Source organism: Ambystoma mexicanum, chromosome 11 (genome assembly GCF_040938575.1).
Source record: "Ambystoma mexicanum isolate Mex_15411 chromosome 11, UKY_AmexF1_1, whole genome shotgun sequence".
Taxonomy (NCBI): Eukaryota; Metazoa; Chordata; class Amphibia; order Caudata; family Ambystomatidae; genus Ambystoma; species Ambystoma mexicanum.
In genome coordinates, this window is record NC_090934.1 from 198,797,941 (window position 1) to 198,870,029 (window position 72,089).

Genomic DNA, 72,089 nt, shown 5'->3' on the forward strand with positions numbered 1-72,089 from the left:
TGGTGGGTTGCATTTAAAAACGGATTATTCCCTCTTCTTGCTGACTCCTCACCACTGCTTTCTATCCACACAGAATTTTGTTATCAGGTGTTTGGGGGAGTTTTGCAGGGGGAGTGCATAACTTAATTGCCATCTCTGATTGTGAAAAAAGTGATGTTGTCTTCATTTCTATTTTATGTTTATGTAGATGACGTCAGAAAGTTTAATTAATGGTACCGTAACATTTTGTATTATATTGTCACCACACTTGTGATTGCGGGCCTAAATTTATTTTTGCTCTGATTTCATTTGAATTTTCAAAATAAATAAATATTTCTTTGTTACACAACGGCCTGGTTCATGGTCCATTGAGACACAGGGTATTTGTTAAGGTGGGTGTGAGACGGGTTGGGTGCCTCTTAAAAAAAGAACCAAGGGTTCAAATAAAATAAAAAGGCGTTTTTATTGTGCTCCACGTGGTCAGTGGAAGAAGTCCCTGGCTGGAATGTGCTGTGCCATACAATCTGTTACAGTTAAAACATATTTATTACACCAGTTGCGGGTTTACTGTCACAATTAAGTCATTAACTCTTGGAAGACTGCTTTGAGAAAACAATAGCAGGCATTTTGAGTGCAAAATTTGATGGCAAGGCTTGATTAAAGCAAGCTCAAAGAGTTCCCATGAGAAAGTGTTTTAGACGGGGAGGGGCAGGAATGGTGTGGGATTAGCATCACGATGGGCAATCAATGGATGGGCAAATAACCAAACAACACCTGCAAGCTGTATGTCCCTCCTCATATGTCATTTCTCCCTTACTGTACTCTAATGCATTAGTTTAGGCTTATAGGTGCAGAAGCGACGCCTAATGGCCCAAACTAAAACGTAGCGTTATGTGATGAAAGGAGCAGCAGTAGCACTTTTGATAATTTCTCTCTGACACGTCATATTTATTAATTTGTATTTAAACTTAGTCAGAGACTACTTGAACTGAGCTCCGCCCTCCAGAAAGTCTCAGCCTGACTGTTTGACCCTGCTACCCTCCAGAAACTCAGGAAGCTTTAAGAGATTTTTCAGTGGACCTCTTCATAATAAGTACTTGCTACCTCAGTGTTTAGTCATAACAGCCCAGCCCACTCATGAACTTGCCAGGATTCCATGCAAATATTTTAAAGAACAGGAAATCTTCTGCCGGTCAAGAACGTGTATTAAAAGGTTCTCGAAAGCAAACTCCACTTCACAAGTACAGGCTGCCTATAATTATAATTGTTTTTTTATAAGGCGTTTCATACTGAAGAGATTTCCAATCACGGACCCAGCATTTAAACCAGTGTTGCTCTTGTCGTTTTGCTTCCAAGACAAGCACGTTGCCACTGAGCTACACTACACAATATACATTTAAATACAGTAGATGTAAACGGGAAATATTTGACAAAGTGTGTAGTCTCCACAAACGTGTGGCATGATCATTACACCTGATGCCTGGGCGGCATGGCCACAGGTGAGTTACTCCCTGCTGTTTTGTGACACTTTCAGCACACTGATATTAGCACACTGAGATTGTAGTTTCTAGTGTCACATCAAAAAAGCCTCTGCTGTATGAGGCTGTCTTCCATTTAGAAGTGATTTTCTGAGATGTGCTGAGTGCTGTGTCTCCGGGAATTCTGTCTTGAGCTCTCCTTTCCAATCTGCAAATGTGCATGGTGTATGAAACTGTTCTCTAATGTTTATGTTTGTTTAGGCCTTCAGGTTTTATTTAAGTCTAAACTTTAGTGACACCTAGTGGAACAACAACTCTTGGTGTGGATAGTGATAGGTGGCAAATGTGCATGAATACACACACACCGCAGTGATGTGTCATTATGCACCCCTTGTGTATGTTTTGGCATTGTGAGTTGCTTAAGGTGAACATTCTGTGTGTGACTTAGTTGCAATAGTTTCCCCCTGCGGCCTGTAATGGGAAATGCCCCAGAGGTCCGAGGCTCGACAATAAAGTGTTTATTTTGCTGTCTTTTTTTGTTTTGTGCCTGTTTTGTGTCCAGTGCTTAAATGATTGTTATCACTTGTAATTGGATGAACTTTATTTCTCTCCCTTAGTTATGGCATGACTTCAGAAATGGCCGTCTGTGGGTGGAGTTCCTAACCGACTGGGGGTTAAAGATGGCAAATGGGAAACTACCGGGCCATATCCCAGCTAAACCAACAAGAATTCAAGCGTCAGCTGTATCCCCCTGGATTACCTTTTTTTGTCAATGTCCCTGTTCGAGCAAAGGGCCACTTTAAATATCAGAGAGGGGGGAGGCAGCGATCATTTCCGTCTTGAATTACTGCTGCCAGATATTCTGATGGATCCTCAAGAGAGGGATAAACAAGTTCTTGATTGAAGGAAAGGTAGAGTATGTCTCCTTAAATAAAAATTTGAAGAAAAAAACTCAATGACAGGCTAATGGGAATGCCGGAGCATATACAATTTGAGAATTGTTACCCAGATGGTTTCATAAAGTTAGCTTGGGCCACCTACCCACCAAGTGGGAGTGGAGGGGGACTAAAACAGATCCATCAACACTCATTCAATGAAGAAACCATGAGGAGGAAAATGATCTGAATAAGAATATAAGAGTCATCAAAAAAGGATTCGGTAATAGTGAGGCAATGAAAAAAGAGAAAAGACGCCTCATTAAGAACTACAAAGCCTGGACAGTATCCAGAAAAATTGCGGGGCTCCAGCAGGACGGGGAACACATGTTAGAATTAATTGGGGAAAAGGATACCAGAGAGTTTTGGTCTGTGCTGTACCAATTGGAGGGTAATCAAGAAAGCCGGCAGTGTAACCTAGTCTCTGAAAATGACTGGATCAGTCATTTAGGATTAGTCTTTGGGAATCCAAAAAGAACCTTGATATATCGAAACAAACAAGAGGTTTGGAGCCTATCTTTTGATGAAATTTACATCAGGGAATTAATTGGGAAAGGCGCTTCCTCGAAAGCAGCAGGCCTGAATAGCCTGACATAGCAGGTTTTGAAAAGTAATCCATCCTTGTGGGCTAGACTATTGAATTTGCTTTTTAGAGAGATTTTGGTCAGACGGGAATTACCCTTTTCATGGAAATCTGCAACTATTTTCCCCCTGTTTAAGGAGGGGTGATAGGGCGTTGGCTGCAAATTACCAACCTATCGCCCTCCTGGATATAGATAGTAAGTTCTTCATGAAGATACTATTGGGAGAGTTAGAGAGTTGGGAAAGAGAAGTGAGGATTCTATCAAAGTGTCAAACAGGCTTCAGGAGAGGTCTTTCCACTGCACTAAATGGCTTAGCATTAAATCTTATGAGTGAAAACTCAGGACACAGAGGAGGCCAGCAGCTATTTGGCAAGTGGGTCAACTACTCCAAAGCCTTTGATCGGGTGGACAGAAGGAGGATTTAGCAGAAACTGAGGGCAAAGGGGATCCCAGAAGGAAAGGGATGCTCATAGAGTTAATAAAAATAACACAGTCAGAGTGCGATTAGATGATGAGGGTCATCTGTCTGAGCCAGTGAGTGTGGAGTACGGCGAGAGTGCCTAGGAGCACCATTCTTCTTCAACATATACACAGCAAACATGGGGGATTATTTGGCCTTGTCTGCATTGGCAAGTCCTGTGTTGAATGGGGGAAAGTTAAACTGGCTTGCTCATGCCGATGACGTTGTAGCCTTGGATAGGACAGCCATTGGACTAGAGTGCCTCCTAAATGGGCTGCATCGATATGCAGAAGAAAGCGGACTAGCCCTGAACCCAAATAAACCAAAAATATTGATTTTCAGACAGAAGAACAAAAACGTGACATTCCAACAAGGGTCAATGGGGGTTGAGAAGATACCAAGGGTAGAAGTGTTGGTGTACCTTAGGATACAAAATGTATGCTCTCAAAGCATTATGCAAAGTAGAGCAGGACATTTTGATGAAACTAAAACATCTCTCAGCCCAGATGAAGAAAATACTTATGAGGTACGGCAGATTTTCCATCATCCCAGTACTAAAATTCTATCAAGACAAAGTAATTCCCATTTTACTGTATGGGGTGGAAGCAAAACCCCAGTTATGGAATATATTGTGGCAGAAATGGGAGCGTCTCTTGTGGAAACATGCTCTTGGGTTGCCAATGTGTCTCTCGATGTCAAATATTAGGTTTGAAATGGGCCTAAAATCACTGAAAGCACAAGCAGGGTGGAAAATAATCTCTCCATTTCGAAGGATAAGAACAGCTCAGGAAGACACACTATACGCAGACATAAAGATCCACATGGGAAACAAGAAATCAAACATTCTAACAAATGTATGTACTCAAGCGGCGACCTGTCTACATAAAGCAGAGATAGAGTTAAAAACCCTACTGGAGAACACTTTTAAAGCAAAGAAAAGATGAGATGAAATGGATTGGGTTCAAACAATTGAAAAAGTGCGCTCTCGGGTCAATCCAAACCCATTGCAGAAAGTTGATCGGAAACTGGGGTATCTAAGTAAATATCTAGTAAAGTTCCCAGACTGGAGAATCAGGAATAAATTCCTGAGACTACAGCTGAATGTTATCCATACAGGAGTAGTTCTTGCGAAAAGAGGGTTGGGGGATAACGCCATCAGTCTGTGCCAGGTCTGCAGAAATCCAGAAGCGCAGTCCACTAAACATCTGCTATTGGACTGTAAAGGCACAAGACAAGTAAGAGTCCTACTGTTTGGTAAATTCGGCTTCGAATCACCACATTATATGCCAGAATAATTTTGGGAGAGACTGGCTGATGGTCACTCACAGGGCATGACAATAGCAGTGATCCAAATGCTCAGATTGTGCTTCGAGTGGTAGGGATCATGAATTAGATGGACGGTAATGTTAGGAACCCTGCCTGTTTCCCTTGGTCAAGATGATGTGCAAAAATGGAAGAGGAAAATTAAACCTGACAGGGATGTACTCTGCCTTTTAGATTCTAAGTGTAAAATGTATTGAGAACTGTAACTGTTTGGATGTTTAGATAGATACTTTCTCTTTTTTCCTCTTTTTTTCTTCTCCTTTTTCTATTGTTTAACTTTTCTTCCCCTTTTCTTCTCTATTGGAGTAGTTAGATTGCGAAGGTTAAGAAACATGTATTATGAAATGGTTAAGGCTGAAGCAAGAATATATCACTCCCACAGACCTGGTGTCATTCTGCCGCCCACCCCCACTTGAAATGAGGCCAGATGTACCTGGTGTAGGGCCAATCTTCTGCCACACCTCTTGTGATGAAGTCTGATTCGCTGATACTAATGCCAATCTTTCAGCTTTTGGGCCCCTGGTCCCTCTGGAGTTGTCCAGCTGTGCACCTCTCCCTTCTCGCTGCACGCGGGGGAGGGGGGTTCCAGGTGGTAAGTATGTTCAAAGGTCGATCTCCAAAAATGAGACAGACAAGTGAGATCGGTAAAAGGCCCCAAGGGCCCAGGTGGAAACATGACCTAAAAATCACAAAGCAGCATAAAAGAGAGAATATAACCTGTATGGGGTTAGAATTAGGAACAGGGAAAAAAGCAAAACTTAGAAAAGATCTAACTAGCGAGAGGGGAACTGTGCTGCGAAGAGAAGGAGGAGCATTGTCCTGTTAACACAAAAATGAAATTGTTTAAAAAGTGTGATGACAATTTAAAGATGCATTCAACAAGAAAAACACAGCACAAGCTGAAGGTGCACTTGAGTCCCCAAACAATATTTGTGATGAGTGTTATGTTCCCCTCAGGCCATCAGGGGGGGAAGGGGTGGTGTCCAGTTAAGTGCCAGCCTATGTAGCATGGAGACACCTGAGGTCCCCAGGCTGTGCTGTAATAACTTGTTGTCATCCGGTTTTGGTTATTTTGGTCCCCTGGACTTTGGTGTCTGCACATGTGCAGCTCAGAGAAAAACCCACACAGTGCCCCCTGCTGGCTGCTCAATATCTGCCTGCATTGAAGGAGCTGGACACGAAATCAAACAAGCATTGCAAAGGCAACAGTTAAAGCTTTTGTGTAGGCATGGGAAAGGCACTTGTCGTAGTGGTATTAACTAGCCATTGATGGTAGCAGGCTGGAAATGGTGCAAGTACCTGGGGAGCAGTGCCTGGCAAATGCCTAATACTTATACACAAACAAAAACTATTGGCTTTGTCAACGCATGTTTTTAACAGGACTTCAGTGAAGCACATGCAGAGTGCTGATAAACGGAGTGGCTGAAGTCAGACCTGGTGAAGGCATTTGTATTATACCCGCAGCTTGCTTAAAGTTCCAATTAAGTCATTAGAAGACTGTAAGTCTCAGAAGACTGTATTGAAAAAACACTGCCAGGCACTTGAGTGCTAAATTTGATGGTATGGCATTATTGTAGCTCAAAGAGTTCCCATGAGGAGGCATTTTGGGCGGGAAGGAGAAGGAACTGCCACTGGGTGGGAATGGCAATAGGTGGGCAAATAACCAAACAACACCTACACGCAGGGTGTGTTCCTCCTCATATGCTATTCTCCTTAGCTATACTCTAATGCAATAGTTTCGGCTTAAAGGTGGTGCTTGAGTGCCACCTAGAAGCCCAAACTAACGAATAAGCTGTTCAGCTCTGCCTCTTCCATCTCCATGATGACTGCATGTTGTACACATGAACAGTGGGGAAAACATGCAGGGCAACAAGCAGCATCGCGATATCAAATAAGAAGTGCAAGCCTGGGCTAGCACGCAGGATCCTCTGTGACTTTAACCCCTTAACTGCTGGGCTATTATACATCTTTATTCAAAAAGGACGAGCATACTCCTCCTCTCAAAGCAGAAGCAGAGCTTGCAGAGATGTAAAGTTCTCCAGGCCGTCCTACTATGAAGCTTAAGTTACTTTGCATTATGGCCCTTCCAGGCTTCAGTGAAAATCAAGTAAAATAGCCCTGCTCCTATATCCCAAGAATTCAAACTAGCAGCAGCTAAAAGACAGGGCTCGCAGAACATCACGTGCGGCCTCTGAGAATGTGACGTCATTCCTGAACTGAAAGGGCAGAAGGTCAGGATTGAGGTGCATCGCAGGGCTGTGTACAAGTGATCAGAGTTCTGTAATCAGGGGGGCAGGAGGTCAGGATTGAGGTGCATCGTAGGGCTGTGTACACGTCATCAGAGTTCTGAAATCAGGAAGGGGAGAAGGTCAGGATTGAGGTGCATTGCAGAGCTGTGTACATGTGATCAGAGTTCTGAAATCAGTGGGAGCAGAAGGTCAGGACTGAGAGATAGGGGTAGAGATGCACGTGGCCACCATTCTGAAATAACAGGGGCATTTGGTCGGAATAGAGGTACATTGGCAGAGCTGCGTGTGGTGAAGCGCGGCAGGTCCGTATTGAGGTGCACTGATAGAGCTGTGAAGGCAGCCTGTCAGTCCATGCATTTGAACAGTTCTTAAGGTCTCATTGACAATAAGAAAACAACCCGGACTTCCAGACCCGACCTCGGAAACATGGCACCAATGCCCACTGTGGCCTGGGGGGCCTGCTACACTCCCACGCGTAAGTCACCGTCTTTCCTGCTGGTGTCTAGTGTCACCCTCGGGGATAGGCACTGGATTTAAAGATCAGTGTCACATTCCACTGTCTGTGATTTCCTGATGAAGTTCTTCGGAAACAGCCCTCACGAGGGCAATGGTCGGAAGTCAGGGGATTATAAAAAGGCATGCGAGTGACTGGGGAGTACAATTCAGAAGGGGAGTCTCCTGGAAAGAACTGAAGAGAGACTCCTGCAGAATCCCCAAGAGAGGCCCATACAGAGACGGTTCCAATCCATTCTCAGGTGAGTGGCGGCCTCGCTCCCTCCTGACGGAGAGGGGCAGGCGGGGGTTTTGCTGTGCAGTCAGGTCTGTTGTATTATCCGATGCGGTGTGCTATTTTACTGAAAGCATTATCTGATATAATGCAATGCGGTGTAGGACTAATGGGATGTGTTATCTGATGGCTGTATTATTTAACATATTGCATTATCTATTCAAGCATCTGAGGTGTGTATCACCAGAGAGGAAGTAGTGTATGATGGGATGTATTATCTGATAAGGTATTGTGTTTGGCATGTATGATCTGATGGGGTGCACAATCTGATGAGGTATTATTGAACATGATGCATCATCAGATGGTATATACTATCTGATAGTGTGTTTCATCCACATAGACTGCACTATGTGATGCAGTGATTGATTTAGCATGGCATGTGTTCTAAAAGCCAATGTATTATTAGCTAGAACATATCTGATGAACAGCGCTATCTGATAAGATGTGTTATCTAATGCGATGTATTGGATGTAGTATCTATGTATCATGATTTCGGGTGTAATTCCTGACTGGTGCTATTATAGGATGGGGCATATTATCTGATGGGATGTATCACCCGATGGAGTGTATTGCCAGATGTGATTGAATATCTGATATGAGGTATTATTATTATTTATCTGCTGCTGTCTGTGTGTGATATACGGTGCAAAAGAAGGTACCTCAATACAGTACCAATGTATGTATCACATGGTCCGATCCATCACATTATGGGAGGTGTGGTGGATTGGAATGTGCTTAGATTTCGGATCCAGTAAGTATTCTGAATATTATACGATGGAATGCCTTATCAGATGGGATGTATCATCTTGGGGGACGGAGCTGTAGGGGGTGATATCTGATACGTTTCTTTTTCTGATCATTTCATGTTTCAATGCATTATCTGATGGCAGGTATAATTTAATTCGCTGTATACAACAGGGTACGTTATCTAATCTGATGTATTTTCTATTTATCACATGTTTAGATGCGTCCTTGATGGAATGTAAGGGTGTTTTGTTCCATTCTGTTCTGTACTGTGTGTTACTGATTATCTGTAGGGGTGCATGTTCCATTTGGATTAGTATCTGACGATGGGGTACCATCTGGTAGGGTCATGGTTTGCCCCATTGCATTATGTGATGGGGTATCTTTTAGGATGGTGTATACATTTAATGGGATATTTAGTCTGATCTGGTGGGATTTACTGTCAGATATGGGGCAGGATCTACTGAATCACCTTATCCCCTATCTGTTGAGATCCGTCGTCTCTGGCGAAGCTGTTTCTTATTTAATTGTTGCTCTGATATTGCATGTGACTGTGTCAGATGTTGCATATCTGCATTAACTGTTATCATTCATATACCAGGAACTGTAAGAATAAACGTACAGCATTGGGAGTAACCTGCAGTGTCTTGGAAATGACCCTCCTGAGTTCACTGGCGCTGAATCAAGCCATGCACCACACACAGTGCAGCAATTCTAATCAGCACCCAGATACTCTTGCCTTCAGTGGGAAGGAGTTACCCCAAGTACTCCCTTGGTTGCAGATGAGTACCGTCACCTGACTGTCTAGTTTTTAGGTTGGGGGTCCAGCCGGATAGTGGTATGTAGGGTCAGCCCACTTCACACCCAGGTAGCCCCAAGGTCGAGACCATGGTCCTCCATGCACTGTATGAAGAGATGTTCAGAGGGCCTGGTGCTGGATGTGGACATGCCCATATAAGGAGTTGTTTTGTCCTATCTTGCATCCTGGCCTCAGCACACACACACACCTGTTCATGCCAGGATGTGCCATTTCGTTGCTCTCTCAATGTGTCAATGGGAAACACCCAGGCCTGGCCATCCATTGGCATTATGTTATCCTCCATGTCATCTGATGTGTGATATGCTACACTTCTTTTTCTACACAGCACACTGCTCTGACACTTATAAAGTAGTGCGCTTCTGGTTTGAGTTACGTTGTCTGAGGTAGAACCTATTTTTCTGAAGGCATAGAGGAATGAAACAACAGGTGTGTTTGTGCCTTATACAAATCGGGCTACTTCCTAAATCACTCCCACTTGATTTCCGAAAGATGGTTTTTGGGTGTATTTGTTTCAGGCGAATTGGAGTCCTTATTTCAAGTACAGTAGATAGCTCATTAGCCCATGTGACTACATCTACAAGCAATGCCACACAGCACTAGAACCTTGGCATCTACTTATACATGGCCACTAAGATGTCTAGAGTCCAGTGCCCACCCGAATCCTTGTAAATGCAGCTAATGAAATATCTGTAGAGAGCACCAGTAAAGGGAGTACCAGCCCAAGTCTATACTGGACAGGTGTATAAATGACAGTGTGCAGTAGGTATATGACAGCTTCAGCATGTGCACCCGTTGTCCTTTACATACATAATTATTTTAGAATGTCGGTGCATTGGGAACTGAGTCTGTGCACAGCCATCTGTACCCTAAAATCAAGCACATGAAAGGAATTATAGTCTCTGGATGGCACTTGGATTTTGATGTGATAGATATTTATGCTCAAATGAAAATCTGGATGCTGCTGAAATAGCTCGATATGCTTCAATGCTGAATATGTTTTATTGTTAGGGTGATTGTTGTGAGCTGAGTGTGCATTATGCACTTAGTGATTCAAGCATACAACCCTTTTATCACAGAAACATCTGATCAAATATAAAGATATGTGGTCATTCTTGTGTTCTCACAATGTGCTACAGTTATGCAAAGCAGCAAGTAATCCACATTGGTGCTATTTGTCCCTTTCCCCTTTCCCATATGGTATGTTGAAAGGTCACAATAAGAGTGTACCATATTGTATATATTGGAATTATACATTTGTATCATAAAATATCGTATATGGTCATTCTAGATTGTGATCATGTCCTTTGATCAGTAAGACAATAAGACAAATGTAACTTTACAATTATGACCACAGTATATACTGAAAACGTTTATTAAACATGCTCATGCCAACGTTTCAGAAAGTGTCAGGTTACAATGTTGGTACAATTAAAAACAATTATATATTTGTAACAGATGCTTTAGCAAAAAGCACAGCCCACCTGCCTCCTCAAGAGATCTCTTTTATCCCTCTGGTCGCAGAGTTGTCAGCAATACCTGGGGTGGCTCTAGTATTTGTCCAGACAACTCAGCCCTCACCCACATAGAGAGACAGAGTCCTCGAGAGAAAGACAGAGATAGAGTGCAGAGAGAGATAGACAGAGCTGGAAAGAGAGGGAATAATAGCACAATAAAATAAGTTCCTATTTTTTTTATAAATGCCTTTGCAAAAAACAGTCCGTGCCCCTACAAGATATCTACTCTTATTTCTATGGATGTGTAGCTGGCAGTAAAGGCTGAGGAGAGAGAGAGGGAGCGACGGAGAGAGAGAGGGAGAGAAGAGAGAGGGAGAGAGATGTGGTTAGAGTTGTTGGATGCACTCATCCCTCAAGGATCAGCAGGTCGGGACGCTGCTGATGTGCTTCATAGACAGTCCCATAGTTTGGGGGAAGAAATGGCAAAGGCCTGCCCACTGGACTGTGCTCTGTGGCTAAAGCGAGGGGTTGACAGAAGAGCTTATTTGAGGTGGACCACAGGCATCTGGTGGGCGCTAATGCTGACATTTGAAGATTAAAAAAGGGGGACCATTGCTTGGAGCGGTGTTGTGTGTGTGTGTATATACAGCTCGTGTGTGTTTCAAGCGTGCAGCACAGTAATAGAGTATGCAGAAGCTTTAGTTGACGTGACGCATGCATTGCTTTTCGGAATGCTGAACTAAGTCCACCGTTCTATCAACATAGAAGATTCCATGAGACGATTCATAAAATGGCACCTCAACCAGACATTGGTCGTTGTTGGTGGAAGGCTGTGTACCATCTCAACCTATATGTTATGTTCGTATAGAATACGTCTCCTAACAGGCACTCTTAGTAACCCATTATCACCATAAAAGACATAGGTGGGGGCAGGTTTCACTGGTAACTGGAGCACATAAGAGCCAGCAGTTTCTAACATATGGATTCCTAACTCCCTGTGTCATCATAGCAACCCTTGTTGGGAGCTTGCTTTGCTGATATCTGGAGCTTCCAAGAGTCAGGAGTTTCTAATGTATGGAATCTTAACTTCCCTGTGTCATCATAGGAGCCATTGTTGGGAGCTGGATGTGCCGATATCTGGAGCTCCCAAGAGTCAGGAGTTTCTAATCTATGGATTCTTAACTTCCCTGTGTCATCAGAGCAGCCACTGCTGGGAGCTTGTTTTGCTGATATATGGAGCTTCCAAGAGTTAGGGGTTTCTAATCTATGGATTCTTAACTTCCCTGTATAATCGTAGCAACCATTGTTGGGAACTGGCTTTGCTGATATCTCGACCTCCCAAGAGTCAGGAGATTCTAATCTATGGGTTCCTAACATCCCTGTGTCATCATAGCAACCATTGTTGGGAGCAGGATGTGCTGATACCTGGAGCTCTCAAGAGTCAGGAGTTTCTAACATGAGAGCATTTTGGTCACAGCAGTCCCTACTTTGAGATTGTGTTCTGTTTTACCAATTCTCAGAAGCATATCATGAAATCTGGGAAATTCAGCATTTCCTTATTATAGTGAAATTTACAGACCATTAAGAAATGGGTGTAAATGCCACCCACCTGTTACGCTCACCTGGTATCCACAGGGACGCCACCCAGCCGGGTTACTCGCTGGTATACTTCTCAGTGGTGCCCAGATGTGGTCTGTGGGGAAGGTTCTGCCTGAAAATACAGGTCTGTGTTCAAGACTGGCCCACCGGGGTAAGTATCCTCCCTCCACCACCGTATGATTTCAGCCCCTCTGGGGCCCTCTCCTCACCTTGTGGTAGAGTTAGACGTGCTCTCCGTCCTGCCTTCTTTGCAGGGCCACGTTACTTCACTGATGCCGGCCCATTTGATATCGTTCAGGTAGGTCTTATTGCTGTTCTTTAGTATTGTTGCTATCCTGCATGCCTTTCTTTGTTTAAGAATGTCTCTTTTTCTCCCTTAGGTATGCGGAGCTTCAGCGCGGAGAACTGGCTTGGTTGAGCCTCGCTGGTAAATGATGGCGCATTAAGAGCGCTATGATGCGGTAAGTAAGCGCTATGTGCAGCGCTGCGATGTCTTGCCTTTGCTAACCTGTTTTTTCCTTCTTTCCTTGTAGGTCGCAGTGTCCTTTAGAGCAGTTCGTAATTTGCAATGTCTCTTATGCTTTCTTTAATGTTGCCTCTATCTTCCTCTTTCAGGTCGTTCTGTGCGGGAGGCGTGCAGATTCAAGGAAGCTGTTCTCAGGAGCTGCGAGTAGCTAAAGATGAAGACTGCAGGAAAGATGTTGCTGCTAATAATGTTCCTTTTGTCTCCTTGCAGGTTCTGCTTCTCCGAGGTTCGTGGGTATAGCTGGACACAGTGAGCGTCACGTTGCAAACTGCAAAGTAATGCAAAGCGTGTTGTCTTGCTCGGGTGTGGTTTAAATAGCCCCAACAAAATAGTCCAGATAAAGTAGTCCCTAGGCTACCACACCCAAAACACTGGACCGCATAGCTTGGTTCCTAGGAACCAAGCTATGTGGATGCCTCCATGTTGGCTGACAAACACAATAAAGTAGTTCCCAAGCACATGTTTTTCATGGTGTATGATCCTGGTGCCATAGGCGCTAGGACTGGCCCCAGAGGGCTTTTGAGGCCAGAGTCCTGACTCCACCTGGCCAATGGGTTTGCCAGAGGGGGTTTTGGGCGAGGGTCGTGACAGCACTCCCCCTACGGCCCCTCCCACGGTGTTCCTTCTGTCTGGCCCAAGTTTAGTTGGGAAGTTCCGATGGAATTTCCTGATTAGACGTGGTGCATGGACGATCTCACTGGGCTCCCAGGATCTATCTTATGGTCCAAATCCTTTCCAATCGACGAGATAATATAACTTGGACCTAGAGTATTTAGAATCCAGGATATCTTTGACTTCGAATTCTGGTTCTCCATCAACAAGTATGGGCTTAGGTGGTGCCCAATCCGCATGCCGGTTTGCATTGGTTTCAAGAGGGACACATGAAATATCGGGTGGATTCGTAGATTAGGTGTTAAAGCCAGTTTCACGGCTACTGGGTTGATAATTGCCTTAATGGTCTAGGGGCCTAAGTATCTGGCATGAACGGTCCGGGTTCCCTTGATGGGTACGAATTTAGTGGCTAACCAAACTTTGTCTCCTACTTGATAATCAGGGGCCTTTTTTCGGTGTTGGTCGGCAAATCTTTTTTGTTTTTCTTTGGCATGAATAAGATGTTCCTTTGCCTTTTTGAAAGCCTGAGTAATGGTTGTGTGTAGAGTCTTTACCACTGGCATTTCCAAGCAGGCTGGAAGGTCTAGTTCAGAGGTACGTGGGTGTCTGCCATAAAGGGTATAGAAGGGTGTTTGTCCCGTGCTTGAATGCAAGGAATTGTTATATGCATATTCGGCTATCCATAGTAAGTCTTTCCAGTTCCTTTGTTCGTGGTGCAGCATGCATCGTAAATATTGCTCGAGTGTCTGATTGGTTCTCTTGGTTTGGCTGTCCGTTTGGGGATGGTAGATAGCCGAACATCGATCTGCGCCATAGCACAACATTTTTCCAGAAGTTGGATACAAACTGGCTGCCTCGATCAGAGACCAGAACTTAAGGGAAGCCATGTAGCTTAACAACGCCCTCCAGGAATACTTTTGCTAACGTGGATGCGTCTGGGAGGCCTCTGAGAGGAATAAAGTGTGCCATCTTCGAGAATAAGTCCACAACTACAAGGATGGTGTTGAACCCTTGGCTGGGAGGTAGATCAGTGATGAAGTGAAGGGAAAGAGTGTGCCATGGAACTGGAGGAATGTCCAATGGTTGTAGGAGACCAGATGGTTTTTGTTTCTGTGATTTATTTTGTGCACAGACACCGCAGGACTGAATATATTGAATTATGTCCTTACGCCAGGTAGGCCACCAAAAGTTCTCTTTCACGTTAGCCAGGGTTTTGGCGATCCCAGGATGCCCTTCGATCAGTGAATCATGATAACTTGAAATAATATACTGTGGTAATGCCTTCTTGGGTACATATAGGTGATCCCTTAAAAAGGGTAGATGGACCTTGATGGAATATTGTTCTCCTTGAGTTTGCCATGCGAGGAAAGCATCAGGATTCATTGTCCGTTTAATTTCTTTTCGTAGTTCTGCTTGTGTTAAGGTTGTCATGATACCCAAGACTTTGTCTTCAGGTATAATAGGTACTCGGTCTGGAGTTGTATATACCATTTCATCTATGACCATACAAGATAAGGCATCCGCCTTTCCCTTTCTAACCCCTGGTCAAAACTTGATTACATAATCATATTCGGTGAAGAAAAGGGCACACCGTAATTGGCGTGAGGACTGGACTTTGGCTGTTTTGAGATATTGCAGGTTTCGGTGGTCTGTGATGACTGTAATGGTGTGTCTGGCCCCTAGAAGGTAGTGCCGCCAGGCTTTAAAGGTGGATTTGATAGCCAGGAGTTCCTTGTCTGTGATGGCATAATTAATCTCTGGAGGTGAGAACTTTTTTGACCCGAAGGCCACAGGATGTAGTTGGCCGGTTTCTGGGTCTCTCTGTGAAAGGACAGCCCCCATTGCAGACTGGACACATGAGTTTCAACAACATAAGGGAGGTCTGGACGAGGATGTTTTACAGGATTGGAGCAGAGGTAAACCTTCGTTTAAGTTCCTGAAAGGCTTCTTCTGATTCTTCGGTCCAAGCAAACATTTTATTGTTTTTTCGTAATAGTACTGTGATTGGGTGCACAACCTGAGAGAAGTCTGGGATGAACCGGCAGTAGAAGTTCGCAAAGCCCAGCATGCTTTGTACCCCTTTCAGAGATGTTGGTGAAGGCCATTTCAGAATGGCATCTACCTTGTGCACGTCCATTCTGATGCCTCCTGGAGTAAGGATAAAACCAAGAAACTCTACCTCGGTGACGTGAAAAAAGCATTTTTCAAACTTTGCAAACAAGCAATGTTGACGGAGCTTGGTGAGGACTGAACGAACATGCCTGACATTAACTTGTTTCGAGGCTGAGTACACTAAAATGTCGTCTATGTACACTAAAGCACACACATCAGTTAACTACCTCAAGACGTCATTCATGAAATATTGGAATGCCGCAGGAGCGTTGCATAACCCGAAGGGCATGACTTGATATTCAAACAAGCCGTACTAAGTACGGAAGGCAGTTTTCCATTCTTCTCGGTTTCTGACTCGGACCAGGTGGTATGCTCCTCAAAGGTCCAATTTGGTATAAATCTGGGTATCTTTGACTTGGTCTAGCATCTCAGGGATAAGTGGCAATGGGTAGCGGTTCTTCACGGTGATCTGGTTCAATGCGCGGTAGTCAATACAGGTTCTCAAGTCCCCTTCCTTCTTCGGTACGAAGAACAAAGGACTGGCTGCGGGGGACTTCGAAGGACGGATAAATCAGTTTGAAAGGTACTGGTCTAAATAGGATTTCAAATGAAGGTTTTCCGGTTCTGTGAGAGCGTAGATCCTGCCGCAAGGGATTTGTGCACCAGGTACAAGGTCGCTCTGACAGTCATAGGGCCTGTGCGGCGGCAATGTATTGGCTTGGTCCTTTTGGAATACATCCTGGAAATCATGGTATTCACTTGGCAAGGTATTAGTTACTCCCAGGGTTAATACTGTCGCTCCGGAAGTCATGGGGATACAGACGTCGGGTTTCCCCTCTTGATAATAGCAGGCAGGGAAGCAGTCACTGGGGAAGGTTAATTTTTGTGCCCGCCAGTCTATCAAATTGTTGTGACTAACCAACCATGGCATTCCTAGTATTAGACTGAACCGAGGTGCCCTGATGAGATCAAATGAAATAGACTCCCGATGTCCATCCTGGCACAGCAAGGTTACCCTGGATGTGCACTGGGTTACTGGTCCGGAAGCGATTTCTGTCCCATCCACGGTGGTTACCTTGTCCATAGTTGGCTTAGAATACAAAGGAAGCCCCATCTCTGCTGCCAGTTCTTGATCAATATAATTTCCAACTGCTCCACTGTCGATGTATGCTTCAACGGCATGCATTCTTGACGACTGTTGGTGGTTAATTAAGATCACTGGTATTGTAAAGTGTGAGGTCAGCAACTCTTTCTTCTCACTCGACAAACTGACCTCTATGTTTGTCGAGCTTGGTAGTTTTCCGATTCCTTAACTTCATCCTTCTCTGTGGCCCGACTATTCTTCTTGGGGGTTTTACTGGGCGGTCCTTCAGCAAATGTCCTGGTTTCCCACAATACAAACAAAGTTGTTGTTGTCTTCTTTTGTCCCGCTCTTGTTTTGTTAATGGAGGCTGTATCCCTCCAATCTGCATGGGTTCTACAGCGTTTTCAGGTACACAGGATGTGTTTCCCTTGGTCGAACATACATGGTCCGAGGGTCCGTCTTAGACCGGTCTGATTTTCGGTCCTGCAACCGGTGGTCTAGCTGCACAACCAGATTTAAGAAATCAGCACAGTCTCTGGGCGGATCAGTCACCTGGGCTAAGATGTCCTTTAATTCGCCTCGTAAGCCTCGATGGAATAACGTGGTTCTTTTGTTTTCTGGCCACCTAGCTTCGGCAACCAGTCTGTTGAAGGTAGCAATGTACGTTAACAAGTCCTGATTCCCCTGTTGCAGGGATAAGAGTTCATTGTCTACTGCTTGTTCCTGAGTATGGCGAGCAAAATGTTTTTCCATTTCTCTCCGGAACCCCCCAAAGTTATGTAATAGAGGATCGTCATGGGTCACCAATGGCACCGACCAATCTGCTGCACTACCACTCAGGTATGATAAGACAAAAGCTACCCAAGCTTGGTCGTTTGGAAATGTCCAGGCCTACAAAGAAAATGAAGGCGACACTGATTGATGAATGCCGCATACTTCCATGGGTCACCTGAGAACCTTTCTGGTGGTGCCAGGGGAACTGTTCCAGGTAACGTGATCTGTACTGGAGTGGGGGTAGTAGATGGTAAGGTGCGGTTTTGCGTCAGTGGATTGCTCCCAGGCAGAGGAGTCTGCCCTGCCTGTGATTGCAGGATCTGCCTACTGATCTCCTCCATATGATCTTTGGTCACTAGCAAGTCCCTACGGAGAGCATTAATCTCTTGTCGGGCAGAATGAACCTCAGTCCGAAGCTCTCCTAGTAATTGCTCTCCGTCCAGCCTTCTTTACAGGGGCGCGTTGTCTTTCGTGGGCGTGTGCGGTCCAGTTACTTCACTGACGCCGGCCCGTTTGATATCGTTCAGGTAGGTCTTATTACTGTTCTTTAGTATTGTTGCTATCCTGCATGCCTTTCTTTGTTTAATAATGTCTCTTTTTCTCCCTTAGGTATGCAGAGCTTCAGCGCGGCGAACTGGCTTGGTTGAGCCTTGCTGGTAAATGATGGCTCATTAAGAGCGCTATGATTCGGTAAGCAAGCGCTATGCGCAGCGCTGTGATGTCTTGCCTTTGCTAACCTGTTTTTCCTTCTTTCCTTGTAGGTCGCGGTGTTCTTCAGCGCGTGAGGAATTTCCGGAGTGGTGCCAGCCGAGAGGCGACCAGCCAGGTAAGCCTTTAGAGCAGTTCGTAATTTGGAATGTCTCTTATGCTTTCTTTAATGTTGCCTCTATCTTCCTCTTTCAGGTCGTTCTGTGTGGGAGGCGTGCAGATTCAAGGAAGCTGTCCTCAGGAGCTGCGAGTAGCTAAAGATGAAGACTGCAGGTAAGATGCTGCTGCTAATCATGTTCCTTTTGTCTCCTTGCAGGTTCTGCTTCTCCGAGGTTCGTGGGTATAGCTGGACCCGGTGAGCGTCACGTTGCAAACTGCAAATTAACGCGAAGCGTGTTGTCTTGCTCGGGTGTGGTTTAAATAGCCCCAACAAAATAGTCCAGATAAAGTAGTCCCTAGGCTACCACGCCCAAAACACTGGACCGCATAGCTTGGTTCCTACGAACCGAGCTATGTGGATGCCTCCATGTTGGCTGACAAACACAATAAAGTAGTTCCCAAGCACATGTTTTTCATGGTGTATGAGCCTGCCACCATAGGTGCCAGAACTGGCCCCAGAGGGCTTTTGAAGAGGATGCCAGGCTGTAGAGGCCTGAGTCCTGACTCCACCTGGCCAATGGGTTTGCCAGAGGGGGTTTTGTGCGAGGGTCGTGACACCGCCATGACCTTGTACGGTTGACGCCAGTTACATGGATTCACATAGAAACCCAACTATTTTTTACAGTTGCAAAAAATGTGAGGAGTCCATAGGAATCCACAGCATCTTCACCTGCATCCAAATTACATGCGGGCAGAGGTGCTGTCGGATGTGAGGCACAGCAAATGGGGCAACAAATTCATACATTTCGATCCATGCCACTGCTCCGCCTGGCAAATCATTACAAAAAAGCAGAGCTCATTAATAACATGCCAATTTTTTTTTATAAATGATGTTTACATGCTCATGGGTTGTAAGACTACCATGCTAAGGAGCCCCCCACTGTGTCTTAGTCTTGACTCCTGACGTTGTTGGGTGCAAATAATCTACGATTGAATTTGTCTCTTCTAGGCTCTCCATCAAACAGAAAATTGAAAGATGACTCCCTGGCTGGGACTGACTATCGTTCTCTGCATATTGAGCACAGGTGATCAGCGGAACACTCTCATTGGCTATTGCTTCCATTTCCCACTCTATGTCAAATGGTACGGGTGGCATAAACCCTCTCTGTACTGTTGAAGACTCTGGCTGGGGTAGATGAGCTGAGCGCGCAACATCCTGCTAATCAGATCTTCCTCTTTCTGTTGTGTTTTTCTATTTCAAATATTGATGCTTTGGAGTGAAGGGAGGTGATGGGATTGAAAGGAAGGGGATGGGAGTGAAGGGCCTGGAACACTGTACTGACTTGTTCTCCCTCTCTTTCTCAGCAGCGTCTACCCACGCCCCACCATGTGGGTCAGATGAATCTTTGGACGCCACCTCGAACACATGCACCTGCAACCTAACCGTGTACACTTCTCAAGGTAACACACCCTGCCATCCCACGCCCCCACACGCGTTCAGGGCACACAGGCTCTTCTCTGGAAACCTTTGGGTTGCAGAGTATTCTCCTGTATCACTTCTAGGGCATGACCTGGAAGCAATGTTTTTCCTTGATCTTTGCTATAGACTTCCATACCTATCTTCTTGAAGCAATGTTTCACATTGATCTTTGGTTTGATCACGTGTGAGGACACACCTGGAAGTAATTCTTAACTTTGATCTTTACCTAGGCCACTTCCAGGAGTAGGGCCAAAAAGCAGAACATCTGTCCACAGTCACTTCTGATAATAATGCCTAGAAGTAATGCTTAGCACGGTATTCTACTTCTGTCACTTCCAGTGTCATAGTCTAAAAGAGCAATGTGTCTATGAACTAGAGCTGCATCACCTGCAGGAGCACAACCTGGAAGCAATGTGACCTGGATCTTTCCTGCATCACCTGACCTTGAACCTTGTTTGTTTGTTTATTTATTTATAGAGCGCGCGCCAGACCCGAGGGTATCCGGGCGTGTGTGCAAGAATACTTTAAGCTTACAGGTTACAGTTACACGTTTCAAAGTGGTTCATAGATACATTGGTGACGGGTAAAAAGATGACACTACAGTTTGTACACAGGGTAAAGTACACAGGGTAATATACAGTTTGAGCACATAGTAAAGTACAGATTTATATACACAAGTGTTTGTACATAGAGATGTATACACAGTATACTTTTAAGGCAAAAAGCATGGTGGAGTAAGCTCTAATGGAGGGGCATGTAAGTATGCGTTCGCTCCAGATTAGCAAGTCGGTGGGATGTAAGTAATCCTGGTATCTGTCAGTTATGAGTCATTATCTTTGAGCCATTTGATGCAGTTAAGTCTAAAGTGAGAGTAGGATTGATTAGACCTTAACGAGGTAGGGAGGAAGTTCCATAGCTGGGCTGCTTTGACAGGGAAACTGTTACCTCCGGCGGTGCTCAGTTTAAAGGGGGGGCACAATAAGCTGGTTGGAGTATGCTACGCTGGTGGGTCTATTGGAGGTTTTTCTTTGGAACCGTTCTTTTAGGTATTTGGGGACTAGATCATTAATACTTTGTATGTTAGTGAGGCTGTTTTGAGTTTGATTTTGTCCGCTGTAGAGAGCCAATTGGATTGTCTTCTAATGTTAGAGATATGCTCTCTTTTTGGGACTCCTAGGGCGGCTCTAAGGGAATTATTCTGCAAGGTTTGGATTTTATGCAGCGTGTGTTTGCTAGACCCTATATATTGGGCGTTGCAATAGTCCAGTTTGGATAATACCAACGCCCTTGATAAGGTCAGGCAGTTGGTAGTGTTCAGGAATGGTTTTGCTGCTCTGATCAGCTTGCAGGTGTATGCGGTGCTGGAGGCCATCAAATGCCATATCATATAATTTACTTGCCTTGATAGGGAGAGACTGGAGTTGAGGTAGAAACCTAGTGTTTTTACCTCTTTAGCTACTTTAATAGTGTTGCCATCTATGACAAATGAAAAGTAGCTATCGTTCAGTTTTTTGATGTTTTGAGTGTTCCCCAGTATGATGAGTTCCGTCTTGTCATCATTCAGGCATAGACCATGGCAAGCCATCCATGCCTGAATGATGAGGTATATCCTATTCACCAAGGCCAAATCCTGTTCATAATCTCCGGAAAGTGGGATGAGAATCTGGGTGTCATCTGCACAGTTAGTGTAGGTGACGCCCAGAAAGTCTAGATCATCGAACAGGGGCTTCGTGAAGATGTTATACATAGTGGGAGATATGCAGGAGCCCTTGGGAACGCCACATGTAATGGGTACTGGGTCAGCTGCTGCAGAGGTAGAGAAGACCCTCATAGTTCTACCACTTAGGAATGATTTGATCCAAGCAATAGCATGCGTCAAGAAGTGGGCTGCAGATTCCAGGTGGGTACAGAGCACATCATGATCTACAAGGTCAAAGGCCGCTGAAAGGTCCAGTAGGAGGTGTAGGGCTGTTTTACCATGGTCTCTCAACTCATCGATCTGGCATTTGAGATCAACGAGCGCGGTTTCTGTACCGTGTTGTGGTCTGAAACCTGATTGTCTGGTGCCTAATAGTTGATGCAGTTCCAAGTGTTTTTGGATCTGTAAATAAGCTACTCTGTCTAAGATTTTTAACAGAAATGGCACTGTTGTAATTGGCCTGTAGTTGGCCAGGATGGATGGGTCCAAAGTTTGCTTTTTAAGGAGGGGTAGAACCCAAGATTGTTTAAGGTTGTCTGGTATCGTATCGTACCTGAAGCAAAGGAAGCATTAATGAGTTTAGAAATAAAAGGGGATAAGTCTCTGGCCGCATCTTTTATCAATTGGGCTGGGCATATGTCGCCTCGACAGTTGGATGGTTTGAGCGAGAGTATTATCTTTTCAATCTCTGGGATAGTCACTTTAGTAAAGTTGAATTTTTGTTCAAGTTTGGCAGCAGAAGGTAGTTTATCTCTATGAGTGGTTGAGGGAGGAATATGTTGTTTCTTTTTCTCAATTTTAGTTTGAAGTGTAGTTATTTTATCGTTTAACGCTTTTTGGATGTTGGAGCACCACATTTTAATTTTGTCACAATTGTCCGTGGCTGGGATGGGGTTTTCTAGTTCCTTTAGTATAATGAATAGCTCTTTTGTTCCAGATTTAGCCTGCAGTATTCTGTTGTTAAAATTTTCTTTTTTAGCTCTCCTTATTTCATTTTTGTAGGTCTTAGAGGCGTTGATGAGGGCTGCTTTGTTGGTCTCAGATGGAGTTAGCCGCTAGGCGGATTCACATTTGCGTTTCACAACCCTTAGGGATTTGAGGAGTGGGGTGTACCAAGTGTTTAGGTGTGCCCTAGGCTTGTTTTTTCGCATTTTCAAGGGGGCGATTGCATCCAAGGCTGTGGCAATAGTTGAGTTGAATTCATTCACTAGCTCTGAGGGGTTAAGTGAGTCAGGTAAGGTGTTTAGAGTTGGGAGGATTAGTGGTAGCAGTTTGTCCATAGTTAGGTTTTTTTTGTTTCTAGTTGGTAGTGGTGGAGCCAGTATATTTTCCTTAGGTTGGGTAGTGTTTTCATTTATCAGGAAGGTTATATGCCTCAATTCCTTCCGGTGCATGACCCAGAGGCACTGTTTGACTTTGCTCATTGCCTACATTAATTCCAGGAGTATGTTCTGGAAGGAAACATTGACCATGATCTTCTCCGACGTCATACAGGTGAAGGAATTAGGAGTGTGGTTGGCGGATGTGCTCACAAACATCCTTTTGTACCAGTGCTACAATGTGATTGGACGCCGTCCAACTATGTTGGCTTGCCAACAACGGCAGAATGAAATCCCACTTCACTAGATTTGGCACAGGACAAAAAGGGGCAGCAGCAGATGGAAGGTTCGGTAGCGAGTATTCCAAGTATCTACTTCTGGGTTAATGGTATTTCCTGCCACTCCATCCACATGGGCTCAAACAGTGCACATGATTCCCTGAGTCCAGCCTTGATGTCAATATGATGGGAGAGTGAACAATAATCCGGGATTCTTTGGTGATTTTTCTTTCTTTCGTTCTCTGCTTTTTTCTGGATTTCCCGGCCTCGAGCTGCTCTCTCATTATTTGTATTGGTTTTCTGAATGTCTGCCCTTGTCACCCCTTTCACCCCTACAGAATCACCTCCAACCCCCATCGTGCAGTGCCTCTACGGCCAGATGAAGATTTATGAGGACAAATGTCAGCTGGAGAAGAGTGGGTTCAACTCAGACAACCTGCACCTGAGAGACCCCACCTGCATTGGGACCGACGTGATTAATGGCATTGCTAGGGTCGTCGTCGCCACCAATACCACCTCCACCCTCTGCGGGAACACCCTGACGGTGAGGGTTGGCACTGGATCCCTGATCCACGCACAGCAGGTTCTCTGCATGGGAGCCCGGGTGGGTGGTGATTGCTAGGCAAACACAAATGCATGACCAGACTTGCACTGAAGGCTCCACTGCATTTCTACCTCTTCTCTGAGGCATCTCAGGGAAGAGACGAGGAGCATTCTGTACTTTAGGTGTGAGTGCATCAGTGGTGATTGCTAGGCAGACCCAAATGGATGCCCAGGTTGCACCGAATGCTCTACTGCACCTCTACCTCTTCTATGAGACATCGCAGGGCAGAGATGAGGTGCATTCTGTACTTTAGGTGTGGTGCATTTCTAGGCAGACCCAAATGGATGGCCAGGCTTGCACTGAATGCTCCACTGCACCTCTACCTCTTCTCTGAGACACCGCAGGGCAGAGATAAGGTGCTTTCAGTACGTAATGTTGTTGCAGTGTTCTTTATTGTATTGTTTTAAAGTGCCCTGATTTTGTTTACATCGTTTTGGGTGCTTTAAATATTGATTAGATTAAACTAACCATAATGTGGTCAGGACATGACCCCCTGCATTCGATAGACCCCCTCCCTTCGCCACCTCTCCATGATAAGTGACCATTGCTTTACTGTGGGCTTGATCCTATCCCAGGGACAGCACTCTTCACCATGACGACCATTGAGCATCCTCTGTACCCAGTCCCCTCTTGGATCTGCCTGTCCCCTCCGTGGCTGAAGGCATCCAAGCCCCGCCTCCGTAGCACCCATTGGACGAAGCGTTGAAGACTGATATTATGCACTTTGTCTGGGACGCTCCATACTCACTTTGGCTCTCTCTTGCTCCCTTGCAGGTAAATGGCACTCATGCGACCTACAGCAATCAGCTCCTCATACCAACGAGGGTTTCTCAAAGTGGAATCATATCAAAGCACAACTACACCTACAACGTGTCCTGCTCCTACTCTTTCATAATTTCAGTCGCCCTCTCAACGGCATTGAAACCAGTCGTGGGGTGAGTACCTCTGTGGGCAGACACTCAGTGAGTAGTTCTCAGAGTTCATTAATGGTGATCACCTTTGTCTCTACAATTACCCTGGGTTCTTAAGCAGGACCTGCCTCTGTGGTAGACCTGGGCTGAGTGATACCCCCAGCCATAGTGGTATCCTTATATGATATGATATGATTGGTTATTTATAACGCGCTTAATACCCAGAGGTTTCTAAGCGCGGACCGGGGATCGAACCTGTGCTGCTGCGCGTCATCTTGCTTCCAAGGCGAGCACGTTGCCGCTGAGCTATCCTCCCGAGACAAAGGGGTGAGCTCAGGGGTAGCCTTTGGCTCGGTGATTACCCTGGGTTCATCAACAGGACCTGGCTTGGTTGTAGAACTGGGCTCAGTGATAGCCCCAGGCAGAGTGGTATCCCTGATCTCAGGGGTATCTTTTGGTACAGTGATTACCCTGGGTTCAGCAGCAGGACCTGTCTTGGTGGTAGACCTGGGATCAGTGATAGTCCTAGCCACAGTGGTATTTGATCTCATGGGTATCCTTTGGCTCCACGATTACCCTGGGTTCTTAAGCAGGACCTGCCTCTGTGGTAGACCTGGGCTGAGTGATAGCCCCAGCCATAGTGGTATCCTTGAGCTCAGGGGTAGCCATTGGCTCGGTGATTACCCTGGGTTCATCAACAGGACCTGGCTCGGTTGTAGAACTGGGCTCAGTGATAGCCCCAGGCAGAGTGGTATCCCTCATCTCAGGGGTATCTTTTGGTACAGTGATTACCCTGGGTTCAGCAGCAGGACCTGTCTTGGTGGTAGACCTGGGCTCAGTGATAGTCCTAGCCACAGTGGTATTTGATCTCATGGGTATCCTTTGGCTCCACGATTACCCTGGGTTCTTAAGCAGGACCTGCCTCTGTGGTAGACCTGGGCTGAGTGATAGTCCCAGCCGCAGTGGTATCCCTGAGCTCAGGGGTATCCCTTTGGCTCAGTGATTATCCTGGGTTCAGCAGCAGGACCTGCCTCAGTGGTAGACCTGGGCTCAGTGATAGCCCCAGGCACAGTGGTATCCCTGAGCTCGGGGGTATCATTTGGCTCAGTGATTGCTGTGGACTTAGTGAGAACCATTGACTTGCTTCTAGCCTGGTGAAATTAGTGTGCAGCATTTTAGAAGGTGATATACTCATCAAACATTAGATTCTTCATGAACACATTTTGTAGTGGACAATGCAGACACCAACTCAGCCTCATCTGCTTGGCCCGTACAGGGTCAGAAATAGGGCTTACTGTGCTGTCTGCCAGTTAGTACCACGTGACACATCTGTAAATGATGTCGTCCAGGCGTATGCCCCCTGATGCTCCTCACCAACCTGTCAATCCATCACTCAGCAGGGCCACACCAGTAAAATGGCACTGAAAACTGTTACAATTATGGGAAGTGGGGATGTCTCAATCTGCCAAAGGGGCTGCGCAGCCACTCATGGGGGAAGTATTGACATGCTGGGACTGTTCTAGGGTGCCATGAAGTTGTGTGGAGGGTGACATAAGGGGTGACAGTGTGATATAATCAGAGCAAGTAGAAAGAGAGCACAGGGAGCTCAACCTGACAGTCTCGCTTCAATGTGCAACAGTGGTAATGTGTGTGAGCACACAGACCCCCTTCTTGCTGCGCTAGGTTCCGACTACTTCGTGCTATTGGGACGGCATCATATGTACAAATATAATCTGGCTATGCCCGGTACCACAGTCACAGCTGCTTGCAATTGTGCATCTAAATGCACGTGTCCCATGATGTCAAAATGCACCACTTTATAGAGGTTTTCACAAAAGATAGTCCTTTTTTGTCCAATAAGTGTTTTAATTGTGCTCTGAGTTTCGAAAAGTCAAAGGCAACACGTGTTTCGACCAAGAAGGTCTTCCTCAAGGCTATATTGTTTATTTTGTCCAGATTCTCAGTTCTTACTTGTTTTCCACGTTCATTATTGTGTTGGGGCAAATGTTTGCCTATATGTCCAATCTGTGCAACGGGTTCGATGTCAGAGCCATATTTTGAATGCTGCCGACACTTAACGCCTGTAGTGGCATTCCCATTTTGGGGGGCGTTTGGGCAGGTGTGCACACCCCTACACTACAGTGGCTCCTGCTTTCATTGACCATCTAAACCTCTGCCACATTCGTCCTTGTGAAATGAATGCTGGCTGCAGCCTTTTGGCCTATGGTATTAAAATACTGTCAAGTCACCTTATACGGTGCAGCAGACTTGCAGGCAACAGTGAACCAGGCACCAGGAGGAATGCAGTGGGCGCTTGGGCTGCTGGGGTCAGGAGGAACAGCCTAACCTGCCTGGGTTGTGGTTGGTGGGTAAGGTTAGCCTTCCTACCCAAAACCTCGTTCCCTCTTAACCATCTACTGCCTCATTCTCTCTCATCCTTCCACTTTCATTATCTTTGCTGCCCCTAATCTTGCACCTATTTATTCATGAATCCATGCAAGAAACTTTAAAGACAGTGTAATGTAAAAACAATTTATATAGTGCAAGGACCATGGCCAAAAAGGCATCTGGCAAGTGCAAAACAGAACCTTTTAGAAGAAGGGTTCGAGACTTAGCAAAGAAGAGTGGTGGGCTAATTAATAGGGAACCTCTCTGTTTTTCAACTCCTCCCTGCTTGTTTGGGTTTTTAAATTGCTTGTCCTCTCTACAAATTGTCCTGTCAACATTGTGGGGAAATCGAAGTAAGCAAAAAGTTTACATTCACCCCAAAAACTGTATCGACTGATCCCATTTACAATAATACAAATAGCTGGAAAAGATGGATGTAGCAGAGGGGCCACTAGGGCTGAGAAGTGGCTGAGAAGGTTGTATCTCCTAAAATCGGCTGACGCACACCACCACTAAGACAATTCCCCCAAAGAAGCACCTCCCCATCTAAGAGCGCGCCCAGCAGCCCAAGCAATCTGGAAGGGCGCGTGCAGCAGGTGATGGTAATGGGTACCACCCGGCTTAGCTCTAAATGGAGGAAGGTGTCCGATAAGGAGATCCAGTGTAAGACTGTTTCCAGTGGACTAGAGTGGGGTGAAATAATGGTAATTGTGCGACGATAATGATGATGTGTAATGTATATAGCCGTTACCCTAGGCACTACCTGCCAGCACCACTGAGACCTCTGTCACAGTCATGACCATGCGTCCTGTTGTTACTTCAGCACATGAGACGTGACAACTAATCCGTCTTTTTTCTATTCCAGCGCCATCGATATCCCTCTTCCTGGAGGGGCCTACACAGTGATCGCGATGATGGCGGCCTTCACAGATTCTGCCTTCTCTGTCCCTTATACCGAGTCTACCGTGATGTACGTCGAGAACCCCCTCTACGTCAGCGTCATCATACCGGATCTTGACGCTGCGTCATTCTCTTTGGTAGTCGCGCGCCTGTACGCCACCGGCGTCAAAGATCCCAAAGCGACACCTCAATATAACATCATCACCAATGGGTAAGTCCCAGAACAGGTCCAGACAATCCCAAAGCAGAGGGCCCTGCTGGCCTCATGTCCAAGGGCCTTTACCTCCATGGGCAGACCACCCACACTTCCGAAATTGCAAAAACTGACCTCAAATTGACCAAAGTACAGCCATTGTTATAGATTGTTTCAAAGGTCTGTTTAATAATGTTTTAAAGACAAGACAGTGCAAGTGTAGCAATAGCGAGCATACACTGCTGTGGCCATTTGGCACATTAATGAGCCTAATTTGGAGCCAATGCAAACATTTTCAGGAAGACTTTGTACACTTTTTATCCATTTCAGGGGTTGGGGTTCAGTCTGGTACAGGGGCATTTCTACCTAATCAGTGAGGCGCTTGGGAGTTCAGGTTGCCCATTGCTGTGTGAAGGGCTATCCTCAACAGCGCACAGCATGTCTTTAAACAATGTGTACATTCTGTCATCTACACTCTTGGCTTCCCAAGATGTTTTTTGACTATTATGTTTATAATTACTACTATGCTACTATTACCATTATTAGGGTTAGTGTTATTAGTAGCACTAATAATAATGTATAGAACAGATAGAAAGAGGTAAATATATTCGTTGTTATGAAAGGCTTTGCTATTGCATACTACAGGGAGGGCAGCATTTGGGTTATTAAGAAAGCGTCCTCTTGCACATTTCACACTGGATTATCAGTGTCCCTGAAGTGAGCGCAGTGCTAGCCATCCTCTCTGATCCTGGCGTCTGATTATAGCCTCCAATGTTAATATCCCTGCAGTGATAGCTGCAGTGTGTGCCAGGGTTTCCTCCTTGATGGGCCTTGCAGCCACTTCTGCACTGAGAAAGGGGGCTTCTCCTATGAGGACCATTGCAGTGGTTTCATCCGTGTGAGGGGAGATCTCCTCAATTTGGGCTCCCTTACTCATGGCTGCCGCGTGAGTGATTGTTTCTTCTAGTGGAGCTCCTGCAGTGGCAGTTGAAATGTGGGTGGAAGTCTGGGCTCCTGCAGTGACCGATGTCGTGTGAGTGCGTCTTTCTTCCAGTAACTCTCCTGCAATGACAGCTGCAGTGCGAGTGTGTGTTTCTTCCAGTAGATCTCCTGCAGTGACTGCTGCAGTGCTGGTCTGCTGTGGTGACAGCTGCAGTGTGAGTGAGTGTCTGGCCTAATGTCAGGGCCGCTGCAGTATGACACGGGGTGTCTTCCATCAGGAATCCTGCGGTATGAATGGCAGTGACAGGTGAAGTGAGGGCGCCGCTCGCCATCCTAAAATGATATGGCGTCAGCGCCCTGAGTGAAAGGGATGGCATTGCTGCTTCACATGGGATGAGCGGTGCCTGGCTACGGGCACTGCATGTTTGGAGATGGTCCCTCATTGACGTTCAGTGTCTAGGGGTGGGCCCTACATTTCTGGTGGGTGGGCACCAGAAGCAGTACCACGTCAAGGTATGGACACAGCACTGCTTGTCTGAGAGCTGGGCACCAATGTCTGTGCAGTGTTTTGTGGTTGCCACTGGGCGCTGGGAACTGCAGTCTCTAGGGATGGGCACTGCATATCATAAGGGTGGGCACCAGGAGCAGTGAAGTGCTTAGGAATGGGCACTGCACGTCTGGAGGGTGGACACCAGGAGCATGATCTTGCCTGGGGCTAGCCACTACATGTGTGGAGGGGGGCCAGCAGGGGGGAGATGATGTCTCCAGGGGTTGGCACTGCTTGTCTGAGAGCTTGACATCAGTGCTTGTGCGGTGCTTTGTGGTTGCCACTGGGAGCTGCAGTCTCTAGGGATAGGTATTGTATATCATAAGGGTGGGCGCCAGGTGCAGTGCTATGTCAAGGTATGGACACAGCACTGCATGTCTGGAGAGTGAGCAACATGAGTAGTTCTAGCCATGGGCACTGCACGTCTGGAGGGTGGGCACCAGGGGGGCGATGTTGTCTCTGGAGATTGCCACAGCTTGTCTGAGAGTTGGGCACCCGTGTATTTGCAGTGTTTTGGGGTTGCCATTGCATGTCCCGAGAGTGGGCGCTGGGAGCTGCAGTCTTTAGGGATGGGCGCTGTAAGGCATTCAGGAGGACACCGGGAGCAGTGCAGTGTTTATGGATGGGCATCGCATTTGTGTAATGGTGAGGTAGCAGTGCAGGGTTCTGTGATGTCTGGAGAGTAGCCTGAGGAGCAATGCTGTGTCGGGGGATGGGCACTGAACGTCTGGTGGGTGGGCAGTATGTTCAGGGATGGGTAGCACACGTATGAGGGTGAGCACCAACAGCAGTGCTGTGTTGAAAATGGAAAACGCACGGATGGGGGCAGGACACCAGCGTCATGGCGGTGTCTGGAGACAGACAGACGTATGTATAAGAGCTCAGCGGACCCGCGTGGCCGTGCTGTGTTTATGTGTGGGCATCGGTTGCCTGGAGGCTGGGCACCAGGGATCTGCTGTACCTAGGCATGGGCACTGAATGTCTGCATGTAAACCCGGCTCTATCCTCGTCCTCCTCTGCAGGTGCCCCTCTGCTGGCCTGGGTGAGTTATTGACCATTCGTAACAACGGAAACTCCAGCGAGGCTCGGTTTGAGATGAAAGTGTTCAAGATCACCAACTCCAACTACCTCTACCTGTTCGCCGACCTTATCATCTGTCGTGGTCAGTGTATCCCGGTAAGTACCACAGGCTCTGAGTTCCGCTCTATGTGCAAAGCTGTGTAAAGGGCCCGCGCCCTTCTTGTCAATTCGTCTGGAGCCGTTTCCCACCCTCCCACCTACTGAGAATCAAGTTAAAGTCCCCTAAAAACACAGAACGATCATAACCCTCACTAGGACCTCTTGAATAGTGTACATTAAATAACTTACACGCAGTTGTTTTTTTAAATAACACAGGCCACTTTTTTAAAGAGTACATTTACGGGCGATTTTAGTAAAGCATAAATCCCCGCCATCCCTCCAATGAATCATCCTTTAGTAAAGCAGGTCCTAAACATAATCCCTGCAATCGCAGCAAAGCATCAACCCTTAGTAAAGCAGGTCGTAAACATAATCCCTGCCATCCCTGCAATGTATCGTATCAGCCTTTAGTAAAGCAGGCACAAAACATAATCCCTACGATCCCTCCAATGAATCAGCCCTTAGTAAAGCAGGCCCTAAACATAGTCCCCACAATGCATCAGTCTTTAGTAAAGCAGGCCCTAAACATAATCCATGTGATCCCACCAATGAATCAGCCTTTAGTAAATCAGGCCTTCAGCAAAATACCCACGATCGCAGCAATGAGTCTGCCCTTAGTAAAGCAGGTTTTAAACATAATCCCTGCCATCCCAGCAATGCATCAGCCCTTAGTAAAGTAGGCCCTAAACATAATCCCCATGATCCCTGCAATGCATCAGCCCTTAGTAAAGCAGGCCCTAAACATAATCCCCACGATCCCTGCAATGCATCAACCCTTAGTAAAGCAGGCCCTAAACATAACCCCTGTTATCCCTGCAATGCATCAGCCCTTAGTAAAGCAGGCCCTAAACATAATCCCCACGATCCCTGCAATGCATCAACCCTTAGTAAAGCAGGCCCTAAACATAATCCCCACAATCCCTGCAATGCATCAGCCCTTAGTAAAGCAGGCCCTAAACATAATCCCTGGATCCCTGCAATGCATCAGCCCTTAGTAAAGCAGGCCCTAAACATAACCCCCACAATGCATCAGCCCTTATTAAAGTAGTCCATAATCCCCACGATCCCTGCAATGCATCAACCTTTAGGAAAGCAGGTCGTAAACATAATCCCTGGATCCCTGCAATGCCTCAACCCTTAGTAAAGCAGGCCCTAAACATAATCCCCATGATCCCTGCAATGCATCAACCCTTAGTAAAGCAGGCCCTAAACATAATCCATGGATCCCTGCAATGCATCAACCCTTAGTAAAGCAGGCCCTAAACATAATCCCTGTGATCCCTGCAATGCATCAGCCCTTAGTAAAGCAGGTCCTAAACATAATCCCTGCCATCCCTGCAATGCATCAACCCTTAGTAAAGCAGGCCTTTTACATAATCCCTGTAATTCCTGCAATGCATCAACCCTTAGTAACACAGGCCCTAAACATAATCCCTGTGATTCCTGCAATGCATCCACCCTTAGTAAAGCAGGCCCTAAGCTTACTCCCCACAATCCTGCAATGCACCAACCCTTAGTAAAGCAGGTCCTAAACATAATCCCTGCAATCGCAGCAAAGCATCAACCCTTAGTAAAGCAGGTCGTAAACATAATCCCTGCCATCCCTGCAATGTATCGTATCAGCCTTTAGTAAAGCAGGCACAAAACATAATCCCTACGATCCCTCCAATGAATCAGCCCTTAGTAAAGCAGGCCCTAAACATAGTCCCCATAATGCATCAGTCTTTAGTAAAGCAGGCCCTAAACATAATCCATGTGATCCCACCAATGAATCAGCCTTTAGTAAATCAGGCCTTCAGCAAAATACCCACGATCGCAGCAATGAGTCTGCCCTTAGTAAAGCAGGTTTTAAACATAATCCCTGCCATCCCAGCAATGCATCAGCCCTTAGTAAAGTAGGCCCTAAACATAATCCCCATGATCCCTGCAATGCATCAGCCCTTAGAAAAGCAGGCCCTAAACATAATCCCCACGATCCCTGCAATGCATCAACCCTTAGTAAAGCAGGCCCTAAACATAACCCCTGTTATCCCTGCAATGCATCAGCCCTTAGTAAAGCAGGCCCTAAACATAATCCCCACGATCCCTGCAATGCATCAACCCTTAGTAAAGCAGGCCCTAAACATAATCCCCACAATCCCTGCAATGCATCAGCCCTTAGTAAAGCAGGCCCTAAACATAATCCCTGGATCCCTGCAATGCATCAGCCCTTAGTAAAGCAGGCCCTAAACATAACCCCCACAATGCATCAGCCCTTATTAAAGTAGTCCATAATCCCCACGATCCCTGCAATGCATCAACCTTTAGGAAAGCAGGTCGTAAACATAATCCCTGGATCCCTGCAATGCCTCAACCCTTAGTAAAGCAGGCCCTAAACATAATCCCCATGATCCCTGCAATGCATCAACCCTTAGTAAAGCAGGCCCTAAACATAATCCATGGATCCCTGCAATGCATCAACCCTTAGTAAAGCAGGCCCTAAACATAATCCCTGTGATCCCTGCAATGCATCAGCCCTTAGTAAAGCAGGTCCTAAACATAATCCCTGCCATCCCTGCAATGCATCAACCCTTAGTAAAGCAGGCCTTTTACATAATCCCTGTAATTCCTGCAATGCATCAACCCTTAGTAACACAGGCCCTAAACATAATCCCTGTGATTCCTGCAATGCATCCACCCTTAGTAAAGCAGGCCCTAAGCTTACTCCCCACAATCCTGCAATGCACCAACCCTTAGTAACGCAGGCCCTAAACATAATCCCTGCAATGCATCAGCCCTTAGTAAAGCAGTCCCTAAACATAATCCCCACGATCGCTGCAATGCATCAATCCTTAGTAAAGCAGCCCCTAAACATAATCCCTGGATCCCTGCAATGCATCAACCCTTAGTAAAGCAGTCCCTAAACATAATCCCCACGATCGCTGCAGTGCATCAACCCTTAGTAAAGCAGGCCCTAAACATAATCCCTGGATCCCTGCAATGCATCAAACCTTAGTAAAGCAGGTACTAAACATAATCCCCACAATCCCTGCAATGCATCAACCCTTAGTAAAGCAGGCCCTAAACATAATCCCTGTGATCCCTGCAGTGCCTCAGCCCTTAGTAAAGCATGCCCTAAACATAATCCTCACAATACATCAGCCTTTAGGAAAGCAGGCCCTGGGCATAATCCATGCCATCCCTGCAGTGCATCAACCCTTAGTAAAGCAGGCCCTAAACATAATACCTGTGATTCCTGCAATGCATCAACCCTTAGTAAAGCAGGCCCTAAATATAATCCCTACAATCCCTGCAATGCACCGACCCTTAGTAACGCAGGCCCTAAACATAATCCCTGCAATGCATCAACTCTTAGTAAAGCAGGCACTAAACATAATCCCTGCCATCCCTGCAATGCATCAACCCTTAGTAAAGCAGGCCCTAAACATAATCCCTGCAATGCATCAACCCTTAGTAAAGAAGGCCTTAAACATAATCCCTGTGATCCCTGCACTGCATCAGCATTTAGTAAAGCAGGCCCTAAACATAATCCCCACGATCCCTGCAATGCATCAACCCTTAGTAAAGCAGGCCCTAAACATAATCCCTGGATCCCTGCAATGCATCAACCCTTAGTAAAGCAGGCCCTAAACATAATCCCCACAATCCCTGCAATGCATCAACCCTTAGTAAAGCAGGCCCTAAACATAATACCTGTGATCCCTGCAGTGCATCAACCCTTAGTAAAGCAGGTCCTAAACATAATCCCCACAATCCCTGCAATGCATGAACCCTTAGTAAAGCAGGCCCTAAACATAATCCCTGTGATCCCTGCAACGTATCAGCCCTTAGTAAAGCATAATCCTCAAAATGCATCAGCCTTTAGGAAAACAGGCCCTGGGCATAATCTCTGCCATCCCTGCAATGCATCGACCCTTAGTAAAGCAGGCCCTAAGCATAATCCCTGTGATTTCTGCAATGCATCCATCCTTAGTAAAGCAGGCCCTAAATATAATCCCACAATCCCTGCACTGCACCAACACTTAGTAGCGGAGGCCCTAAACATAATCCCTGCAATGCATCAACTCTTAGTAAAGCAGGCCCTAAATATAATCCCTGCCATCACTGCAATGCATCAAACCTTAGTAAAGCAGGTCCTAAACAAAATCCCTGCAATGCATCAACCCTTAGTAAAGCAGGCCCTAACCATAATCCCCGCACTGCATCAGCATTTAGTAAAGCAGGCCCTAAACATAATCCCTGTGATTCCTGCAATGCATCACCCCTTATTAAAGCAGTCCATAAACATAATCCCCACGATCCCTGCAATGCATCAACCCTTAGTAATGCAGGCCCTAAACATAATCCCTGGATCCCTGCAATGCATCAACCCTTAGTAAAGCAGGCCCTAAACATAATCCCCACAATCCCTGCAATGCATCAACCCTTAGTAAAGCAGGCCCTAAACATAATCCCTGTCATCCCTGCAGTGCATCAACCCTTAGTAAAGCAGGTCCTAAACATAATCCCCACAATCCCTGCAATGCATCAACCCTTAGTAAAGCAGGCCCTAAACAAAATCCCTGTGATCCCTGGAACGTATCAGCCCTTAGTAAAGCATAATCCTCACAATGCATCAGCCTTTAGGAAAACAGGCCCTGGGCATAATCTCTGCCATCCCTGCAATGCATCAACCCTTAGTAAAGCAGGCCCTAAGCATAATCCCTGTGATTTCTGCAATGCATCAACCCTTAGTAAAGCAGGCCCTAAATATAATACCCACAATCCCTGCAATGCACCAACCCTTAGTAGCGGAGGCCCTAAACATAATCCCTGCAATGCATCAACTCTTAGTAAAGCAGGCCCTAAACATAATCCCTGCCATCCCTGCAATGCATCAACCCTTAGTAAAGCAGGTCCTAAACAAAATCCCTGCAATGCATCAACCCTTAGTAAAGCAGGCTCTAACCATAATCCCCGCAGTGCATCAGTCCTTAGTAAAGCAGGCCCTAAACACAATCCCTGCAATGCACCAACTCTTAGTAACGCAGGCCCTAAACATAATCCCTGCAATGCATCAGCCCTTAGTAAAGAAGGCCTTAAACATAATCCCTGTGATCCCTGCAATGCATCAGCATTTAGTAAAGCAGGCCCTAAACATAATCCCTGTGATTCCTGTAATGCATCAGCCCTTAGTAAAGCAGGCTCTAACCATAATCCCCGCAGTGCATCAGCCCTTAGTAAAGCAGGCCCTAAACACAATCCCTGCAATGCACCAACTCTTAGTAACGCAGGTCCTAAACAAAATCCCTGCAATGCATCAACCCTTAGTAAAGCAGGCTCTAACCATAATCCCCGCAGTGCATCAGCCCTTAGTAAAGCAGGCCCTAAACACAATCCCTGCAATGCACCAACTCTTAGTAACGCAGGCCCTAAACATAATCCCTGCAATGCATCAACCCTTAGTAAAGAAGGCCTTAAACATAATCCCTGTGATCCCTGCAATGCATCAGCATTTAGTAAAGCAGGCCCTAAACATAATCCCTGTGATTCCTGTAATGCATCAGCCCTTAGTAAAGCAGGCTCTAACCATAATCCCGCAGTGCATCAGCCCTTAGTAAAGCAGGCTCTAACCATAATCCCCGCAGTGCATCAGCCCTTAGTAAAGCAGGCCCTAAACACAATCCCTGCAATGCACCAACTCTTAGTAACGCAGGCCCTAAACATAATCCCTGCAATGCATCAACCCTTAGTAAAGAAGGCCTTAAACATAATCCCTGTGATCCCTGCAATGCATCAGCATTTAGTAAAGCAGGCCCTAAACATAATCCCTGTGATTCCTGTAATGCATCAGCCCTTAGTAAAGCAGGCCCTAAACATAATCCCTGCAATGCATCCATCGGCCCTTAGGAATGCAGGCCCTAAACATAATCCCCACAATGCATCAGCCCTTATTAAAGCAGGCCCTAAACATAATCCCCACGATCCCAGCAATGCATCAAGAGTTAGTGAAGCAGGCCCTCAGCATTATTCCCGGGTGGCCTTCTCTTTTGCTTGGCTTTCCAACCAGTGAACCTATCACTTCCCGTTTACATCCAATCCGGGTGAGCTATGCCAATTTCTGGTAAATCCTTCTGGATAAAAACTCGCCTCTGGTGTCCATTCCTACTAGGGACAGACTGTTATTCCAGACTGCTGTATGGAGCAAAGCCCAGGCCTCTCTGCGGTTGTTATGGAGTCCAGTTGTCCTTAAGGGTGAAAGTGCCTGTCGCACCTTCCCTGGCTTCTGCAGCCAGCGTGTAATGCTCGTGACTACCATCTGTAGTGTGGTTCCTGCTGAACTAGGATCACCCAGTAACTCCCCCCCCGCCTTGCCTTCACATAACATATCCACCAAGTCTCTGGGAAAAAAGTGAAAAAAAACAGCACCCCTCTACATAGTGCTTCAGGGCCTCCGTTTCCTAAACACGATAGCCATTTCTAATGTCACGCAACTCAGTAGCGAAGCCGCTCTGAAGCCAAGCACAGTCACACAGAGAGGGCCCGCTACTGTGGGGCCCCTCACTCCAGTATAAAACCTCTTCTGTAAGCTGCCCCCCTCCCCCGCCCTCAAGGATTCTCTCACTCTGGACTTCAGTTGACAACGACATTGCGTCTACGTTTTTGCAGCTTGCAGTGTTTGTGTCAAAAATGTGTCAGGATATCAGTAAAGATGAAGTAGCACGCACATATAAGTGAGAACAGAAGCAAAAACACGGGGAGATCAATGCCAGAGAAGGTCCAGATTCACCAGGTCAATGGTGCCTCAGAGCCTAAACGTGCTGCCCTGAGCTGATAACCCATCCATGAACATTGTTCCAGTTGACGAGCTGTGCCCTGTTGGTGGCTGATTGATAGAAATGATGTCATCCATTCATGGCTGATTTGCAAGCACCATGCTGGCCTCCTCCATGTTGACTAATTTGCGTGCCTGCTATCCGCTGTTGATGTGTTATTGAGATGCACAATCTCCTCCAAAGATGACAGATCCATAGATATGGGCTGTCCTCTACTGGGAGCTGATAGGAAGATGAACTGTGTGTTTTTGTTGGCTGATGGATCCTTGTGCCGACCTACATCAGTGGCTGATTGATGGATGTGATGTCCTTCCTTGATGCTTGATTGCTGATGGATAAGCACGAGTCCTCGATTGATTTGCTGTTCTAACTGGGAAATTGATTGACAGATGTGGCCCACCCTGCCTGTGGCTGATTAGCAGCTGTGCTGTCCTTTCTTGATAACTGATTGGTAGACCCATATCTCCTACAGACTTTGTTATTTTTTATGAACACACTGCTTTGTTTTGTAGTTTTGCAAAGGTGTACTCGCAGGTCGTATGGGAAACAGTGAAGACTCATCTACAGGCCAAGTGGGCACTGGGCCCTTTGAAGGAAGTGAGTGACCGCCTTGTCTTGCCTTCCACTCTGCACACATTGAGCTCTAGCACCAGAAAGGTTTTCCTGGAGCATGCGCTATTGCTGTCAGATTCCTTGACAGCACAGGGCACCCTGCCCGCTTGCCCGCTGAAGCCGGTAGATAGATGGCATATTCAGGGGGGCATGATAAAATGCATGAGAGAAGAGAAGGTACCATTAACTTTTCCCTAATTATTTTAATGTGAAATGCTACAAAGAGTGGTTTAGTGCATCTTTTATGCACGAAAAAACTTAAAATCATATGGTTTTCCAACATCACTGCTTGTTATTGTGGTAGGACACTGTAAATGGCGAGCAGTGCAACATTGAGACCCTGTCCTGGCCCAAGGTCTGATCATGCCTTCAGTTGCAGAGATACCAGGATGTCTATAATACAAGGGACAATTAATAAGTTCAGATGACAGCATCGCCACTGTCAAAAGGAAATGGGAACTAAAGGGAGTGTAGCTACATGAATGAGACAAAGGTTAATGTGCAAAGAGCATCCATTACGAGTCCTGGGCAAATCTCCCACAAACCCATCCACGAATCCCTGCAGACTCTACCACTGGATTTATGTGGATCCAGGAGAGCCTGCACATGACTCCAGACATCCAAAGATCTTATGTTAAACAGGGAAGCCCAGATTCAGAGCTAAGGTTTTAGGATCTCAGCTGAGATTGTGATGTTTTGGTGGGATTCAGGTGAGCTTTTAGGTGGGAAGCGAGTTTGGATGCCTATATGGGAAACAAGCAACTTCCTGTTTACTTTGTGGGTTGAGATAACCTGCAGGAACGTGAGGCGAGGCTGATCAACATTTGAGTGATCAGTAGATAACCTATCACCAGCACACCCAAACATTTCTTCTTTTCCTGAAAGTGTGCTAATAATGATAGAAATTAACGTGCTCAGGTAAGCTATTTCCCTAAACCAGGTCATGTGTGAGGGCACGTGCTCAATCAAGCCTTCCCAGTGCATATCCTCCTGCAGCTAGACAGGTGGTGCGTTGCATCACGCACCCAATCACCCTGCCACTAATCGTTTGTGAGCAGGCATTCAATCAAGCACCAGCACAAGATTGGCCTGGCAAAGTGTAATCTGTCTCAAGCAAAACCCCAAATCCCTAGAGGCTTGTCTAGCCTGCCCTTCTATGAAATTCAGATCATTTCTTCGAAAGATGTTTTTAAAATTACAAAATATAATCACATTCTGTTCGGTACTAAAATCACCCCAAAAAATCAATGCCATTAAGCCTTGCTTAAAGTAAAGTGCTTGAGCTCTCAAACACCAAATAACATCACCCTCCTTCCTCTCTAAAAAACTTAATTAACTGGTGAACATTTCCAGATCCAAGTTACTTACATAGAGAGTCCAATCTGGATGCCTGAACTTCATTCCAAATCTCTTAAAAGTTTGAGAAGTGTGGCGGATGCCAGAATACAGAGGACATTCTATGGATATGGGATCGTCCGAGCCTGTTCGGCCAGGTTATCCACTACAAACGTAAATCAGGTTTGGGATTGGCAACCATAGGTTATTTCTCTGATATGCAATGAGAACAGCTAAGCAAGGATCATAAAGAAAGAAAAAATATTTAACTATGTGTGATGCCAGTAAATACATCCCACTTTTTCTCTTTTAGTGAAGTCAGATCCAACTTCCGGGGCTTCTGACCGTAAGTATGACTTGTGTTTCTCATTCTTTATAGTTAACATTAGGTGCAACATGTAGCCTTAGCCTGAGGTTAACTTTCGCATTAGGAAAGGAAAACTGCACCAAATATAGAATAGTGGCACTTGCCATTTAGTTCATACAGTGACAGCTCTTGTACAAGATGTTAAAGCTTCATGTAGAGAAGAGACAAATCTGCCTCCTCACTGAAAGCCTCAGTGAATGATCCCATGTGAAGTTGGACATATTCTATGGACTGTCATTAAAGTCTTTTAGACGTCATCCACCATTTCATAGGCTGTCATTAGGGTGTTATTGCCCAGTCGGTCACCTTTTGACTTGGCATTGCCCCAGTATCAATTCTTCAGTTGATTGAGGTTGCATGGCACCCCCTTCCCCCTGGGCTAGCTCTTATGTGCCTTGGATCCCTTTGGTTATTTTTGGGTTGGGTGGGTAGTCAGGGCTCCCATTGAACACCCCCTGTACTAACAGTGATGTGTCATAGAACCAATGGCAATCTGGCAGGCTGTGAGAAGTCATTGCCCTGCTTGACCATCATTTGGGCTGACAGTGATGTGTGATGGCCTTTATCAGCCCTCCTTTGGGCTTTGAATACAATGAGGTATCAGGCCTCCACTGTTCATCCTCTGGGTGATAGAGTTGCTGTAGTAGAGGCCAAGGTTTAGGGCTGTTGATGTTGTGGATGACAGAAAAGTGTGGGGGATGTCTGTTGCAGGTGTGGGAGCTAGCGGTTTGTGTATTAGCGGATAAAGATAATAGTGACATAACCGTGGAGGTTCACAGAGAAAATAGGATATGTGTTTAATAAGTGTTGAATAAGAGATGTTTAGTGAGTGACGACATTGAGAATGGTCTGTTAGCTGGAGAGGAGATTCATTTTTTTCAAGTTGTTAATAAACAATAAATAGAGGTGTCTCTAGTAAGTGATGAGAGAGAGGTGTCTAAGACATCTGGTGTACAGGGGGCAGTTGCGGTGGCTATAGGAATGGAGTGGACTCTGCTTGGGAAGAGATGGTGAAAGAGAGCTTTAGGTCAGGCTGGAACCTTTGGTACATTGTCAGGAATCCAACAGTTGGGTTCTGAGCCTCCAAGGAAACCTTCCATGAAGGAGTTCCTCATGTCACCATATATATCCATAGGGACCAATGTAATTTTCTATCAATGTGCATCAAACATTCACAAGCCCTTGGCTTAGGCTCCTCTAACTACTGATGCTCAGGTGTAGATGTGAAGCCTGGTTCTGAACACTGCATGACTGTTCAAGCCAAGGAGAGCAGAGCTCTTCATTACTCGATAACTGAGACGATATGTGATGGGCGTATGGGTGAACCAGATTAATTCAATAATCAATGTTTCGATTTTAGGCTTCTCCTGGATCTGGACAGTGAACTCACTCCTGCTTTCTCTGCTCGGACTGAGACTCCTGTAAATGACCGAGAATGTCCACCTATGACCAACTCAGGAACATTCTCATAAACCATCCCTGGAACTGTGACTGGTCATCAGGCATCACTGCATTCAAGCATCCAGGATCTCTGATGGAGCACATAACTGACCAAGGGCTATCCTCTCCCATCCACAGCAGTCCCGGATCTCTGAGGGACCGCTCTCCGAAACTTGCTTCCGACGTGGTGGGTGGGGGCTTTATCTCAGCCTTGCTTGCAACCTTTTACTGATCATAGACCTTACCTCTTGACTTTACTATACATTTCTCTGTGACCCCCTTGGGGTACCAATACCCATTAAAGGATCTGCGCATGATGTGGGACTGCAGGCGGTTTTCTTTAAGCATGCTTCATTAAACATATTTGTGTGTGGGAGCGATGCACATGTAATACGCCTGTGGAAAGGGGAGCTTTTATGCAGGACCGGCATTCATCATGGTGGGGCTGCAGCCTTCACTCAGCAGAGCACACCATTCCTTCCATGCCACCTCGATTTTAATAATGACTTTCATTTATTTGATGTTTCCTTGGACTGCAGGCAATATGCACTGGGCCACTCTAAGTGTAATCTCTTGTTTTCTTGCACTAAATAAACTTCATAGCATTTGCAGCTTTGTCTTGTTTTCAATTGTGCATCTTATGTTTTATTTGCTGTGATAGAGTGCCCATTTTATAAAATGCACTCCATAGCACAGTACATTTAAGGGTGACCACGCTGGGTGAAAATGCACAGTCCCTAATTCTTGCCAATGGAAATCATTGATACTTGCGGAGGATGGCATACACACTCTTCAATGCAAGTGGAGATCATGCAACCATAGTGCCAAAGCAAGGTCAACTAACCCACAGGAGAAGATAGCACAATAGATTTGGGGCCCTCTCAGTGAGTGAGAATAGTCCATGAAGATCGTTAAGTATCTGTCAATGCTCCAGTACCCACTTATGCTCCAGAAGGTACAGCTTTCAGATAAGCCATTCCATGAGCCTCCGGCTATTACAGAGTCTTTTTTGCACCACTCTTACCCGCCGGAACCAATAGGAGGATGATGGGCAAGCATTCACTGTCCACAACTTCAAGAACACAGGTGAAATATTTTATAGTAAAAGTTTGCCGGCATGCATCCAATTGGCTATGAAGTACGAAATGTTGACCATAACCTCAAAATGTTAGCCCCTTTGATGATGTATAGCCTCAACAATAACGTGCAGCTGTATAGTTAGGAATCTGAACTCTGTTGGTCTCTGCAGATCACACGGTTTCCAAACATTAACAGTGAACAAGTCTGGAAAGACAGGCGCCCCCCGTCACCGGGAGACCCCACAATCCAATGGTTGGCTATCACTTGCAATGCCAGTAAATCTAAAAGAAAATAGCAGCAAGAAAAGGGAGACCTGGGACAGACCGGCGGCATAATCGAAACAGCTGATCTGGATGTCATTGTGAGGGATGAAAAAGCCTGTCACCATGTGACGGAGGACAAGAACTGAAGAGCCAGATGTGCCTCAAAGATGCATCATCACTCCAGTGACATTTATCGGGGGTCTCTGAATCCCATAGGGGAGACAGAAGCCGGATGCAAGGGCATCCATTATGGAATTGTTGTCCGCTGATGGTTGTAGTTGGTAGGTGGACATTAAGAGAAAACATGCTGGGCAAAGATTGACCCAAGATGGACTTCATCTAAAGAGCTGAAGGGGTCCAATTAAAGGACTTAGATATTCACACGTTTGAAAGTGATGTGTTCATTAAGAGAGTAAGCAGAGGATCATACATTTTCGAATAGATTGCGTCCTCCCACGTATTCCTCATCTTATGATATTATATCTCTGCAGCTTTGATTATTCAGAATTTTTTTTCTCTCGACAGATTTATTAACGGTGCGCGTCAGTTTTCTTCATAAGAAAATGTCTTCATCATCGACTCCTTCGACACCAAAGTCTGGTTTAAAAAAATGCTACGGCTGCGGGTCAAAGATGTCTATTACGGATTCTCACCAGGGCAGGCTTCTGAAGACTTTGGAACAGGTGGAAGATCCACCATTAACGTGGCACGGAAGCGCAGACATCCGAACTAGTCTTTTTGCTTCCCTTTCTATATACAGACTGTTGCTCCGCCCACTCAACGCGTTGCAACTCTAGGAGTTTCCTACTCTCTTCCTGATTGTTTGCTTTTTTCGCTTCTTAGTGAAGTTGTTCCTGAGACCCTTTTCCGCAGTCTACCTTCTTGGTCTGCGTGTTTTCTGTAATTGTTTCCTTCCTCTGTTTTTTCCCTGTGTCGCATGCCTGCCTTCTTGCAGCTTCCCGACTTACTCCTGTTTTGGGGTTTCCAGCTCTCTCTGGGACTTCATGACCGTCCGGTTCTCTGCACTGGTTCTTCCGACGGCTGTAACATTTCCTCCACCTTCCGGTAAGTTTGGGGCCTTTCTTTCACTCTGACTTGTTCGCTCATCCATAGGAGCATTTCCCTCTTCCATCGTTCGTGCTCTAACGGCTCGCAAACCTTTCCTCTCAACTCCATCTTTTGTTTCACGCTGGCTACGAGCCGTACTACATTCGTTTGGCCCTTTCTTCTGGGTGCTTAGCCTTAGTCTTACCTATACTTTCCGTGGATGCTTCTTTCCTTTGTTACCTTTTTCTTTGTTTCCTTGCTACTTAGCCTCAGCTGTTTCACTGTTCTCTCTCTATTGTCTGGACCACTCAGAGTCTTCTGTTCTTATGCTCATGAGACAAGATTGGAACTGTGATAGTCTTCTACTACCATCCGTGCCATATCTTTGCTGACCACTGGGTTCAGTCCCAGTTACCAACCTATATCCAGAGTCCTTCCTTCCACTCTGTCTACGGAGACCTACTGTGTATCAGAGTGACTTTCCGATATCCCGCAGCCCTGAGGACTTATATTCGAACATTTGGACTACTTCATCGTCTTTTGAATACTGGGTTTTTTTGTGCCATCAGAGATTTTTCCCGATACAAGGCTATACAGGGAGTTTGCCTTTGTGTTGGAACTGTTCCCACAGCCCAAGAAAAGTGGCGAGCTCCCGGAACAGACTCTATCTCTTCACCAAGAAAGGTTCTCCTGAGGAGAGACTTCCAATTCCCTCCGACACAGACATCTCGACCAGCGACAGCGACGAAGACCCACAGGTGAGATCCGCGAGAGCTGACACCACGTCTGCCTGTGGGCACCGTACCGACGACTGCGGGTCCTGTCAGGCCATGACAGAGAAAGCTCTCAGGGAGCACAGAGGTAAACTCGCAGTGGGCAGGGTACTTCGAAGTCTTCTTCAGAGAAAGAAAAAAAGTCGGATGAGTCCAGAGACTCTTCCCAGTGTAAGAAATCGAAGCGGCCCCCATCGAGGAGTCGATCGAGGCAGTCTTCATCTTCTTCCTCAAAGAAGTCGAAGAAGAGACGCCATAGGTCTCCCTCTTCATCATCCGATTACTCTACTGAGGTAATCAGATGCCCGACAAAATCTGATTCCCCGAGAAAATGGGATGCTTTTAGAAAAGAGATGATGCGTATTTTCGAGAACGCAGCCTCAACCCCCTTGAAAGAGTCACACAAAAGCCATGCTCCGGTTGCTCCTTCGGACTACTTAGGGAAGTCTAAGGCTACTACTTCGAAGCTGAGCATGAAGCCGGCAATACGTCGAGAGAGTTCTCAACCCGATGAGAAGGCGGCGAGAGTATCGACTCGGGAACCAAGTCCTCCTTAGATACCACTAAAGAAACTCAAATCGTCGAGGAACTCCACAACTTTGTCGACTCCATTGGAGTCAAACATCTCGATGCCGAAGTTGATGGCGAGTAAACCTGTGCCATTTTCGAAGCCGACTTGGACACTGTCGGTAGCCACTTCAAATTTGTTGAGGCCTTTGCCCATTCAGGACAAGGTTTACAAACCTGTTCCGATGAAATAGTTTTAAAAGTCTATGGCCCTCATTCCGAGTTTGGAGGTAGGGAAAAAACGATGCCGGTAAAGGATTACCGACATCGCTTACCACTACGGGCTATTCTGACCAACCAGACCACTATTAACGGCATTGTAAAGTATGATGCCATAAATAGCGGTCTGGGCGCGCGCGACACACGTTGCCGGCATTAGCAGCATGCCGTAAACCGGAGAGGATCACAAGTGAGGCAGACATGCAAATAACAGCCTCATGAAGGCAGAAAAAGTGCATACCGGCATGGCGTAAATACCGGCATCGCCGACCAGGCGTAAAGAGCCCTGAGCAGTGCTTCCAGCACAGGTGGAGGAAATGGAGTCAGGGCCAGTACAAAAGGAGCACACCCACACACCACACCTCCTCCCACACCAAGATGATACCAATAGTAGTAGCATTACTGGAGCTGGAGGCCCTGCTTGCAATGCCTCAACATCAACAACAACAGCAGCCTCCACCACAGAGGAGACGCAGGAGGAGAAGGAGGGTGAGACAGGCCCAGCATGACCCACCAGTGCAGCCACCGTTACCACCCCGGCAGCCCACAATCCCTCGCATCAGAGCCAGTCCATTCAATCTAACCCCTTAGCAGATCCACACCCTGTACCGGCTTAACCGGGACACCATCACCACCATAGTGGACCTGATGCACGACAACATAGTGAACCTCATAGAAATACGCACTGCCATCCCCCCACTACTGAAGGTAGTGTCTGTGCTCCACTTCCTCGCCACAGGCACCTACCAGCACACAGTGGGGCACATGCATGGCATATCACAACCCTTATTTTCCTGGATTCTGAACCAAGTGCTGGATGCCCTCCTCAAGCACACAATGGGCTACATATACCTACCACAGACTCCCCAGGATATATTTGATACAAAAGTTGCCTTCCATGCACTGGCAGGCATGCCTCGACTGCACCCATGTGGAGTTGGTGGTCCTGCATGCGATGGAGGTGGTGTATCGCAACCCCAAGCAATACCACTCCATCAATGTGCAGATGGTATGCGACGTTAGCAAGATCATCACACATTGCCGTGCCCGATATCCCGGATCAACTCATGACTCAATGGTCCTGTGGAACTCCACGTTACCACGCTACATGGAGCGACATGCTGGACGACGTGCCTGGCTGCTTGGTGAGTTGCCTGAGTGGGCCATGGCAGTGCACTGGTGTTGTGAGGTGGGTAGATGCATACTCCACCTGTGCGGGAAGGGGGGGATGCATACTCCACCTGGGTGGGAAGGGGGGGTGCATACTCCACCTGGGTGGACATTTTGATGTCAGTGCACGATGTGCACATCACCAAACACTGTGCTCCAAAGCATCAGAAGCAGAACATGACACCCAAATCCCGTAGTGATAAAGTAAGGCTGACACCTATCACTATATGACTAACAGGTAACCAGCCCACATCCCACAACACATGCACCACTCAGCAGCCCTCATCCACTGTAAGGCCATCCGGCAACATGCAGTGCATATGCACTATGTTGCTGTCTCCATCATATCACACACAGGACAATCATCCCTGGGAGTGCATTGAACTGAGTCAACCAGGGATTGCACAGTGTGTCACTGGTTTGGCACACCCATAGGAGTGCTGCATGTCACCATGGAAATGATAAGTGCAGAATGACCAATATTGTACAGACTACAGCCAACGCTCCCTACTAGTAAATCTCACAGAACTCAACACATCACTAATTTCACTCCAACAGTGCTGTATGCATATACGATGCACGTGCAACAAGATGACAGTGCACACCATGAATCCTCTTGAGGATGCAACCCACACCATTAGTCCATTGCACAGGACACATAGCGGGACCTGAAATGGGGTCAATGCAGCCAGGGACATGTGCATGTGGGCACCAATTACCTGTAGCCACGTGATACTAGTACAGTTGTCCAACATGAAGGTGCAAACATTCTCCTTCATTCCCTTCTCATGCAGGTGATGGTGGCTATCCCTTGAAGCCGTGACTCCTGACCCCTCTCCGAAACCCACAGAACAGGCACGAGGAGGACTACAATCGTTCCCGTACACGTGTCATAATTGAGCAGACCTTTGTCCTGTTGAAGACACATTTCGCTGCCTCAGTCGGCCGGGTGGGGCACTCCTCTACAGACATGAGAAGGTGGCCAAGATCACCATGGCATGTGTAATGCTGCACAATATGTGCATCTGCCGGAACGTGCCCCTGCCCCCTGACATGGAACACCTACCACCTGATGAAGAAGAAGGGGATGATGAAGATGTGGCAGGATCTCATCACGGTGGCAATGCACAGGAGGGATGTGCTGTGTTTCAGTCAGTGATTGCACAATATTTCCAACTTACATGTCAGCAGAGGGTGACATGATGGTAGGACATAGGGCACTGGGTATGGGGTACATGTACACTATGCACTGTGCAAGATTAAATGACACATGCGCAATGATGAATGTCCACTCTGGTTCTTTTTTTTAACACAACCAGTGCATTGAAAGCAATAACATAAACGTGAATAACAAACCCTTCACCACCCTCCCCCTCCCCCACAACTCCCCCACACACCCTCACTCCTGCCCCTCCCCCATAACTCCCCCACACACTCTGGTCCCCCTCCACCTCCCCCCACAACTTCCCCACACAAGTCCCATAGGGTCCACGGAGCCCACATGAGGCTGCCAGTACAGTCACTCAGCGTTCCCAGAGCCAGGGGGAGGCATGTCCCATTGGCGAAACACACTGAATGGCCAGCAGAGCGGGCTAGTCTGTGTGGAGCTGCTTGTGGACGGTGTGGCCTCATACTGAGGCTGTTGGCTGGGAAGAGCTGCCTCCAGAGCATCGGCGATGCGCCCAAGCACCTCGCAGAGGTGGTTTGTGTTGTCAGCGATGGACTGCCCCAGTGCCCTCAAATCCGCACGCCACTCCTCCCTGGCCTGCCGGTTGTCCTGCACAAAATTATGGATTAGGGCAAGGAGCTGGTCAGCCCGCTGTGCTCCTGCGGCTACACCAGTGGCCCTGCTGGGGATCGGGCTGCCATGTCCAGCCGGCTCATTCTCCCCGGGACTGTATACGGGACTGATATGTCCCTGTGTCTGTTCTTGCCCAGACTGCTCCTGTGTATTGGTATCACCAGTGTCACTCATGGATACCTGGGGGGTTGACAATTGTGCTTGGGTCTGGACTACTTCCTCTGAGTCATCCTCAATGGTTCCCCAGCTGTCATTGGGGCTGTCCTCAACTGCGAGGGGGGCCGTGGCTGCCACCTCTCCAGCCACACTGGACTCCTCCGAACATGGCGTTAGACAGGTGTCTGCAGGCAGTGCAGTGAGGGGTGGGGGTGGTGTGCCCTCCATGGGCCTTGCTGTTGCTGGTGGTATATGTCCCAGTGGTGGCTTCCTTGCTGGGACACGGCTCCCCCTGGCTTGGCCCCTGGATGTGGAGGGACGGTTGCTGTCCTGCTCCTCACTGTCATGCTCACTGCCTGTGGGGTGAAAGAGAGGGACTGCATGAGTGATGTTTTGATAGCCAGCATACATACATTGGTACGATTGCACATCCACACCATTGTGGGTAATAGGCATTTGTGTAGGGAACGGCATGCCATTCCATACATGGGTGGTAAATGCAGGCATATGTCGGTGTCACTCATGTTGGCCAGGTACTGTGCTGTCTGACATGCACACTATTTAGATCATAGACGCTGTGTGCCTCATGGAATTTGCTACTTTGTGTGGTATGTGTCATGTACGTTACAGACTTGCACCAGGCACCGGCTTGTGTCTCACTTGCTTCGGCATACTTTACAGGGAGTGTGTGTGTGGCCGACGATGGCGTCACTCTTTGGACAGACATTGGCATTGACTTTCATTACCTTTGGCTTAGCATTTTTTGCTTTGGACACTAACCTCCATCAGCTGATGACGTGGCACCACACTCCATCTCTCCGACTCCTTCTATGGATTCTTGCCCAATCATGCTCGCACATGTTTCCTCCCATGGTGTGAGCTTAATTGGAGAACTTGGTCCTTCTCGGGTCTCCAAGGCCTCGGCACGGTTTGCAGAAAGAATGTTCTGCACCTTCAGCCGCAGGTCATCCCACCTTTTGAGGCAATCCTTGACCGTGCATTGGGTGTTGCCGACTGCGCTGACCTTCTGGCATGCTAGTGCTCAAATTTCCTTTTTTCGCATCACGGCCTCCCTCCTCATGTTGCTGCTGAACACAGTCCCAGCATGCTCGTGTAGGGTGTCTACGAGCATCTGGAGTTCTTCTTGGCTGAATCGCTCCTTTCGGAGGCGGGCAGATCCCTTCCTGGGTGCTTTAGGCATTCCTGGATGGTTTGATGAACTTTCCGGACGATCACCTGTGTCCCAGGGGTCCTGTGTGGTGAGGCTGGCAATGGATTGTGTTTTTAAAGATTGCCACCATGCTCCTTCCCGTTCCTGTGAGATGACGCTATTTCCGGTTCCACTATTTAACGGTGACCGTAAATAGCGGTGAATGCTGATTATGGTCACCGCTATTTATTTTCACTGCTAATGCCGCTTTTGACTATGGCGGTAGTGTTATCTACGCTTCGTGCCGGTAAGGGCTTTTTGGGGCCCTTTTGCGGCATGGCGCTAGGTACCTTACCGGCATGGTGCAAAGCTCGTGCCCACAAAGTCGTAATAGCCTGCTTTTAGCGGGCTGCTGCCAGCTCAGACACGCTATTTGCGCCATGCCGGTAAGGGACGGAACTTACCTCCAAACTCGGAATGAGGGCATATGTCTTCAATATATGAGGAGGAGCAGCCCTCTGAAGTGGATTCCCCTCCTTTTGGGTTACAATTTTGCTCTCAGAAAGCACCAGGAGATCTCATTAATGAAGAGTCCACAATGACAGACCTTTATGATTCTCTCCAGTCGGCTAGTGGTCTTGACACCTCATCAGGACTGGAATTTGGCAGACCTGACCCTTCTGAGCAGGTTGATTCGACCTATAGAAATCACATGAATAGGGTCACACAGTATATGGGTTGGAGCAGAGCTTCCCCTACTTATGAACAGGATGATATGACTAATATCCTAGACCAAGGCCCTCAGAAGGACCCTTCAGAGGAGGGTCACTGCAAATTGAGAAGCCCTGGAATCTGTATCTGCAGTTAACAGAAACTTCGCAAAGAATTACAGGCCTTCCAGCAGCGATCCAAAATACCTGACCAAGCACCCCACACCTGAGAGCTTGGTAGTTCAGGCCGCCACATCAACCAGGCAATAGGCTTACCCCTCTATCCTCCCAGATAGAGATGACAAGAAGGTAGATGCCTGGGTACATAAGGCTTTCACGTCAGGCAGCTTGGCCTTGAAATCTACCAACGTAACCTGTACTCTTTCAAGATTCACTTATACCCTGTGGGACTGTGTTGCCATGGCGGCTGATCACATCCCGGAAGGCGAAGAAAGAGACGGCTTCCTTGCTATAGTTAAGGATGGAAAGGAGGCAATCGGAGAATGTCTCCAGTGAGGTTTGGATACTGCTGGCAGCATCAGCAGATCCATGGCTGCTAGCACCGTACTAAGCAGGTTTGCATGGTTGAGGAAGTCAGGGTTTGCACCGAACATGCAGGCCAGATGCTCAACATGCCCTTTGATGGCTCAAGGTTGTTCGGCAGCAAGGTGGATGAGAGTCTGGAGAAGCTGCAGACCTCCAAGGCGGCAGCTACATCCCTTAGCGCATCCATTCAACAATCTCAACAACCCTATTCAGGCTCATCTTCCTCGAGGGCTCGTTCTTTTTGTTTCTATTCCTAAATTGGTAGAGGAACTGGACAGGCCAGACAAAGGGGACAAAGAAGATTCCCTCATGGTGGACAAGGAAGGGGTGCTAAATCAGCCCTAGCAGCGGCAACTTTACCCTCAGCCCCTACTGCAGCCGCCTCTAAGCCACTCTGAGGCCTTAACCCACAAGACCCCGGTGGGAGGCAGAATTTCTCAGCATCTGAACGAGTGATGGGGCATTACTTCAGATGCTTGGGCACTGGAAACGGTAGCCCAAGGTTCCTTTTAAAAAAAGCCCTCAAGATCATCCACCAGGATCCAACTCTGTCAAAATTCCAGATCTGCCCCTTGCGCAGGAAATTTGAATTCTGCTAGAGAAAGGTGCAATAGAACATGTACCTGTAGCGGAGATGAACAAGGGTTGGTATTCCCCCTACTTTCTCATTCCCTGGAGGAAACTGAGGATTGAGACCCATCTTGGACTTAAGAAACATGAACAAGTTCCCCAGGAAGGACAAGTTCAAGATGGTTACCCTTTCTCAGATCCTTCAGGCTCTCCAACTCCAAGACTGGTTGGTATCATTGGACATTCAGGATGCTTATTTCATGTGCCAATCCATATTAAGCACAGAAAGTAAGTGAGGTTCGTGGTTGGTGGTTCGCATGATCAGTTTCGAGTTCTGCAATTCGGGCTGACCTCCGCCGTGAGAGTTTTCACCAAGTTGATGGCGGTAGTGGCAGCAAGTCTCAGGAGAGGGGGGATTCACATCTAACCCTACCTGGACAATTTGGCTGATCAGGGCTCGTACACCTGAACAAGCCCAGGAACATCTCACTATCACCTGCCACTCCCTTCGCAGACGGGCTTCCCCCTCAATTACAAGAAGTCCCATTGAATACCATTCCAAAAACTCCAATTCATTGGAGCAGTCCTGGATACTTCCTCTAGGAAAGCCTTACCTCCCCAGGTGAGAGCTCAACATATTCAGCAGCTATTAACAAAATTCCAGAATACCCAGCATCTTCCCGACTTCGATTTTCTGGGGTTGCTCAGTCTCATGGCATCCTGCATTTTTCTGGTGCCAGAGGCCCAATTGAGAATGAGATCCCTTCAATAGGCTCTCAGGACTCAGTGGTCCCAATTCTCAGGGAATATGTCAGACCAACTGCAAGTTCCGAGCAGAGTTGCTCACAACCTTCTATGGTGGGCTTGCAAAGAGAACATTCTCAAGGGAGAATCTTTTTGGCAACCTTGGCCGATAATAATGGCAGTGACGGATACCTCATTCATGGGATGGGGAGCCCAAATCAATGAACTGACAATTGGCGGTTGTTGGTCTCTAGCGGAGTCCAAACTACACATCAACCTGTTGGAGCTGAGGGTAAACAGGCTAGCACCGAAGGCCCTGCTGACATCTGTACGGGGAAAGAACATCCTGATAATGACGGACAACACAGTGGCCATGTACTACCTCAACAAGAGAGGAGGTGTAGGGTCACTCCCACTGTTCAGAGAGGCAATGCAGAATGGTTCTGAGCAACACAAGAAGGAATCTCTCTATCAGCAGTTTGCCTAACTGGAGAGCAGGTCACGGTGGCAGACGCTCTGAGCAGGCAGAGCACAGTCTCCCACGAGAGGGAACTAGCTCAGCAAGTCCTTCAAGAGACCTTCACCCTTTGGGGACCCTCTCAAGTGGATATGTTTGTGACCAGTACCAACCGGAAGTGAAAACTGTATTACTCCAGGGAATTTCCCCCAAGAGGAGCTCTAGGGGACGCATTCATAGTGGTCTGGGAATGTCCACTCCTGTACAAGTTTCCTCCTGTCCCCGTCATTCCTCACATGATTAGGAGGTTGGGAAAGTTTGGGAAATCCATGATTCTAATTGCTCAGGATTGGGCCAGGAGGACATGGTACCCGGATCTTCTAGATATGTCCATCTGCCCTCCAATACGTCTTCCACAAAGAGAGGATCTTCTCTCGTATGACGTAATGGAGGGTTTGCTTTTGGCCAGAAGGCCAGCAACCCAATCCTTGTACAGGTGTCCTTGTAATCAATTCAGTAACTGGTGCAAGGATAAGAATGTGGATCCATTCCAATGTAGCACACCTATGGTGCTTTCTTTCCTGTTGAATTTAGCCAATCTGGGGCTCCAGATTGGAACCATAAAAGGATAACTGGCAGCGCTTTCCATTTTTAAGCGCTCCCCAGAAGAAGATTCCTATTTCAAAATCCCCTTCATTGTACAATTTCTAAAGGGACTTACTAATGTATACCCTCCAGTTCCATTTAGTGTACCTGTTTTGGACTTAAACCTTGTATTACAATTTCTGTCATGTATCCCATTCGAGATTTTACATTCATGTCCTTTAAGACTCCTAACATTGAAAACAGTCCTACTTATCGCAATAACATCAGCCTGCAGGGTAAGTGAGTTGCAGGCTCTTTCTTGCAAGCCTCCTCATACCACTTTCTATAAAAATAAAATCATCCTCAGGGTAAAACCATAATTCCTACCGAGTTCTCCGACTTCCAACTGTCGCAGAAGATAATACATCCAACTTTCTATCGTCCTCCTCATTCAGGCAAAGAGGAAGAGAGACTTCATACGATAGACCCAAGAAAGGATCTAAGCTTTTACATTTCAAGATTGGCTAAATTCTGACAGAATGATCAACTTTGTATTGGGTATATTGGCCCCAAATTGGGCCTGGCAGTCACCAAACAAACAATATCCAGGTGGATTATACTAGCCATTGGAGAATGTCATAGACTTGCGGGAAAGGAACCGACCGGAAGGCCTAAGGGCTCATTCCACAAGGGGCGTGGCAACTGCTGCAGCTCTTCATAGGGGTGTGCCAATTAATGACATCTGTTCAGCGGCCACTTGGTCATCCATTCATACATTTGTCAAACACTACTGCCTGGATTCTTCCTCCAGTCAGGGAGGACTTTTTACTAAGGCCGTCCTCCATTCGGTCTATGATTAAATTGATTGATACTCCCACCTCCAAATTGTCACTGCTTTGGGAGTCTATCATAAGATGAGGAATACATGGGAGGACACAATCTATTTGAGGAACAAGTTATTTACCCCTGGTAACGTTCTTTAGATAGGATGCTCTTCCCACATATTCCTCATCGCCTCTCCCAGCCTACCCTGCCGTACAATGTACATGTATTACACTTTGCACTTTCTGAGAGCCTACGACCTTGGCTACACCTGGCTAATCCCTCGAATAAGGGGGAAAGGGAAAAACAAAACTGAAGCCAACGGTCAAGAGAATTTTTTTCCGCAGCAGCAAAGCTGGCAAGATATAATATTAGATGAGGAATACGTGGGAGGAACATCCAATCGAAAGAACATTACCCAGGGTAAGTAACTTGTTCTTATATTTGATCAAAACATTTGAGGCACATTGGGCTGGTGGAGAGATGGATGGGTTCAGCTATTAAACAGCGTTTTTTGCATACTCAAAATCCACCTTGTCCACTTTGACATTTGCACTCTCCGTGCACCTTCAGTGGAGATGCTGGGGTTACCTCAATCTTCCTATGGGTATCAGCAATAGCTTCAGAGCTCAAGTCCTAAACATTGGTGCACCGTTCAACACAATATTATGTTGTGTGAATTTGTACAGGACACCACTCCCATTTAAACAAATGTGGGGCACTGATAACATGGCCTGTACCTTAGGGGGCACTCCTGCTAGTGAGTTGGAATGATAGAAGGGAATGAATACAGTATTTGGGAGACACAGCGCCAACCTGGTTAAATCTCACATTGAATTCAATGAATAAAAAATCCTTCCTCTAAATATTTGCTAAGATAAGAAATTGGCAGAAACCCGGACAGAGAGGCTGTAACACAGCAGCATCTGTGGATTAGAACAGAAAAAAAAATGATTGTTATTGAAATTAACCAGAACTAAGAACGACCATACACCACCAATTTCGATAACGAATAAGACTCCACCATGCTCACTAGTTGCGCAGGCCCCTGCGTTCAACTCACAATGGTATACGAGATTAATTCCTTTGAAATTACCCTAACTTTGCGCACCAATAACGGGTAGTTTCTGGAAAGATAGGAGCTCCAAGAAACACCATCCAGGTTTGGTGTGGAAGGGGTTGTAAATGTAACATTCCTCCCCACCTCATAACATGTTGTCACAAGGTGCACCATGTGGGACACAAGATAAGAATAATGGAGAAAATGGTGTTGTTTATTTTGGATACACTGTGTAAAAGAATTCTAGAAGGCTAGTAGAGGGGTTATAACTAAGTATAGGTGGGATCGGAAGAGAAAGGAAAATGAAAGTGGCTTGATGCAGCTCGTGCCCTCTCCCCGAGTCATTTTAAGAAGGCAGTGATGTGCAAGTGTCGATCAGAAAAGGAAAAACAGATGCAAGTATTTTTCAGTTCAGAGTCTTTGTGAAAAAAAGTCAAAATGTTCCAGGGATTGTCCTTGCCCTGGTCTTGCATGGAAGTCTGGATGATAACTCTTGTATTTGTCTTCGGGTTGTTGGTTTCACAGGGTTCCTGAAAGCTTGTCAGTAGCATTTGCTGTTCTCTGCTTTCATGTTCAACACCAATTAAACTGGGAGAGGAAGTGTGGAACACCTCCAGGAGATGAAGGCAAACGCGTCTATTCTGTCTGGTCTCAAAGGAGGATTCCGGGAAGTCCTTATCTGAGCATCAGTGCACTGCACTGACCCTCTCATCCTTTGCAGCCCCCACCTAGAATATCCACCCTGCCCACCCCAACCCTACTGAGTGTGATTGTAATTTCTGTCATTGACCATATTTTCCACACAGAACCTCCTCAGTCTTCCCGTCAGGTAGTACCTGTTCTCTTCCCACCTGCTCAGATCTTACAGCTGTATCTCCTTCACTAGCTTGTATTGGTATTCCCCACTTTTGTTGAATTACCATTTCACCAAATTACATGTCTAAAAATCTTTTATTGCATTTTTTACTGTAAAATGATAGCTGGTGGGTTTGGGTTTGGTATATAGAAAAGGTTGAAGGGAAAATGTAGTAGGTTACGGGGGTCTCCCGACAAAAAGGGCAAAACTGTAAAAACAAATTCAGTGAAATGTGATTTGGTGAATATAACCGCTGGTGCAGTTGTTCAGCTCTCCTATCTACCCACTCGCAGTTGCTGTGAATGTTAACATGCCCTCAACTTCCTCACCACCTTCCTCTACCCGAGGGCCATCCCTTACTCCACGGGGTGTTGTTCTTTCTACTACCTCCTGCCTCTTCCACTGCCCCACTAATGAACCACACCCACCTTTTTTCTTACGGTGCCACATACAGCAAGGCCAGTGATAGTGGCATAAGGGCAGTATGCAAGGGTTCATGGAATTTCGACAACAGTAATTACATAAAAGTAATTTACTTCAAAGTAATTACTTCAGAATTTCACTTCACATTTTATTTCTTAAAATTTGGTAGGATCTCCCCCATGCCACCGCTTCCCCTCCCTGCACTACTAACCTTACCCCAAACCCCTCCCCACACCCGTTTTACCCCTCAACCCATAACTACACCAACTCCAAAGTAATTACTGTCATGGAAACAACTGGAGACCCAATGCAGGACCACTTGCATTAAATTACATTGCATATATATCTGTCAGCATCTCCCTGACTTTCATTTCTTAAATGCCGGTTTGTCTTCTCCTTTCTTCACCGACATCCCTCCACCAATTTTAATTGGGACCTAGGTGAAAGCTCATGTGGTTCAAATGAGGGATGTCCTGAAGTTACAAGAAGTCCTACTGCCATGTTAGATCTCAGGAGGGATTTGGGCTTGTCTGGGCGCCCCTCTCTTCTTCTACCAGCCTCAGGGTTAGTTTCTGTCCCTCTCTCTCCTCAAGAGTATGGTTCGTCAGATAGAACCCCTCTCTAAGCAGGGGTAGCGTCTCTCTCCATTGCCACCAGGAGTTTATAGATCTGGAGAGAAAGCTGGGCATGTATCTCTTTGCTCTCCCATTCTATGGGAGGCACACTTATATTAGTGAGGCATGTCTTTGTAAACTTACAGCCTTCATGGCTCTGTTCAGTGTGAGCTGCAGTTATCCTGTCACTTGTTTTCCCCGACACCCGATCTTCAGTGCCGATTGCATTTCTCCATTTGTCTTTGGCAATTGTTGTAACAATGTTTCTTTCAAGTTCCTGTAGGAAAAAACTTTTCTCAAGGGATCCTGGGTGATCCGTGTTCTTTACTCTGCTTAACCTCATGGTAACGGATAGTACGGAGAGTATCAGTGCCCCATTCTTCCTTTTTTTCACGTTCATGTGAAACAGAAGGGGAAGGTTGGGGTTGCATACCCATATCTATGTTCTCCTGTGGTCTTAGGTGTGGCCAATGGTTGGTTGAGCGTTTCTGGGGGTGTCACTTTAGTATTCCTGCAAACCCATAGGAGAGAAAAACAATTGAATACCCCTATGATTGTCCCTTGTCTTTTTGCAGGTGATGTGGTCTGGGGATCTGTATATACCTCCTACATGTGGCGGTCTCTGGCCACTTTAAACACCCACTTTCTATCCCCAAGGTTAAGCAAGGGACTTCATCACACATCTCATCCTGTTCCTTGGAAACCTTCAGCTAGCCCGAGGGTTGGGTGGTATCTTAAGCAAACCCCAAAGTCCTATAATTTCAGTGACACACACTAGGGAGCCTAGGTTGGTGTCCCCCTAATATCGGTCTATCAGCCACCATTTGTGCCTGTCTTCAACAACCCCTTAGATGTTACCTCTACACTAGGGTTTGTCAAGCTAACCCTTCTTTTAGTCTGGCTTTCTGTCAAGGAGAAGGGTGCTTTCTCTAGGCCCTCAATATCTTTAGACTACTCCAGCTCTGGGGCTGAGTTTCCCACCCAACCAGTCATAACAGTGTCAGACCTGGTTCTGGGTCACCTGGAACCACCAGTCAAAGACAGAAAGGTCAGTCGCAAGGATGATTTGTTCTGGTAGACCAGTTAAATGCTGAGTTCTGCTGTATCTCTCTGTTCAGAGTGCCAAACCAAATCAATGCTTTTCGATACATGTTTCAGTCTCTTTGGACACAGGTAATCTGGCCCACTTTACTGCGGTTACCCTCATGTTGCTAGAGAAGATCTGCCCTAATCATGGAGTCTGAAGCCACAAGAGCCAGTACTTTTTCTGCTGGGATATTTAGGGGTGTGTTGCATGCCAACCCAGTTCGACCTTGACCTATCATTTTGGTGTCCTCATCGGTATGGTCCCCCGCTTTAGATGACAGTCCAGTTCCTGCTTCCTCGGTTTCCATTAGAGCACTATAGTTAGGATCCAGAAATTACAGATTAGGACATGCTCTAGCTAGATTTCTAAGCTCTCCATACGCGTACATCTGTACCACAGGCTTTCACAATTTCCTCTGTTCCAGTGGGAGAGCTTTGGTTTTGGTAGTACTCGCTGAAATCCTTTTTACAGTATTCTTTGAGGTTTTGCCAGTTCTACCCTTCATGGCATGGTACTGCGTAGAATGCCAGTTGCTTCTCTCAGAGCCACTGAGCTGAGGATCACAGGGGAGTGCTGTCTTCCACACCAGTCCTTCATAGTGTCACGAATAATCAGACGGTCATTCTCAACACACTGAGTTCCTCCCCCACCCAAGCAAGGTGGCGCTCACCTAAAACGCTAATACAGATTCAACTTTAGTGACGCCCCCAACCCGTCTCGCACCACCCCAACAAATACCCCCAAGGAGCTAGGAAGCTGGCCGGTGTTCAGTAAGAATATATATATTTATTTGTTTAAAGTTTGACAAAGGAGACTAGCAACCATCATCAACCACCAATGCTGTGGCACTACACAACATCACAACTCCAGATTACTTTCCGTTATTAAAACGACACAGGTAGAATTTTGAAATATGCAATCACAACTTCCATCAGATTTACTTGCAAATTAACCAGTAGAAAACATTCACAATACAATGGGGAAATCGTTTTGGCTTTTATTTGAAAAGCAAGGCTTGGAAAATGAATTCATATGGGGAAATCGTTTTGGCTTTTATTTGAAAAGCAAGGTTTGGGAAATGAATTCAAATGGGGAAATCGTTTTTCAGGCTTTTATTTGAAAGGTATGGTTGGGAAAAGGAACTCAAATGGGGAAATTGTTTTTCAACTTTTATTTAAAAAGCAAGGTTGGGCAAAGGAACTCATATGGGGAAATCGTTTTTTAAGCTTTTATTTGAAAGGCAAGGTTAGGAAAAGAAATTCAAATGGGGAAATCATTTTTCAACACACATTCAAATGAGAAGCAATGCTTGGCAATTCTGGTTTGGGATGGAATGGAATAAATGGGGAATTTCTTTTTTTCAACACATATACAATTGAGATGTAATGTTTGGTAATTCTGGTTTGGGATGCAAGGGAATACATGGAGAATTTTGTTTTGCAACACATAGAATTGAGATGTAATGCTGATTTGGGATACAAGGGCATAAATGGGGAATTTCGTTTTGCCCCTCTAATTTCACTTAAATAGCAGCATTTTGGGGTTACTTATTTTGGGACAGGTGATTGTCGGAAGCGGCCGGAAAGAGCGAGAGCAGTAGAGCAGTAGAGAGACTGCCGGTGCGGCTTGACAATCTGTTAGTTTTCCAGGTCCCTTCCTCTAACTTGATCTAATCACTCCCGCGGCATGAGCAGTGTGGAAGCAAGCCGGGTTCCATTAGGGGTGCTGTCGGAGTACTGCCAGAGTGCCGTGAGCTGCGTGAGAATATTGCCTGCCCCGACGCAGCCACAGACGAGGACGCCGAGGACGCTCCACCGGCACATTGGACATCCTGAGGCCTGCTACTGGGGTCTCGAGAGAGGTACCGTGGAGGGTGAAATACCAGCACACTAAGGGCTAAGATTTAGAGCTGTACCAGCGCGTGCGCTCTGATTGTAAACACAGCAAAGGACCACACGCAGCATTGTGTGCGGTGTGTCCTTATTATTAAATTATTTTTTATTTTTTTTAAATAATAATATTTTTTATTTTTTATTTCGATAGCCCAATAGCCCGGCCTTTACTAGACCTATAGTTTCATGGTCAAGTACCAGATTCCAGATATAAGCAGATATAAAGCATTACTAGTTAGTTAATTGAGCCTGCAAATTTGATTGTGGATCTTTACCTGTTAAATGAACACGCTTGTATTTGCACAGGCCAGTAGCCATACTGTTTTAACTACAGCAGTCAGCACAAGCGGCACTTGGAATAGGGAGACTGTTGGGGCACGTCCCCTTTGATCCCGCTCACTTCCGCAATTACAACAAACAAAGGTCCTAAACTAAAAGGATATTAAAAGAGACAACGAGGTGTGTTGCCTCTAACTAGGAGCCAGCACCAAAAAAAAAAAACCATTCACGACGGGCAAGCTTCAGGAACAGACTGTCCCACAGACAACAAGGGGAGCAAAAACACAGATGGACTCCCCAGCGATAATAGAGCTGAAAGAGCTGAAAGAGACAGTCGGACTCCCACATCCTGACGATGCTGTCCAGACTACAAGTCAAGATGTGGAGAACAAAAAGTGAAACTATGGTGGAGCCCTTTGTCCGTTCACGATTGATGTAAAGATCGGTAAACGAACAGAGCAGCTCACCACAGCAGAAGAGGTATTCCAACAACCCTTAGAGGAAGAGAGGAGCGCCAGTTTGGTCAATTCCTCAATAGACCCCATTGGCAATAAGCCGCTAATGGAGCAACCATTAGACCTACAAGAAAGCAACGCTAATATTAAGGGGAGAAAAGGAGTCCCTTTAACAAAGTCAATTGAAGAATCTGAAAATAATAATAAAGACCTAGAACCACCAAACAGGGGCAACCTGTTGACAGTAGATGACCTGGATACTGCTTTAATCCTACCAGACCTAAGGCCAAATACATCTACAGAAAGTAAGACCAAGGAAAGTGATCTGAACCAAACTCCAATGGAAAGACCAATGCCTGAATTTACCGATCCCGGTAAACAGCCTGACAAACTATTACAGGGAAATGCTCCGGCGACAACTAGAAAAACTACGACTCCCAAATCAATTAGAATGGATTTTATCACATACACAGACCTGGGAAAAATATATGGAAACCTCAAACATTATCGGCAGGTGAAGGTCAAGACAGAAGTAATTATTCTTTTGGGAAACAATCACTCCTCAACTGGGGTAAGGGAGCTAGCAATTCTATGCTGAAAAGGAAGCAGGTTAACAACTCAACACTAAGTGAAATTTCAGATGTAGTAATGCTGGAAAACTCAACTTTAATAGAAAAAGAAAGCCCAACTGCAAAGACAGTGACACAATCAATGAAAGAATCAAAAATCAATTAACTCAAACTAATCACTGGAAAGAGGTAAACCCGCTAGACTCTTTATCTACAACAGAATCCCCCCATACGTCTGGGAGCCTCGTCTTAATCAAGGGGCAAGAGATGAAAGACCTGAAAAAGATCAATTCTTGATGGTCCCTACAATGGCAGAAATACTGGCCCCTTACATGAAATTACATGAAGATGCCACAGACACCTTAAAGGACCATACTACATTGCTAGCTATGGTTCATTCAAAGACAATATTCATTGAAGGATTCATAACGGCCATGCAAAAAAATATGCAAAATGTCGAACAAAGAATCTCCGACATGCTGCATATCATTCAAGAACCAATAATAAAAGAGAAGGAAACACGGTGGAAAAACTCCAGAAGAGAATCATTGGGAGGTTTTGATAACCTTCCGTCACAAGTAATGGAATTAATGAATAAACAAACAGATAGGGAGACCAAATGTCATGGAGAGATATTACAAGATGAACTCCAAAAAACTCCTGAATTAATGAACCTACACAGCCTAAGAGATTCGATTAAGACGCCTCAAACAACTTTCGAGGAAATTTCGACCATCAACGCCGTCGCCCCAAAGGCGAACGGCAGTGATCAAAAATGCAAAGAAAACGATGTGACGTCAACCTCGCCAAAAGTTCCTCTATCCCAAGAGCACTAGGAACAAGAGACTGCTCTCTGTAGTCATACAAAAAGTCCTAGTGTTCGGTTGGACAAAATACCCCAAGAAGAAGAGAATCAAAATAGTAAAATGGGGACACCAGGACAACCAGTAAAGTCGGCCCTCCACCAGGCTGAAAAGGACACTGCACCACCGAAGACCATAAACTTAAAACCTAAAGTTTTCAAAATCTTTAAAAAACAACAAGGAAACTTGGCGTCGGTGAGCGCCTTCGTACGACCAAAAGCGAAAACTAGCTCCCTTGAACAGAAACTGAGACCATTTAAACTATTACAAGTAGAAAAAAATCTAAAAACCAAACCTACCAGAGGCCCTGAAAAATCGAACAATAGCAAAACCTTTTTCAAATGCCTAACTGTGCCTAGAGACAGCATGACATCTAAAGCAAGGCAGAGTATTACCACGCTGAAAAAGGCAAATATGCCGGAGGAAATAAGTCAAGAGGACGAGGAGCTAGTAGCAACTGACATCTCGGAGCTGGACATGATGATCTTGTCAACATATTCAATCTCAGATGAAGAAGATCTTACTTCTAGTGAGTCGGAAGAAGAAGAAACAGAAGAAATGTACAAGGAGAAAACAGAGTCTGAACACACAGACAACCCGGTACTAAAAACAGTGCACGAAAAACAGAAAATACAGGATGAAACACCTAATCGGCCAGAAATGGCAAAAAAGAATAGTCACTCACAAGACCCCGGAATTGAAAACAAACTAGTGGGTAAAAACATTGAAGGTAGACAAAAGAAAAAATCAAAAACAAATAAGGAAGTTGCTTCAGGTCTTCGGACGATGAGACCACTAGAGGAACTTGGAGCCCGAAACCAGAATAATTTCCCTCAATACTGAAGATCAAAGATTATAATATAGAGGAGGGGGATTACAACTCCAAAGATGAAAATTTCTTGATAAGTCCATTGAGACTGCCGATGAGAAGGTTAAACTCTGAAAAGAAAGGCAGAGAACTCCTACTGGAAGGACTAGCTCATACAAATGACGGCCTAATTTTAAATCGGGCCAGTGTGTTAAGATTGCTTCACCATGTGCCAACGCTGAGATTAATTAGCTCAAGTGACATATCCCTTATCGAATTCCCCGACAAAATGCACATGGACAGAATAAGGGTAACAACCGGCTCGCAGGTTATTCACCAACTATGACTAACAGAAGAAAAGACCTTATGGACCATGGGATTCAAGATAATGGAAAAAAACAACAAAGAAGTGGAACTGGATAGAATAGAGCAGGGAATGCTATCAAAAAAAGCACAATTTCAAGAGGCTTATGACCTGCACAAAAAAAGCCATGAAACAATCGCAAGTGACTCAACTTCAGGATGAGAACAGGCCAGATGGGAATGGCTAGTGAAGCTAGCAGCAGGAAAAATAAAGCCCCAGTAATACTTAAAGGAATACAGGAAGGAAACATGGACTCTTGTAACATGGAATACAAGGGGTTTCAACCACCTCCTTACTAAAAATGAATTCGGAAAAAATATGCCAGATGTGTTATGCCTACAAGAAACGTGGTTGAGAGAAGCTCCCATGATTGAAGGCTATTTTGTAAGCATAAATCCAGCCAAGAAAGGGCAAAAAGGAAGACCAATGGCTGGCTTAATGATAGCAATAAAAGAGGAACTAAATTGGAACGTGATCGATTCTCTGAACACGTCACCTTACATCCAAATCCTAGTTGCGGAAGTAACTAGGAACCAAGGAGATCAACATCCACAATATGTATTTCTCATCACCATATACTGGACGCCGGGGGCTAAGGCAAGCAAATCACTCCTGAACGAAGTCACTAACGCAATTGACGATTTAAAAGGTAAATAGCATGACGCCTGGATAATAATGGTAGGCGATCTCAATTGTACCTGTTTGGATAAAAACAATAACGCAATTCAAGAAGAACCAATAATGGCCATGACAAAACAGAAAAGAGGAATAACTTGGAGGCGTACTCTTCAAGCACAGGACAGTATAATCATAAACGGAATAACGCTGGGGGACATTCCAGGGAAACCAACATGGCGAGGTCTGAAATCGGACGCAACACTCGACTACATTACAGTCTCATCTAACCCTGTCAATCAATGCCAGCAGAAACAGACTCAGAATGAATTCGGTAAAACTACCGACTTTGAATTGTAACCTATCAATGATGATAAACGGGCTTCATTCTCAGGCAACTCTGCAGGTCATTGATTACGTCCCGCTACTTAAAATCTTTAGTTGTACAAGTAAGCCAGGAAGCTCTAAACCAATAATAACATATCGACCCATATTTGATCGAGCTGTGGTTGAGAAGCAAAGAACTTTAAGGAAACACTTAAAGCAATGGGAGCACTCCATTGAGATGAATAAATCTGCAGAAATATGGAAAATGAAACAAAATTACCACAATTGGTCGATGCTAAATCATGATTCGCAGGAAATGATAACCACGATCTGTGCAGAGACCTGGCATCTGATAAACAGCAAGGAGATTCCACAATACGCATTAACAGCCATCCCAGTTTCAGGGAAACAATGGCTGGCATATTATAAACAAAGGCAACCTCCATAAGACCCTTTGATTATTAAAGAGATACCAGCTAAAATGGACAAAAGCCTTCTTGACATCGATATTTTGACTATAGAGGAGCGTATCAGAAAATTGAAGAATTCAAGAGCACCTGGACCTGACGGCTTGACCATCGAAGCACTTAAAAAGGACCCAGTGGAATGGGCAAAAATCCTACACCAATTGTATAAATATATACTCATATCCGGAAAAATACCAATTTCATGGAGGTCGAGCATAGTAGTGCCAATATTTAAAAAAGGCTTGAGAACAGACCTGGAAAACTAAAGGCCCATCGCCTTGTTAGATGTGACAGGGAAAATCTTTGCAACTATTCTGTTAAGGGCCCTGAATAAATGGGCAACACTAACCAGCCACACAGATGAATGGCAATCAGGTTTCGTAAAGGGACAAGGCACACCATTAAACATATTCCTTCTAAACCTGTCAAAGGCACGCACCCTCAGAAATAAAGGGGCAACATTTTTTGTTGCCTTTATAGACCTATCTAAGGCCTTTGATACAGTGAATAGGGGGGAGATGTAGAGAAAACTAAAAAATTTGAACTGCCCGGAAATTCTTTGCCACAATATACAAGAGCTACATACCAACACTTCGATCAAGGTGAGGTTAAATCAAGCTGGCCTCCTATCTGAGACTATTCCTACTATTCCTACGACCCTCGGGTTAAAGCAAGGTTGCCCCCTGGCACCAGAACTTTACAATCTTTATTCATCAGACATGGGGGACACTTTTGAAGACTCAAGAATCTTCCTGGCAAAAATTGTGAATCTAGGGATAGGGAGATTAATTTATGCGGACAATATAGTCCTAATTGACCAAACTCCGCTTGGCTTCCAAAATCAGCTTAGAGCTCTCAAATCTTACGTGGCCAAAAACAAAATGACAATTAATCCTGAAAAATCACCAATACAAAAAAGGGGAACAAATTTAAAAAGGTGCAATGGTTCTTAAATAACAAAAAGATTACGGAAGTGTCCAGTTTTACCTTGGAGTGTGTGTCAACACTGACAGAAACGAAGTTCCAAGATGTGAAGACCTGAGAAACAAACTAAGAAACCTAATGGGTCAAGCTAAGATCTTACTGGCACGCTTTTGAAGATTCTCATTGAAACCCTGATAGATTTGTATCGAGCAAAAGTGGTGGCAATTCTAACATATGGATCACAAACCTCTCTGCTTTTGGATGCCAACATATGGCCACGGCTAGAAGGCACATTTTTGGCGAATAACCCTTGGATTGACAAAATCTTTTCCAATCCAAATAATCAGAAGAGAATTAGCACTGTCATCAATGAAAGTCATCTTTGATTGGAAAATAATGTCTTTTTTTAGGAAATGCCTGGAAGCACCAACAAAGGGAGGGTTTGCAGTCCTAAAAAGTGATGGACAATAGCTCAGAGCCAATATTATCACAATGGTGCAAGATATGTCAGGCAATCCTTAGTAACCTGAATGAATCAGAAGAGTCATTTCTATCTAACAGGGTAAAAAAAAAATGTACACTAGAGATTGGATTTAAACCTTAGACGATCTCTATAAATATCAAGGGTATGAAGACTTTTGGGTAAACCCTCGAAAGTTGAATAGGTTACCGAAATACTTAACATTATTTCCAAACTGGTTTTTGAGAACAGGCTTTCTATGACTACGCTTTAATCTCTGGCCAAGCAGAACTAACAATTACAGAAACAGAAACAAAAAGGAAGCAAAGGATTGTAGACTATGCCAAAATCCAAAGGCGGTGGAATCCTTGAAACACCTGTTGCTGGAATGCCGGACCGAAAGTGAAGAAAGACAGACCTATTTGGGTCACATTTGGCAGGATTACCGACTCAAAGAAATAGACCTCTGGTGGTCACGCCTGTTGGAATGGGAAAAGATCTCAGACAATTTATCGGTAGTAAAATTTGTGCTGTGTATTTTTGAGAAAATAGAGCGGAAAGCACCAAGCATAGGTGCTGGAGAAGTAGAGATTTAACGGCAGACACTTCCAGCCACTACCACGGCGTAATTTAAATGACTGGTCCTTGTTGCTCTCTTTTTTTTTTTTTTTTTTAGAGTTTTTAGATTCCAACAGTCGTTTTCTTTTTTCTCTTCCACTTCTTTGTTTCTATTCTATTTATTTCTCTGGATCTAAAATCTTTTCTCTTTCTTTATATCTCTTATTTAATAACTGAAGTAGAGCTATTTTAACTGCAGGTTTTGGGATCTTATTAGTTTTTGCTGAATAACAATTAATGTAGAATTATGTATGTTTTCTTTTTTTTTCCTCTCTTTCGTTTTTACATGTCAGAATAGCCAAAGGTTTTCCTTTTGTGTAAATAAAAAATAAATAAAAAAAATATTTTGGGATTATGGACACCCCCCTTTGGTACAGAAGGCAGGGGTTTCTGAAAGGTAGAGTCACCAAAGTACGTTATTGTCTACACCAGCAATAACACACTGGGTATGAACTTTGCTAGTTTCAAACTCTAACAACACACGCCCCGTAATTTCTATGTGGGAAATAATGTATCTAACTTCAATTCAATGCGCTAAGGATCTACACAGCTTCCTCCCTCCCCACAATTTAATGGGAACAATTAAAGCAGGCTGTTCCCAACGCAATTCAAATAAATGGATAGGCTGATTTTATATAGTGGAATACATTTGACTGTATTTAATACAATGTGCCAAGGGCCTACCCAGTTTCACCCCCTCCACCCACTAATGGAAAGGGATGAAGTCAGGTAGCTCCCCACACAATTGATGGCTTTAGCATTAGTCTACTTACATAGGAGGCCTTGGCCAGGGAAAAACCACAGGGCTCCTCTGAGGACATCACAGATCTGGTCAAGGGCTTAAGTCAAGTATTTTCTCCTGCACCCAGTCTCCCTCTAAGTCCTCTGATTGGGGGGAATTAACTGGAAAAAGCCCTGTTCTGATGCAAAATCTGGGATCCTTCCTATTTACTTGCTCGAAAGTGGTGACTCCAGTTTCCACTCCTGCCCAGCGATGAGACCTTTCCTGTTCATCCACTCCTACTCCCAGCACGAGCAGTGGTGAGTGGAGCCTATTTCTGGGATTACTTAGGACTTGTCTATTCTACTTAGCACTACCTTTTGACCCACCCAAGCACTTTTGCTGCTTTTTAAACACACTTCTCTTGCATTTTTCCAATTCTGCTTTTCCAACACAGAGTTCCCTGACTTTTCTGTCCCTAGAAGAAGGCTTACACATCTTTTCAGCCGAAACGTCAGCAGCACACAGTCCCAGCGTTCCATGGGCCTTTCCTAATGCTGCACCTATACCTCTAACATCTTATCCAGACATAGACCAAATATGAGGTCAGACCATAGCCAGGCATAGGAGACCTACAATCAACGTCTCCTCTAACTATACTCACATTCTGCGTTTCATGGACTTAACTACATGGTTTCCTTCACTTACTAGGAAGTTTTTTGGGAAATGTACTAGCATTTTGTTTACGCCTTGGACACCTATGAACAGTTTTTTCACTGTATTTTATATGTAATTATGTGTTTGTTCAGTACTATGGTTATTATGAATTGTTATGCAGATAATAACACTTAAATATTTTGCAAAAGAAAAAGCATCAGCGACTTAATGATAAAAAGCTGATAATTTCAAAAACTTAGTGACATGTGTTCATTAGCAGCAAATGTCTGTTTATAATGATGGTTGCCCCATGAGGATGGGCTTCCAAAAGGGTTTAAAACTGGATTGCATTTAAATGTCTTTGCATGTTCTTGAATCATAGAGGGTAGGACAACCCCCAGTTACTGATGCAAAATTGAGCTGTTATAGGACTGATGGCATTCCTACATGATCACAATTCCCATGGTGAGAATGGCTAGGACTCTCCCTTCACCTCCCACCAAGGCACCCACTGGCTGCTTATAGGACCAGGAGTTGGGGTGTGTGTATGATGTGGGCTGAGGGAGGAGAAAGATTTGTCATCCCAAAATGACATGTGGGTTTTACCTTTTGGGTTCTGAAAATCTAACAACATGGTAACTATGCTAAATTTTCATATAAGTACATGAATCTATATAATTTGAGATTCTATATTTTATGGCGAGTCAGAAAATAGAAGCTTTATTTCGGCAAACCCTTCCTGGGTGGAGCCACTGTTTTTGGAGCATTGTGCTTGCGCCATATTGTTACAACTCTGACACTACATACTTCTAACATTAATTTCACTGTCATTCACTCTATCAATATTTCCATTTCCTCAGATTTATGAAAATGCCAGAATCATAATTTTGATCATAACTTAAGTTATGTACATCCCAACATTTTTGTTTTAGCATAGTCCAACTGGCTTTTGATCCCCTTATAAATGAATCCGGTGTGAGCTTGATGGGACACACAATGCACTTTGTATTCGAGAAAATGTATTCAATGTTAAATCAATGGCACTGCAAAATACATGTTCTTAGTTTCACTCCTATGGCCTCCACCAATTCTTAGATTTCTATTTCTCCTTAAACATGTGACCAGCGATCTGCTCGGGCCAATGTTTATTCTACCCTCTTCTCCAGAGCTTCAAAGGGTCTTTCCTCAGAGCTAATGCACCTTTTATGGGAGACTTGACCTTAAAAGACATTTCTGTTGGTCATGTTATCTGTATCACTGTAGTTCCAATCTCTCTTGCAACATTTCTTGTATTTTTAACTGAAGCTCCAAGCCTGTTTCTTTGATAAACCCAGCCCCAAAGGTCTTGGGGTCGAAGTTTCAGCTCAGAGAGAAAAACAAGTTGCAGTTCACAATTCTTAAAGGCTAGCATGTTACATTTAGCCACTGTGTACATGTAACTTTCAATACTGCACCAGGGCCTGTTGTTCACAATCTAATCTTTCTTTATATACTGTATAAACAGAAATAAATTCACTCCTGTTATTCTTCACATAAATAGGCCATAGTCACATAAGAAACCAGTGTTCATTTATGCAAAAACGAAATAGGCCTTTCCCTATAAAATATTGTCATATTGCTGAAATTAAGTCTCTTTATTCCTCGTGAATGCAATTCGACTTTATTTCTTAAATTTAAGGCATCATTCCTTCTTTTTAGCTTCCATATGCACAGTATTTCAAATGTATTTATTTCCTTTCATGCGCACTTTGACAGCCTTTAATCGGTCACATGTGCCTTTGCACGAAATCAGCATCTGCCGCACGCATGTGTTTTTGAAATCCATTGGTCAAGCAGTTTCTGTAAGTTGATCTTGTGGGTCGGATAGAAGTTCTTTTTATTAAAACTCTTAGTAAGGTATGGGGTGCTGCATTGTTGAGGGCTTTGAAGATTAGGGAGGCAGTTTTAAGTTTTATTTTCTCACGAGTAGATAGCCAGTTATTATTTCTCCTTACTGATGAGATGTGATCTCTTTTGGACATTCCTAGCACCGCTCTTAAGGTGTTGTTTTGGAGTAATTGTATTTTCGTAGTGATATATCTGTTGGCGCCAATGTAATGGGAGTTACAATAGTCCAACTTAGATAGCACAAGTGCTCTTGCCAATGTGGTACAGCTACTTGTAGAGAGGAAGGAAGTAGCTGATCTAATCAGTTTACATGTGTAAACCGTGGTGGATGCCATAGCATTACTTGTTTTGTCAGGGTGAGACCAGAGTCAAGGTAAAAACCTTGTATGTTTACCTCCTTCACGTGAATTGTGTTGCCGTCTGTGTTAAAGGAGGTATATTTATGGCCCAGTTTGTTAATATTGGGTGAGGTCCCAGGATGATGAGCTCAGTTTTTTCATCATTCAGGCATAGGCCATGTAGCACCATCCATGCCTGGATGATGGGGTATATCATATTCACCAAGGCCAGGTCCCGATTGAAATCCCCTGTGAGTGGGAAGAGAATCTGAGTGTCATCTGCATAGTTAGTGTAGGTGACAAAAGACAATCCAGATCATCAAAGAGGGGCCTGGTGAATATGTTATATGAGTGGGGGAGGCGCAAGAGCCCTGGGGGACATCACATGAAATGGGGATAGGATCAGCTGCTTCTGAGGTATAGAAGATTCTCATAGTTCTTTTGCTCAGGAAAGATTGGATCCACTTTATGGCGTGTTGTGAGAAGTGTACAGCCGATTCTAAGTGGTTGCAAAGGACAGTGTTGTCCATCAGGTCAAACGTTGCTGAGAGAATCGCGCCTTGAAACACTTGTGTATAGGCGCGTTACAAATGCCATATCATATCATATCATATCAGATCTAGCAGGAGTAATAAGGCACATTTACCCTGATCTCTCAACTCGTCAACCTGGGCTTTAAGATCGATGAGTACCGTTTCAGTACCATGCTGAGGTCTGAACCCTGATTGCCAGCCACCCAAGAGTTAATTCTGTTCCAAAAATCGCTGAATCTGTAACTATGCCACCTTGTCTAGTATCTTATGGAGGAATGGCACTGTTGTGATTGGTCTTTAGTACAATTCTGAGTCGAACTGTTCTTCATCTGAGTGCCTGTACATTCTAATGAAATGGAGGGAGGCCCTTTCTCACTCCCATTCAATAGGCATCACATTGAAATCACTGTTTTCTACTGGCTTTTATATTTCAATGGAACTCCACACTTAGCCAACATTACTCTCACAATGGGGCCTAGCATGGCCTCTCCATCTCTGTCACTCTGGGGTTGTCTTTTTACCCAGCAAGTTCCCCCACGACCCCTGGATCTTTGAGCAAGGAGAGAGTGGGGTTTTTGTTTTCTTTTTGTTTTAGCTCATTCCATGAATTTCTTCGTTGGAGCATGTCAGCTCTTTTCCATTCCAGCGGGAGTGGTGATCTGGTCTGCCCTCCCCTCATATTGAATTTTGGGGTTTTGGTCCTGGACCTCTCCCTTTTCAGAAAATCCAACTTCCCCAGCTGTGAAGGTAAGGAGTTATTGAATCTGCTGAGAGTAAACGAGAGGTTAAGTATTTTATACAGTACTTCTTTCCCAGGTGAATAGGGATACGAATTTGATGACAAACAACAGTTTATACATTGTAACCAAATGTTAACATTGATTTCACTTGATGTACATAATTTGACAACATTCTCTGTCTCAAATTGTGGTACATTCCTTATAACTATGAATTGTTGTACTCCCTGTTAATGTGTGATATTCTCCATCCGGGTTTCCATCCTTTCCTTTCATTCTTCAGATGGTTCTTGGGCTCTACCCTCACTGGGCTCTTCAATCAGTCATAGCACCTGTGTGGGGTGACAGCTCTTCAACTGATTGATATGGACCCATTTCTCTTTTGTAGGTTCTTCTTTAGGGATGCAGATCTAATAAGACAGGTCACACTTTATCAACAATTTCAAAGGCACCCCGCCAAGAGGGAAAGAACTTACGCTCCTTGGTCAGGTTCCTTTGGAAATTGTACAGGTAGACCATGTCTCCTGCTTCATACTCCT

General features: G+C 45.5%; 1 protein-coding gene across 2 annotated transcripts; it reads left to right on the plus strand.

Moving 5' to 3' along the window:
• Positions 1 to 7,646: 7,646 nt before the first annotated feature.
• On the plus strand, positions 7,647 to 41,947 carry LOC138503231 (pancreatic secretory granule membrane major glycoprotein GP2-like). 2 transcript variants are annotated; one of them, XM_069622817.1, is made up of 10 exons: positions 7,647 to 7,763; positions 19,337 to 19,412; positions 19,693 to 19,788; positions 23,442 to 23,647; positions 24,482 to 24,642; positions 27,872 to 28,117; positions 30,611 to 30,764; positions 38,095 to 38,179; positions 39,843 to 39,875; positions 41,257 to 41,947. In XM_069622817.1, exons 2-10 carry the CDS (start codon positions 19,364 to 19,366, stop codon positions 41,319 to 41,321), a joined length of 1,095 nt encoding a protein of 364 aa, XP_069478918.1. In that variant the 5' UTR covers positions 7,647 to 7,763; positions 19,337 to 19,363; the 3' UTR covers positions 41,322 to 41,947. The 2 variants fall into 2 exon arrangements, with proteins under 2 accessions (XP_069478918.1, XP_069478919.1); XM_069622818.1 differs by having other exon boundaries at positions 19,696 to 19,788.
• Positions 41,948 to 72,089: the final 30,142 nt, after the last annotated feature.

Bases quoted from the DNA above. Each gene is read 5' to 3' on its own strand.
- LOC138503231 (XM_069622817.1), top strand. From the start codon at position 19,364: ATGACTCCCTGGCTGGGACTGACTATCGTTCTCTGCATATTGAGCACA. The intron at 19,789-23,441 runs GTAACACACCCT...TCACCCCTACAG, and splicing joins AACCGTGTACACTTCTCAAG to AATCACCTCCAACCCCCATC. The intron at 30,765-38,094 runs GTAAGTACCACA...TTTGTTTTGTAG, and splicing joins GTCGTGGTCAGTGTATCCCG to TTTTGCAAAGGTGTACTCGC.